Raw genomic sequence first — 62,590 nt, forward strand, 5'->3', positions numbered from 1 at the left:
TTCTGGCTTTTGTGCTGAGGCTAGTCGTTGATGGAGATAGCGTAGCAGGCAGGCCCCGACTGAGGAGTCGTTAAAAAGAGCGATGCGCTCGTTTTGCTGTTAGCGTTTAGCTCAGTCTCTTTTGTAAATTGTGTCGCCTCTCTGTCTCGTGTGAATAAGTTTTCTGTACCCTGTGCTTCGTGTTCTTGTTATATAAAGTTAATGTTCGTTTTGTTACTACAAGTTCGTTGGCCTTCGTCTCAGTGTGTTTGCGTGTGAACTGCACGTCGCCTGCCGAATCGAGGAGCACCTAGCTTGGAGAGGTGCGGAAGATTCAAAGAAGAAGAAGAAGAAGAACCTGTGATTTTTACTCTATTGATGTAGAGAAACTTCGCCCCATCTCTCTCACAACTTGTGTCGGCAAGCTGATGGAGGCAATGGTGCGCGATTGACTCTCCGAATTTCTCGAAGCACAGCACATTTTCGCGGACACCATGTTCGGTTTCCGCCCTCAAAAATCAGCTCAGGATATACTCCTTCAGCTCCACCACGACATACTAGATCCTGTCGAATGCCCCCATAATGACAAGGTGGTCCTGGCCTTGGACCTTAAAGGCGCATTTGACAATGTGAAGCACGAAGTAATCCTCGATCACCTCAGTCACACCAATTGTGGTAACAAAACATTCAATTACATAAAACAATTCCTTACAGACCGCCAAGCCTATATACGCATACAAGATGCGGAACACGGGCATACACCATCGGCTCGAGGGGAACACCTCAAGGCGCTGTCTTGTCTACCCTCCTCTTGAATTTAGCCGTGCTTCATCTTCCCTCCAAATTGGCTTCTCTTCCCGGGATACATCGCGCACTTTACGCGGATGATATCACCATCTGGGCCACGCAAGGTAACCTGGGCCACATGGAGTCCTGCCTGCAGGCCGCGGCGACCGTAGTCGACGACTACGCGATCTACTGCGGACTGCAGTGCGCCCCAACTAAATCTGAATTTGTGCACGTACGTCTATCCCCTCGAGACATAACTCAGCTTCGCATCAGTCTCCCTCGGGATCGATCCGGGAGGCCAAAGAGATCCCCGTCCTTGGCCTCTTCATACACCATCAACGCAGAGTTGACACCACTCTGGCCAAACTTCGCATGGTGGGAGACCAGGTGGGCCGTATGGTCCGCCGGGTCTCCAACAAGCAGGGCGGATTACGAAGCAAGGATGACCTGCGGCTTGCCCATGCTTTTCTAACGAGCAGAGTCCTCTACTCGACACCCTACTTGTACCTCTCTAATGTCTCTGCGTAAAGAGCAGAGACATTAGTCTGCCAACCAAGATCCGTATAACCCGTGCTATGGTCTTTCCAGTTGTGATGTATGGATGCGAGAGTTGGACTGTGAAAAAGGCTGACCGCCGAAGAATTGACGCGTTTGAATTGTGGTGCTGGCGAAGACTCTTAAGAGTTCCTTGGACTGCCAGAAGATCAAATCAGTCGATATTGTCGACCATAAACCCTGACTGCTCATTGGAGGGTCAAATTCTAAAGTTAAAGCTCAGCTACTTTGGTCATCTGATGAGAAGAGAGGAGTCGCTGGAGAAAGATTTGATGTTGGGAAAGGTTGAGGGTCGCCGGAGAAGGGGTAGGCAGCGAACGCGATGGTTAGATGGCATTCTCGAGGCATTGCAGATGATGTTATGTGATGTTAAGAAGATAGTGAGAGACCGGAAAGCGTGGCGTGACATGGTCCATAGGGTCACGAAGAGTCGGACATGACTGAACGCCTGAACTGATACTGAACTGAAACACGATGGGGATCAATTGGAGGCCATCCACCGAAAAGTCATCAAGCGGGCTCTCGACCTTCCGGTCAGCACGTCCAACCAGAGACTTCTGGCTCTGGGCGTGGTGAACACTTTCCGGGAGCTACGAGAAGCCCACTTACTAAGCCAATACACGCGTCTTACACAGACCGCGTCCGGTCGCCGCCTCTTGGACCGGCTACATATCAAACACGATTACCACATTGAGGAAAGGGTGAGAGTGCCAGAACTCTGGAGACGCGCCCTCCGGGTCCGACCCCTTCCACGCAACATGTCCAAAGAAGACCATAACGGTCGTTGCCAGGCGCGCGCGGAAGTGTTGGAGCGATACTATGGTCACCAGCAACACGTGTATTATGTGGATGTTGCCGGCCCTTACCATGGGGGGTGGTATACGGCTGCAGTCGTACACAACACAAACACGGTGAACGGGCTAACTTTCAAAGCCTAGAGCACAACTCACGCGGAGGAGATTGCTATCGCTCTGGCTCTCAGTATTCCCAATTCGAAACACATCATCACCGACTCGCGAGGGGCCTGTCGGAATTATAGGCTGGGATGGGCTCCCCCGCTTGCCCGGTGTATACTGCAATCTAGCTGCCGATACATAGACCCAACTCCGCATAATCTCATTTGGGCACCCGGTCACCAGGGACTCAGAGGAAACGAACAGGCCGATCAGGCCGCCCGCGCACTCTCTCCCCGGCCTATATCCTTGTCCTTGGAAGCCTACTCCCAATCAGACAATCTGGCCTTTACATTCAAAGACATCACCGATTACTACAAGGAGGAGCATAGGCGCTACCCGGCCCCTTGTAAGGGACTGGATCATGCTGACGAGCGCCTCCTCATCAAAATTTTTACCAATGCAGTACTGTGCCCGGCGGTGCTCAAAGATTTCAACCCATCCTTTGATGGTGCATGCCAATACTGTGGGGAGGTGGCTGACACCTTCCACATGGTCTGGGCGTGCCAGTCAAACCCATCCATTCCCCCCAACCCCAATCCAACTAGAGAGGACTGGGAGGCGGCCCTGCTCGGCTGTCAAGACCTCAAGGCTCAAAAGGCCTTGGTTCAACAGACGCGGGCGGCGTTGCTTGCCAATGAGGCCCCGAAATAGGGGCTCCACCTAGTATTGTGAGGGGAGGAGACCGATATGTCTCTAATCCAAACACCTCTGTAACCATTTAATTGTCATTTATAAATGTTTTAACCACCACCAGTTAACTTGTCCCGGCCCGGTGCCGTTCCTCGTTTCATTTTAGCCGGGGACGCCATCAGGTCGTGCAACTGTAACAGATGATCCAGATCCGCGTCCTCTGAACCTGCATACGATTACGCGGTTCCTCCGGGGTCCTGCTCAGTGCAAAGATACTGGTCGCTCAGCTTGCATGCTAATTTTGATGTATTTCCATTGAAGCTATGAATAGCTCGTTGGAAATGCTTTTTTTGTCTCGGCGCGGGTTTGAGTCGGGTCAATCAGGGCACGGAAAAGTGTCGCTTTAGAGTACACACGACAGCCCATTTATTATCTCCTTTTCGTTCCAAGAAGATTTTAGTGCAAGATTAGCAAAGGTTTTGCCAAAGAGTTAAGCGTCTTTGTTGGTTTGTTACAGTTGTTATTTTATTATATATACAAAAGAAAGGGTTCGAACCCGGGAACTCTGACTACTGTGACGGAGTTTCCGGGTTCGAACCTGACCACGGCGGCTGCATTTCGATGGAGACGAAACGAAGTGCGTTTTTGTGCTGTGCGATGTCAGCGCACGTTAAAGATCCCCAGGTGGTCGAAATTACTCTGCATCCCTTCACTACGGCTCCCCTTTCTCTCTACTTCCATCCCACCTTCATCCCTTTCCTTACAGCGCGCCCCGCCGGGGTGGTGCAGTGGTAAGACGCCCGACTACTGTGCCGGAGTACCCGGGTTCGAACCCGACCTCGGTGGCTGCGTTTTGATGGAGGCGAAACGAGAAGGCGTCGTGTGCTGTGCGATGTCAGCGCACGTTAAAGATCGCCAGGTGGTCGAAATTACTCCGTAGCCCTCCACTACGGCTCCTCTTTCTATCTTTCCACTTTCACTCCCATCTTCCTCCCTTCCCTTAGGGCGCGGTTGCAGTGTCCACAGAACACAAGTGAGACAGTTAATGCGCTTTTCCCTTCCTATAAATAAATCAGTTATTTCCCTTACGGCGGAGTACCCGGGTTCGAACCCGACCTCGGCGGCTGTGATTCGATGGAGGCGAAGCGAAGAGGCGATCGTGTGCTGTCCGATGTTAGTGCACGTTAAAGATCCCCAGGTGGTCGAAATTACTCCGTAGCCCTCCACTACGGCTCCTCTTTCTCTCTTTCCACTTTCACTCCCACCTTCTTCCCTTCCCTTACGGCGCGGTTGCGGTGTCCACAGAAAATAAGTGAGACAGTTACCGCGCCTTTCCCTTCCTATAAATAAATCAGTTAAAATCCTTACGGCGCGTCAGTGTGCTGTGCGATGTTGTTCTTTTGTTGTGGCTGTAGGAAGAAGGAACAGAAAATGCACGGGCCTGCTACTGGCTCTGTAGCTGAGCCACCTCCGCTGCCTCGTGCAGACAGAAGAGAAAATAGAGAAGAAAAGGAAGAGGGAAAGAAAGACGCGCGCCGCAAAAACAGCCGTCGTCCACCACCGAAGCGGGGGCGGGTGCAATGACGGCCTACAACAGATAAAAAATCGGTGGCACGCTAGCCCCCGCCGCAAGCGGCGGTGACCCACCTGCCTCAGCCACCCTCAGCCCCATCAGGGGAGTACGTTAAAGATCCCCAGGTGGTCGAAATTACTCCGTACACTGTAAAAACAAAAACACCCTATTAGGTGTTTTCGCATGTCTATAACTAACACCCATGCACCCTTTAAAAAAAGTGGCTTCAGAGTGCCAGTACACCCTCTAAGAGGGTGATTTGGGTTGTCATAACACCCTTCTATGGGGCCAATGCACTGGGGTGTTTTCATCACCTTTACACCCTATTGCAGGGTGGGAGCAGTGGCATTACACCCTTACACCCCTTTAAAAAAATCGGCGCGGATCGCCTGCATATATTGCATTCCCTAATTAGAAATTATTTTTGCCATTACACGTTCTTTAATGGTTTTCCTATGTGCACATTTGCAATAAAGATTAATGGTATACCTGGTAATCACCTGTAATGCCAAATGAGCATGTAAAGAAATGCGGCATGTCATTTTGAATGGCCCATACCAGTACAATTGTTTTCTCGATTAGAGCATGTTATGAAAAAATGTCACAGCTTCACGCACAGAAGGAAACTGAAAGTCTTATTCGGCATAGAAGGGTCAGGGTTCAGGCTAGTGAGTGCTCGGGTGCTAGAAGGTGGGGGGGGTCAGTGTGGGCGCTCGTGTTCTGTCCCTTTGATGCGTGCTATGGAACCTCATTTATTTATTTATTACTGCCGCTCTCAACCGAGAGGATTGCAGACGGGCAAAAACACGTTATGTACGTAAATACATCAAAATTTGAGAAGCCAAACAGTTCCAACAAATGCAAACAATGTACACAATTTTAGTAAAAAACAGAACCAAGCAATGCACAAAACAGCATGGTGACATTTATTTAAAAACAACAAAACTTTCAGAAGAATGCAGCAATCTGAGCATTAACCCTGCGCGTCGACGTTGACAGTGTGCGCACTTGCACAAAAGTCGCCTTTGTGTAACGAAATAAAACGCCGTGCAGCGCATCGTGGATTTAAAAACAACAAAACTTTCAGAATGCAGCAATCTGAGCATTAACCCTGCGCGTCGACAATGTGTGCACTTGCACAAAAGTCGCCTTTGTGTAACGAAATAAAACGCCGTGCAGCGCATCGTGGCTTTGAAACACTGACGTCTAAGAACAGGTGCTCTATCATGCAGCACAAGTTATCAGAATTCTTGCCGTATGCAAGATTAAAAATCCAAAATCCGCCCATGATGGCAACAATCCCCTCAGTTGAATCAATAACTCGCAGCAGCTTTCGCTGTTCCACGAAAAGAAAAAGCTCTTCAGCTTCTTCAATGCTGGGGCCAGTGTAGCCGATGCATGGTGTAGCAGGCTTTTCTTCCTGTTCCTTGAAAAAATTGTTAAAGAAGTGCATAAGAAAACAGCTATATAAATATGCACTGGGCATGTCAAAAGACAAATTCAACATATTTTTCTACTCTATAATTAGACTACACCAATGCCTCTTTAGTGTACAGCAGTGTGCTGGAAAAGGGCCCCATCGGAAATCACTGGTGGTTACGCACAATTAACAATGTGGAGTATACTGTCATGGTTGGTTCAGGAGGCACAAAGCTGGCAATCCTTGATCAAGTCATAAATGAGAGCACGTAAGATCAACCCATTTTGATTCATGCAGCATGCTGTTGCATGGCATTTTTAGATTATGCAAACTATTTTGTCAAAAAAAAATGGCTAGACTCATCAAAAGCACCCGGGTTAGAGAACTTTCGTGCTGCCCCACAAACTTTTCATTTCACATGAACTGGAATGTTTAACATGTTATTTAAAAATGTAAATAACTCATAGCTTGTTAAAGTATGCAGAGGGAAAAAATGCCAGCTGGATTTCTATCGCTCCTAACAGCATTCGCATGATTTCAACCAAAAAAAATTGTTTCAAGAATGGTAACAAATTAAATTATTCTAAACTGGTAATGCAAGCCAAAAGGCAAAAATACTGCCATGTATTTTATGATAGTTTAACAGCATTTGTAAATTGAACTACCCTATTACAAAAACCAGCACCTTCCAGTGCGAAACCAATTGCTTTTCACACACTTCTGTTGAGTACATTGGTGGCCTGTGAGATTCAGCGAAGTCGTGACGCAAAGACACTACATATACTTGTATGATGAGAGAAAATACTGACATTTACTTTACAATTGCTGCAGGTGCATTGCTGGTATCCCACAATGCACTGAAATAGGTGCTGAGTGGATGCTGGGGTTGCCCTGGTCTCAGTATCATTTTAGAAACAGGCAGAGAAATAGGGCAAATGAATAACAGTGCCCCAGTAAACACTGTTTTCTTGGAACTCAATGTGCACTTGAATATAAAATTAAGGCAGTTTCTTTTTTCTAGCATTGATGGGAGAGCATCATTGTTAAGCAACCATGATCGGTGCAGTTTTGATGCTCACATTACCCACCGGTGAACAGCTTGCAACTGAAAAATGAAATAAAAGTTATCGGCTACCTTCAAAATTCCTAATGATTTGTTGACAGCACTGGAACACGGTGTTTACTACTAAACTATTAACAGCTGGCTCAACTGAAGGCTTCACACAAGGCTTACAGCATATCCTGCACTGGCCAAGTAGATACTGTAGAACCAAACAAAAAAAAAAAGCAAGAGCGTACATAGCGATGGGGTACTGCAAAAAAAAGTGCATGTATTATATAACATATAATGCGTTTCTGCACTTTTACAATCCTTCTTGTGCTAAGTATGAACCAGCCGAGCCCTAAGCCATGCTTCCTGAAGTGTTTACATGTAAGTTTTAGTTACAAGGAAAACGTGTTGACACTGCTCTATGTGGCAGTTCTGAAACATCATCGCATATATTCGTGGAAAGCGTACACTTGAGCTGTGAGTTAACAGACAATTATGCTTATGTGTGCAAGAGCAGAGCATTCCCAAACAACCAAACAGCAGAAGCTCCAAAAAATGTCAACACTGAAATATGGCATGGTAAAACATTTTTCACGCTTAGCACATTGTATGCATAGACATCCAGAACATCAGTGCATGGTGAGCCTCAAGAGGCGGCAGAAAGCTCCAGTCTTCAAGAAGTTGTAATCGTTATAGCGGCAGGCAGTCTGAGCACTTTGAAGTGCTAAAGGTCCGAATACTAAAAATATGCTGACTAACTTGCAATGAAAAAATAACAATTTGGATTTATTGAGAATGTCTACTGAGAGTGCCACATGATTAATGCATGAAATGTTAGCATCTGCACTTGAAGGCATTACATTTACACTGCATGAACCTTGAAACACAGCAGTATTTTCTCCCCACCAACATGGTAAACCTAATCTCAGAAGCATTAAAATTATTACATCATTTCAAACTTGGCTAGCAAAATACAGCAATTTTTTAAAGCACTATTAAACTGCCTTACCCACCTGCAGAAGCCTGTAGGATAAGACAATACGACAAAATTTTCTTTTGAAGCAGTTTCAGAGTTATATATTCAGACATTAACAACATGTTAGGTACTAGCATCCATGAGCAGGTTTAGAGACCCCTTGCCAGCACATGCTGAACCCCACCAAGCTGCCTGCAAAAGCCATCTCATAAAGCACTGCAGCGGCAGAATGCTTAGTCAAACGGCACACTGCACCAATCTCGACTTGCCCCACCAGGGTGGTGCAGTGGTAAGATTCCAGACTACTGTGCCGGAGTTCCCGGGTTCTAACCCGACCACGGCAGCTGCGTTTCGATGGAGGCACGAAGTGGCATCCGTGTGCTGTGCGATGTCAGCGCGCGTTAAAGATCCCGAGGTGGTCAAAATTACTCCATAGCCCTCCACTACAGCTCCCCTTTCTTTCTTTGTACTTTCACTCCAACCCTCCTACCCTCCTTCACGGTGCCGTTCAGGTGTCCATAGAGCAAGTGTGACAGATACTGCGCCTTTCCTTTCCTGTGAGCCAATTAATATTATTATTACCAGTGCTTCATCAAGTGACTCTTGTATGCAATATGACGTGGTTAACCATGTGATGGCAGGGGTCTCTTACAAGTACTTTTGATTGTACTTGGTGCAAATAATCTTTTCACAGGAAAGAGTTCACAGTTGTGATGAAAACCTGTGTATTATTTCTATTTGAATAGTGATTCATAATTCAAAGTTAAACTATAAGCCATTTTAAAAACAAAGGAAATTTGCTAATGTCAGTTTCAAGTAGGCTTCCTGAATATTCAAATGACAAAGAGAAAACTTACAAATGGTACAAACATAACGTCCACAGCTCCTGGCTGGTTTCCAATATTTGCCAATAGCTGAAGAATGCGTACTGTCTGTACATCTACAATAGAAATAAGCAACACAACAATGGTGTACCTCTTAGCAGGTAGAATAAGGCGATAATTTATTGTCTAATTTAGGAAGGCAAATAAACAAAATTGAAAACATGCAAAGGCACAGAAACTGAAAGCCAAACATCTTACAGCAGAAATTGGCAAAGTTTGTGAAGATTTGAATTAGGTATCGTCTAAATCACTACTACTAGTTGAAAAACTCAGAAAAGGCTGCACCATTACAATGGAGAGGAACAATAGGTAATTTAAATTTAGCTAGTGCAAAAACTGTTACGTAATGAAGAAATGCACAGGCTAGTCAAAAGGTTTTATTATTCTTTCTGACGCTTAGCCATGTTTTAGTATAACTATAAGGCAAGGCAAAAATAGCAAAAAATACAGGCCATCAGCAAAAAACTGCCAGATAAGATAGCATAAGCACTGCATGTGCAATCTAACTAAAAAAAATTGCTTAACACTTACGCTTCTTTCGCCTTTCACTGATTCCATCCGACTGCACTTCAAGCACCCGGGCAATGTCTTTTCTTTTTGCACGAATGGAGCCTTTTAAAATCAAGCCAAGTGCTGTGTTCAGGCCCACTTCGAATGCTTCTTTGCCATCCTTTTTTATCAACAAGTTGAAGTCTTGTAAAAACTGCAAGTTTGTGTGAATGGTAGCCATATAGAATTCATTTTACTCAGTGCATTATGTAACTAAGTATAAAGATCATTGTACAAATGCTAAGGCGATTGATGCTTTGTACATATCTGAAAACAAACAGGCATTAGCAAACAGCAAATTCAAATATTTACAAAGGTTAGAAAACGGCAGAAACCAGTATTTTGCCACTGGTCACCAGACTGCAAGCAATATTAAGGCAGGTCTAATATGAACAATAACAGAGCAAAAATGATGATCCTCCTTCCCTCAACTCGGCACACAGCTGAATGGCAATAAAATATGTAATATATCTCTAAAGAAAGGGTCCACACTCAGCTTTAAAAAACAGGCTTCAATTCTTAGAGGCAATCTGTACAGACATGCATTGTTAGCATATGAAAATCAAATTTTTTTCCGGGCCCTTTAAGTCAATAAACTGCTTTCAACACAAATATTACAAAGAGCTTTAGGATGGCTATTGTGCAAGAAATGCAAAAACGAATAATGGGTATACGATTGCCCTTAATGAAGTGCAACAAAATATTAAACTAATATTTCCAAAGTGGCTATATTTCAGTAACACAAGCATTCAGTTGCCTTCTCTACTTGCAGATAATGAAAAACCTGAACAAGGGTTGAAAGGAGCCTTAGTTTGCAAGCCGAGACAACATTTTGACAAGGGGTCTCTCTGGACAGCGCAATCAGGACTGGTGGGGTTTAAATTCCATTTTGCTTCTGAAGAAGAAAAAGGCAGCTGGGGGAGAAGAAAACAGGGCAAGAAGTGAAAGGATGTTTCCTTTGGTATGAATGTCTATCAACCTGGAACCGGTGATTCATTGACTGGAAAAAAATAAAAGGAAGCAGCAACAGAAAACGTGCAATGCAGGGTGGACGATGAGTGAGCACCCAAAGCAGGTTTCATGCTGATGCACAGTACTTGAAAGGGGACAGGCATTCCAAAAGGTCCTGATAAGCAACACAGCTAAAAGGGAATAGGTATCAAAAGCTTTTCAGGAGAAGAGAACGAAAGAGAAATGGAATAATAGCAAATCAGAGTGAACCATAACTGCCAAGTAGGACATTATCTGAAGGCAAGGATTCAAGGGGGAACTAAATTAAGAAGTGATGAGATGGAAAGATGTTTCGAAAAACACATGCAGCTTATGTTATTACTGAGGTGGACGGAGGGGGGAGTCTACATTTGCTGTGAACTGTACAATTAACACTATATAGGATTTTCCCCCCGACTAGTTATGGTGCAGATGGAATATGTTTAAAAGATTGAAATGTTTTTTTAGCTATTTATTACTGTTGATTCTAATTTTCTGAATTCATGGATTATATACCTCCCTATATTTTCTGTCCCTTAGAGATTTAAAGCCTGACTGGAGAATAAATTTAATTTCATCAAAGTCATGGCCATTCCACTTAAGTGCTGGGAAACTGCTCTTGGGATGTTTTATCCTGTCTGCCATGATTGCCATTTATCTTTAAGTTCATTGATTGCCTGTCTCTCCAATGTACTGTTTATAACATTCTAAAAGGTTGATGTTTGACGAACTTCAATTATAACCTGACTTTACAGGTAAAGTAAAATCCCTTGCAAATACTTCTGTGTCTTTTGCATATGATTGCACATCTCACATCTGGATGGAGAGCAAGGATGTGGTTGTGTTGGAGGCTTGTTAACGACTTTAGAATACACTAGAATATGAGATTTGTGTTATTGTTTCTGTGTTACCCATTGTGCCTCCAGGTGCCCGAGTAAAATAGATCATTAGCCAGAGAATTTATTATCTAGATTTATCACAAATTCTTTACTCCATCAAACAAACATGCAAGTCGATTTTACCTGCTGCCCGAGATTCACAAGGTTTCCACAGAGGATGCATTGTTTACTATAAACATCCCAAGAAGGCCCATTGTTTCTAACAATAGGGCCACAGAATAACTGTTGGAATACCCAAATAAAAACGTAGTAGACCTCCTACCAGCTTTCTTCATTCTTGCAAGACAAACCTCACATCCTCCAAATAATTAAGTTTATTATTAATACGTCCAACTTTTCATATGTATGTATTCTTGACACGATGTCATGGCACCCTCTACACTAATATTTCTATGGAAAGTATTGATGCCCTTTCTCAAGTATTAATCAACATCCCCCAACCTCACGAGTCGAAAGAGTTTGTCTATCGCTCCTTAAACTAGTCCTCACTTTAAATTATTTCGAGTTTGATTGATGTTACTACCTGCAGATATTTTGAACCAGCATGAGCCCTCCATTGACACAGACTTATGCAAATATATTCACGGGAGTTCTGAAATCTAAAATACTAAATTCATTCCCCAGAAAAACCATCCGTATACCTTTGCTAGATTGACTACATCTTATGTATGGCAGTATGGGTTAAAATCATTCCAATCGGTCCTCTCATCAAATAATCAACACAGCAGCATTACATTTACTTGTCAGTCTTCGCAATTAGGTCAATTTTCCCAACACAAACTAGGAGCTTCGCCTTCAAGATGTGAAGGTGGTATGGAAATCGAACCTTGCAGAATTCTCGAGTAGCGAGTAAAACACGATACTAATGGGCCACACAGGAACATCCATAAGGCTTAGTTAAATGGAGGCTTTATAGATATCTATGTTGGATTGTCTTTCTTTCATGTCACAGGATGCCTGCATCATGATAAATATGTGCAACAATGGAAATAATAAAAAGACGAGAGATTAAGCAAACAGCTAACTGGACATATGCAAATAAGGATCCAAAAAGCCGCGGACTGGAAGCATTAAAAATATTCCATCATATTCTTGAAGGCGGAGCTTACACGCTACCTACTCTTCCACCACTTCTGTTCTTGCAGTCTTTAGAGCTGTGTCTAGGGCGCGGTTTACTTTAGATATTGTGAAAAGTGCTTCAAATATTATGAAAGACACTATGTCTATGCAGTTTGTGCACAGTTTTTACACAAAGACAGATAATGTAAATACTTAAGCTTGATGCTTAGACAATTAACTAAAATAACTGATCAATATTTATTTGTAAGGAAAAATATTGCAGTATTGAAGGCTGTTAAAAGCAAACCTAAGCTGCATTTTTAAATTTCCTTAATTGGCAGTCTGTTTCAAATCACTGAACACGAAAAATACACCTTTCACAGTTGACCGAGTCAGCTAGCCAGCATTGTACGTTCATAAAATGGCAGCTGTGCATGTATTGCTTATGCATTTCTTTTGCATAATTGATGAAGTTAATTTAGTTATCATGGTTTTGCTTACATTACATATATCAAAATTATATAAATATGCACTGCTGCAGAGAAAATTCAACAATCTTTCAAATGCACATTTTTGACAGTTGGTATCTTGAGCCATGCTGCCAATCAAGAAAATTTAAAACAGGGCTCACCTTTGATGTTAATAGATTGATATTTCCCAGTATTGTTTATCAAAACGAAAAATAAAATTGGCTAGGTGATTTTAGATAACTTATTAACCATCAAGCTCTTGTCATGCAGAGCCTGTCTGCTTTGGTGTAAAACCCACCAGTACAGGGCAGACAGGCATATGTAAAACAGTTAAAAAAGATTACCCACTATGCTGCTATCAACAGTATGACTTTGCTGCTTTTGTATAAATATACTAACTGCACCAAATGCCCTTATACTTTGAAAAAGAATTACACTACCATGAAAGCATGATTAATATCGTCTCATAAAGCAGATCGCATGTCTAATACAAAATGCTCCATATATGAACTGAATATAACTGTGCATGACATTGTTATGTTATTTTTTCAAAACAATGTTGCCATTAAAATCAGGAAAACGCGACTACAACTCACACACTAAGAAAAATTTAATAAAGTACGCACCCATTCAACATCCTGAATATATGGAAATTTCTCCACAGCGATGGCTACTGGTATCTGCGCCAAGTCTTTGATTCGGGCAGCGTGGGTTAGCTGCAGCCGACATTGCATTTGTAACCGGTCAATGTTTGGTCGCGTCCACTGCGCGCACAACCAAGCCTCATGTTGAGTGATGCTGTACTCATCTTCTGCGTTTAAGACTAGGCCCTGTGCCTGTAAAATAGAAATTTATGTAATGCAAAATGAACCAAGTTGGCAACTACCACAGAGACATACCAAAACTTTGCCAACAGTTCCTCGACGCACGTTATCAGTCACGTCATCTTCTGCACTTCTGTGCTTTGTTCGTCCAAACTTCTTCCTGCTGAGAGTTACCCGGTCTGTTGTCAACTTGCGTCGTTCATTCTTGAATTTTTGTCTGAGAAGGACAACCCATGAATCCTGGAAATTTGAATCAAAGCAAAGTTCTCTTACACTGTGTATGATATCACATCCTGCTAAAGTGCTCTGTTATCACCATAACTGGTAGCAGCCAGTTCCTTTTGAAAACTTACATGTCCACTTCCACAGTTGTCACGAATTTGTGGGTAGCGCTTGATCAGTTCCAACCCGACTTTCTGATAAAATTTTCTTGATGGGTAGCTGTTGAAAGAGTTTTGCACATTGGAACACAGTACTGAATATAAGAAAGGAGTTAACTGGTATTACGGCCAAACAACTAGTTTCTAAATGCGACATTATAATAGTACATCAGTCTCCTATTTGAACAGCCTTCTTTTCGAATGACATCACAAAACCTAAGCATTCACTCCTACATTGCACTCCTGTCTATTTTTTAAAGTGGTAGGTTTAGGTACCATTATATCTGCAAGGCATGGAACAATGCTCGAACCTTGAGTAGACTGCTGGCCATGTAGTTGGTGTCATGTTTAAGAAAGCACATATGAATAACAAAGTAAAATTAAACTCACATAGTGTGCTTCACCATTTCTTGAAAGAGGATGTCAACGACCCTGATAGTCACATATGAGCCAAGCGGGCTTTCTCCCATCATCGCTGAGTCCAAGAAACTGATCTCTGGCAGCACAAAGTCTCGGCCATCATCATCTTCCGAGCTAAACAAAAAGTGAAAGAAAAGCATGTGTAGGTTCACTGATGTATAAGGCAATGCGGTAGTTTTGCAAGCCAGAGGTGGGGAAAATGCTGCATTGATGATTTATGACAATAAAACACAGCAAGAACATGGGATGAGAAAGGCTATATTTAAATATGTATAATAAAGGCTAAATTTTAATGAAATCGTAATAAAGAACAAAGGTGAAAAAACCTGAAAGATGGTGACGAAGGTAAAACACAATTGCCAACCAGATGCGATTAACTCTAATTCCTGCATTTACTTAGCAACTTTCTTGAGAACTGATATAAGAAATGCTTGTGCATGTACTATGGCAACCACACAGCATTAAAAATGCTTCAAACTCTTTCTTGCTCTGGGTTTTTGCTTGTCTTAAATTCAAGGTTCATCTACATCTGCCGAAAAAGGGCTTTCTCTGCCCAATTTGAACCGAGTTCGCAGCATGAAAAACTGTATGTTTCTGCTGAAAGCCAGTTTTTTGGCGAAAAGTGCTGCAGTGCGTCTTCAAAGGCATTTTGTTCAAAGTATACTACTCTGCAACTCAAAAATATTTCGCAGTCTCATGTACTAGTTGATGCAACACTAATTCTTGCCCTTGGCACTGTTTCAACTGTAAGGTAGCGCCAGCCTAGAAACTTGACTGGCTTCCATAAGTCTTTGCACTTCAGCAGCAATAATCACTTGTTTGGGAGGACGCTCCCTACATGGTTTGCATAGTGATACATGCACTCGTCTACTAAGTCAGTACTAAGGTAAACCATTGTTCTAGTAATTAAATGCAGATATCTGGCAACAAGCATGAGATTCAGAGGACTGACATGAAAAAAGTGCATTTGAAATGAAAACATCAGTTTGAGATGAACTGCAAGAAAGTGGGTGGACTTAACCACAGAGATGTGTGAATTTTAAACGATTTCGAATAGCCAGTCTATTCATTTCTTCAATTATTAAAAGAAACCATAGCATATGGTGTAAACTACAGGAAGCATACTGATTGTACTGAAACATTTTTCACACTTCAAATAATTGCCAAGAGGCTTCAGTTATGCCTATGATGTCTGTGAATGAGCTTCATATAAGCAGGGTTTGCGCTGATGCCATGTACCATTCTGCTGCCATTAGTTTACATAGGATGAAAAGTCCAGTTGTTAGCAGCCCATTCGTGTGACTGTGGTCATAATGCTGACATATGGTAACACTAGACAACATCACAGGCTAAGCAAAGTTTGGCAAGCACAATGTCTGAACTAAGAGACCATGGTTCATATGAAACTGGCACATCATGCCTTGAAATTTATAGTATTTTAATCCATTTTGGCATCATTAGCTAAACACAATTTTCCTACATGTATAACTTGATGTCCATGAAATTAATTTCCTGAATTCATGTTAACACCCCCAAAGTGGATATTAGGCTTTGATAAAGCTGTAAATTTAAATGGAATTTTTTGTATGAATATACAACTTGGATTCGTCTCAATTTTAGCTGTAGAACTCACATTGAATTCTGTTCAGATTTACTATTCATACACAACTATTCAGCCACACAGTGAAACAAAGCACCCATTCAAACATGCTGCTTTGGCTGAGCAGGGCCGAATTATAAAGAATGGATGCTCGAGGCTGATGTGCATAGCCCCCCCCCCCCCCTTTTTATTTGGGGGTCCCTCCACACGCGTAATGCCCAAGGCTTTCATTTGAACTTACACCAAATTAAAAAAAAAAGTGAAATCGATGAGATTCCTAACAGAAATGCGTCAGGGTTACTTTATAACAGAGAACACAAATGCAACCATGAATCCACAGTCAAGATTACGAGGGACGTTTCCATAAGGCAATGTGGTATGGATTTTTTTTCTCTCTCCCTCAGTGGGAGATATGGATCAATTTAACTATTGGAGAGATGGAGAAGAATTGAAGAGACATTTTACTGTTCACACCATATATTGTCCACACTGCAATCTTTTGATGCCCCCCCCCCCCCCTGGCTGGCTGGACAAGAAAAAAAAAACTTGCACAAATTGTAAGCAAATGCATATCACTTCGCAAAGTAGCCCTGAAGTTGGTGGTTAACACATGCTCGCAGACCAAGGTCTTCCTGGTCAGCTAGCCATGCTAAACAAAGTCACATTAGGCAGGCCCCCACATCCCCATTCTGGTTGTCTTGCTTCAGATGTTGCCATTTGTCTCGAAAATTTCATAATCTGTTATTCTATAATGAAGCAGGTTAGAATAAATGGGCCAATTCTCACGCTCTCAGAGACAAGGCTCTGGGCTAGTAACCCTTAGCCCTACCCTTAATCCAGCGCTGTGGCCGAGTAAAACTATTAATAACAAAAAGCTTCGGTCCTCGTCTACGGGGGCATGGATGCATTTGGAGCAAATAGCATCAAGGAAAACCACAAAAAAGTAAATAATTTTTGTCAAGGCCAGAAAATGCCAGAAACACCTTGCGGTATGCCTGAAAGTAAATGAGAAGAAATTCGAAGTAATGGCAACTCTGAGTACTTTCACATCCATACCAGAGTACAGCTAAAAAATGAAAGTGACAGGGTGTTTGTTGTTGAGTTTCAGTATCAGGCATTTCCAACATATGTACAAAGCTGAACTGCACGTTGACAGCCGAACTTAATGGTGCAATTAGTGGCAGAGTTGTGTCGCAGCAGCGCCTAACTGAGAAAACCTGTGCCCTAGACAGCTTTAAAGACTACAAGAACCGAAGTGGTGAAACTGAATGTAGGTAGGATGTGTTGCTGGGCTAGTTGGTGCTTGTCGAACATCTTGGAATCGCAGCGCTTGCAGGCGAGGGCAAAGAGAGGATACATAAACACACTTTGAACTTTATTTTTGGGCATGTTTTCATTTACACTTTATATTTAACATAAAGGCATCAACACAAAAGCACACCTACAAGGCAGATATGACAATCTCAGTAGCCACAAAAGCCAGCCCAAAAAAGCAGGAAGAAATGGCAAAGGCTGGGCCCGCAATATCAATGCCGCACAAAACACTAATGAGGCTAAAAACCACACATAAGACAAGAAAAAAAGACAAGGCATGATAACCAGTGAAGAAAGGCAAGGATGAGCTAACAACTGACAAGGCGAAATTCATGAAGAGGTGAAGACACGTAAAAAGAATGTAGGCGAACAAACAGCATGCCAAAAAACTTCAATAGCCTATACATAAAAGCAGGTAAAAGAAATTAATAAATGAGGCAACAATTCACAGCTAAAGCTCAATGAGTATAACTAAAATCAGGTAAAGGGATGATGTAAGTAAGGCAACAATAAACAGGTCAACAAGAACGACAGGGGCACAGAAATGGTTCTTTAACATAGCTTGCAATGCAGAGCAATCATATTGGACCAGACAAGAATGTGATCTCATTTTCCAGGCGAGCGACTTAAGGCATGCTGATGCAATCTGCTTTCAGGTTGTCAATATGCTTCAGTTATTTCCAGTGTCAGCTGGTTCATGTTTTTTGCCAAGATTCTGGTATTCGCAAAGTTTGAAGGGTGGCTCTCGCAGAGTGAGCAGTAAAAGAATGGATGGACAAGTTGCTCAATTTTTCTCTTTTATGCTTAAGTTATCCTCCTGTAGTCTTGTTTATACCTGTCTGCCCAACGTAATCTTTGCCGCAAGAAAGAGGAATAGAATACACGGCTCCTGTAGTGTATAAGGCAAACAGTTTTTTATGCCTTGTTATGCATTCTCTACTTCATTGAGCTTTATTGTCGCTTTTACACAGTTTGAAAAGGCGGTGAAGAGCAGAAAAAACTGATTTAACTCCTTTTTTCTCAACTGTATTTAAATTGTGGGATACGTGGTGAATGTATGAAATGATGGCAAGTTTTTGTTCCGATCTCTTTCATTCGACAGTTGTTTTTTTTTTTTGCATGAAACCGAGTATTTTCTCGGCTATTGAAGAGGCAAGTGTTGCTGAGTGTCTGGATTGAGGGCATGAGTCCGAAAACTTGCCTCTAAAGAGTGCTCACAAGACTTGGTTAACCTGCATTTGAAAGCTCCTTGTGCAATTTTTCTCTTTATTAGCTTGGAATGTGCAGAGTCGTAAGGTAAGACTGACTTCTTGGCTCTTGGCTCAAAAAACCAGAAAACGTGTTCTGGAGAAAACCACAATCTGAGCTCAAGAAAGTGAATGAAGCCATCCTCCATGATCTCATGTGTTAAAATCGGGGGTGATAAGCATTGATTGTAGACGGTCAAAACACTGTCAACCTGGTGCAAGAAATCATCCATCGTGGCTGTCTAAAAGAACTACATAATCATCCACGTATCTGAAGATTTTGAGAACTGATAAACTATTCAGCTTTGTGTTGAGGGCTCAATCATGCCTGGCTAGGTGCAAGTTGCTCAAGATGGGGTGGTACATGACCCTATACAGATACCCTGTTTTTGGATGACGAGTGAGCCATTCCACTCTGTGTGGCTGGATTTGGGATAAGTAGATAGTACTTCCCAAAAGGTTGCAGTTTTCTTCAGAACATGTTTACTCGGCTTTAGGTACAAGAGCCAACAAGCCTCTCTTATCTTATGACTCCACGCATTCCAAGCAGGGCCGGATTATGAAGAATGAATACTAGAAGCTAATGTACATGCCCCCTCCCCTGGTGGTTCCTCCCCACGCGTAATGCCAAAGGTTTGATTTGAACTACACCGTTGTGCAAGCCGCCTTCAGTAACGCGTTAGCAAAGTCTTGTGAGCACTCCTCAGAGGCAAGATTTCGAAATCATGCCCTCAATCCAGACACTCGGCAACACTTGTCTCTTCAATAGCCGAGAAAATACTCAGTGCCATGCAAAAAAAAAAAAGTAACTGTCGAATGAAAGTGATCGGAACAAAAACTTACCATCATTCCATACATTCACCACGTAACCCACAATATTAAAACAAATGGGAAAAAAGTAGGAGTTGAAGCAGTTTTTTCCGTTCTTCACTGCCTTTCCAGACTGTTTAAATGTGACGATAAACGAGCCGAACAAAGTAAAAAATGCACAACGAGGTATAAAGAACTGTTTGCCTCATACACCAGAGGAGCAGTCTATTCTATTCCTCTTTCCTGCGGCAAAGGTTATGTTAAGCAGACAGGTCACTGTGTAAACAAAAGACTAGAGGAGCATAGCTTGAACGTAAAAGAGAAAAATCAAGCAACTTGGCCATCCACACTTTTGACTGCTCACCCTGCGAGAGCCACCCTTCAAACTTTGTGAATACCAGAATCTTGGCAAAAAGCATGAACCAGCTGATGCTGGAAATAATTGAAGCATAATGATAACCTGAAAGGAGGTTGCATCAGCATGCCTCAAGTCACCCCCATGGAAAAAGAGATCACATTCTTGCCCAGGCCAATATGATTGCTCTGCATTGCAAGCTATATTAAAAAATATTTCTGTACCCCTCTCATTCTTTTTGACCTGTTTATTGTTGCCTTACTTACGTCATCCCTTGACCTGATTTTAGCTATACTCATTGTGTTTTTTGGCTGTTAATCATTGCCTCATTTATGAATTTCTTCTACCTGCTTTTATTGAAGTTTTTTGGAGTGTTGTTTGTTGGCCTACATTCTTTTTATGCGTCTTCACCTCTTCATGAATTTTGCCTTGTCAATTGTTGGCTCATCCTTGCTTTTCTTCACTGGTTATCATGCCTTGTCTTTTTTCTTGTCTTTATGCATCGTTTTTAACCTCATTAATGTTTTGTGCGGCATTGGTGCTGTGGACTCAGCCTTTGGCATTTCTTCCTGCTTTTTTTGGGCTGGTTTTTGTGGCTACTGAGATTGTCATATCTGCCTTGTAGGTGTGCTTGTGTGTTGATGCCTTTATGTTAAATATAAAGTGTAAATGAAAACATGCCCAAAAATAAAGTTCAAAGTTCCGCGCAGTTGTGTTTGTGTATTCTCCCTTTGGCCTCGTCTGCCAGCACTGCAATTCCATGATGAATGTAGGCAAACAGCTAAAAAGACCATTTAGACCTAACTTTTTCTGAACCAGCGAAAGCACCTGCAAAGTAAGTCACATACAAGGAGAATAAAATAAAGGGCTAAATGGCCAGAAAGTACAAATCAAAGCCAGGAGGCAAATTTGGGAGCAGCCATCAGTAGAAATAAAGATCATGTGTATGCTGCAGATCTGGCAATTACAGACCTCTCGTATGCAAGCGCATCAACACGTGTTAAAAGTGCACTAGAACAGGCTATTTGAAAAGCTTGTTTTGCAGTGACAATGGAAAGAAGTAGTGCAGTCAACTGGTACGCCATGTTAGTACCTGCACTTTTGCAGTCTCCCCTGAACCAAGCACCACACAGAGGAAAACACTGTACGCTGTACCTGTGGGCACCTGGTGATCAAACATAGCACCTCTCAAATTTAAGGCAGATGCTTTGTTGGGTGCAATGATTGTGAAAGGATCTCATGCCTCTCTTCTTATCTTATCGCATCAGATGCGACCCATGTGCCTGAAGGCTGTATACGTTATTAGCTCACTGTACAGTTCTCAAGGTATCCTCTAAAGCCACTGGTTTGCTCGACAGTTACAAGAAAGTTATGAAGAAAAAAGTCTGCATTAGGGTAGCCATAATCAGGTATCTGTTAACATTATAATATATATTATTGACTAAATGATAAAACACAATTTATTACAAGTAATTGATTGCTTGCAATGCATTAGGTAAACCTACTGACATGAGCCAGTTTTTAGTGTTACATGCTTCACAGACTACTTGCCATGTTAAAGCTTTGTCCCAATCATAGGTGACAAGCACTGGCAAGCATATATTTAGTGAAGAGAAAGGAGTCCTAGCCCTGACTGCTTCAGCATTGCTCAGTCGAACTTAAAGCTAAAGTTTACTCATTTGGAGTAAACTGCTCACTGAACACCAGCCAGAATCCTTTAAAAGAAATAGAGGTGCCATGAGCAGGTTAAACTGAAAGTAGCCTCACAGATCGAGCAAAACCATAGGAATTGTTCAAGTCAATCTCAATCTGCAAAGGCTAGCAATGTCTAAAGCAAATGCGAAAGTACCTAAAGGCAATCAAGCGGTAAAAGAAGTGCGGCAGTGGATAAAAGATGGACGGCCACTGAGTTTACGAGACAATGCTTTCCAGCCATTCTGGTAAAAAGATTATGAGCTCAGGATGGACAAGAATTGTCTGTAATGGAGAAACTGAATCACTGTAGCACATCCTGCTCACAATATCTCAGATCAGTCACATGAAATGCTCTAGGTGGATGGCTGCTGTTAAATGTATGGCAAGGATTTTGGTTTGCAGCACAATAATCATGCTTGCTTACATTGTAGTAGTGTTGAAGGACTGGTCAGGAGTAGACTGTGAAGTGCTGGAGGCCATGGACAAGGTTTCCTGAAAAGTAAATTTACTCTGAGACAGTTGGCTTATAATGTTATGTCCTGCACAGCCGTCATGAATAGCAGTAAACACTACTTATTTGAGTTTCATAATGATACAGCACAAAATTTAATACACAAGAGAAACGAGGACACAGAACCCTGTTTTGCCCTGTTTCATTATGAATTCATATGAACCCCAAATCACATATAACAGCGGGGGCATAGAGGACTAGTTTTCCTTATAATGAGAACTCCGCACTTCGTTTCGTCTCTAGATTAAAGCTCCTCAGTTCAGCACGTTTTGCCGACCAGATGAGAAAATGTACCCTGATGATGGTGGCTGAGAGAAGCCTTAATAGTCGCATGGCCAATTACAGAAGACAAGAAGACGCATAGACCAATTACAAAGCACTGAGAAGACAAGTTCAAAAATATCAAACTGCCAGCAAGCATACATATGGTTTGTCAAGACTATTCGCCTAAGTGAGTGGCAAGCTTCACCATATTTCACGTTGAAAAGCAACTTTTGAACATCAAATTATTGAATACCAAACTGTGAAATTTGAAAGCTTCATTTTGTTCCAACATTGCTATACAAAACTTCGTACTTATGCATTACAAGGGGAGACCAACAACAGTATAAGCAAATTTCAGTAATAGCAACATGAATACAGCCTCAGTTAATATTGAATAACCACAAAGAGAATAAAGCTCAACCGACAGGCCCCATGTTTACGGCTAATTATGCAAGAACAGTGCAAAAAGGACCATGACATAAGGAAGGACTATCATCACCTTTGGGTACTTTTCTGTTGCTGCTTCCTTCATACATTGGCAAAATAGTGTAGGTATAAATTCCGTTTTCTTATGCTGTAATTTCTTCAATAGGTGAACCTGCAGTCTTTGCTCATCTTGCAATGTTCTAACATGGTCTACCAATATCAACTTGACTCCTCTTCTTATCCTGCTATATTGATCTCTCCTTTCATGCCATTGTATATTTGGTCCCCTTTAGTTATAATACAGAGATCCCGCTTTTTGTCATGTTCACAAGAATTCATCAGTAACAAGTGTATAGCAATGCATAAGCCTTACACCATCTGAAGATCGGAAGAAGAAAACATTGATACTGTGGCAACATAATATCACATGCAGCTCTATGAGTATGGGATATTAAATACTTTAACAAGTAAGAAAAACACACTGCATTAGCACACTTTCTACCAGCACAGCAGGAAATATTACACACCTCCAAGTACTCAGTTGATGGAAAGCATGACCGCTTTAGAACACGAATTACAGACTTGTCTGGGATGTCATCGCCATCTAACACATCTATATATTCCTTGAAGTCATTGTCCAGAATCTGCACAAAATAAAAAAGAAAAGATGAAGCACAATCTAAAATTTCATAATGTACAGCACAGGCAGGGTTGTGAACAGTATTAAAACAAGGGCTAAACTAACAAATAAATAGGTTATTTCATAAATTTTTCTCTGTTACACAAGGCACAAAAAAATAATTATAATGCTCAATCATTTAGTGACCTGCACGCATTTAAAGCAGATCGCTGTGCAGGCGGGATCATTAAAAGGCACTGCAATGAGGTGGTTGAAAAGCCATGGCACCAATATTTAACCTGTCCTCTCCAGCCGTTTTATCGGAGTTTCGCGCGTAGCAATCCACGCAGTCATCTTGAGGGCGCAGAGACAGCCGCGTGCATTTTGCGTCGCATATATCCATTGGCCTTTTGCCGCTAATCGGTTTGCTTATCGCCCGACAGCAAGTGCTTCGGATCTATTGCGTTACTTGAGCGCGAACTGGCATTCACAGATCCTAAGCTGGCCTCGCACATGCACGCGTGGTACGCGAAGCGCCGAGCCGCCCGCATTCTTTTCTCCACTTGCTCGCTGCTGCTCCAGCAGCGCTCATCTCCTCACTCTCACGTCCCCTCCCTCTTTGCCATTTATGCCAACAATAGCTTTCCCTCCCGCCTTCTCGCCGCATTCAACGTGCAGCTACTCCTCCGCCCTTTGTTCTCCCTCTCACTTTTGGGGGTTCCAGACACACATGAAAAGCCCGCTCGGTTTAAATACGGACCTTCAGCACACGGTGTACCCACTTGTCAGTTCGTTCACCAAATTACTACGGACCCGAATACTCATGCAGTTTGCACCTGATTAAAAAAAAAAAGAAGAAGAAACAGGACGGGACGGGATTGACTGTCATTTCAGTGTTATAGCATAGCTTGTACTAAGCATCCGCTTTTTCCCCAACAACCTGACTCGATAACAAACTAAACTAAGAAATGTTGCAGTGCCATGCTTATTTCATTTCAGAATTTTTGCAGGCATGAAGTACGAGGCAAAGTGCTATGATATGTGGAAAGGACATATATAGTGTCCCCAGGCTTAATTCCCACTCAGCTTATCGTAGCGTCATTAGCCTACGTGAATGACTCTGCGCACCCAGAATTTCAGACCCACTGAAAGTGTGTTGGCAGGAGAGACTGCACGGCAAAACACGTCTGCAATATTTAAGGTCTTCAAAATTCACCCAGGCCAACTAACCGATGAACGCGCGTGAACCAAGCCGCAAACAGAACCTCTACGAGCTAAAAATAAAGTCAATATCCATATCTTTGCACTGAACCCTGTCTAAAAATTTGACGGCACTGTCCGCGACCTTATGTCGAACAGGAGGACCATTCACAGCACGTCGTGCTGATAAAAGGACGCGACGTAACAATCCTTAGGCGAAATTTACTACGATATATATAATTCCCAGCAGAAAGTTCAGTTTTTATTGTTTAGCGCCAAGCAGACATGCATTGGGTAAACTGCAAGCTGCCATCATTACAGCAGCTGTTACACTTCACTGTCTCGAATGGCGGGCAGTGAGCCTGCTGGTGCGTGATAACAAATAAAAGCCGCTTGTCATGCTCCCAGCTCTAGGAGACAACATGCCGAACTATAACGACAAGAAAACAAAATGCTGAGCTAATTTGCTAGCAAGCAACAGTGCGCACTGTGATTCCGCTACCAGAATCGAAATTATGCGCTCGTGTGAAGCACACCGATTACCTAACAAAAAAAAAAAAAAAGTTCTGTCAAACTCGGCAAACAAAAAAAAAAAAACAACGCGCACATGACAATGCACTATGCGCGAACGCACTGCAGGACTTGTCAAATTATCAAGAGTTATAGGAAAGAAATTTACCTGAACTCTGTCACTCCAGGCGTCAACTTCCGATGACAGGAGCGCACATTTGCTTATGGACGCTCGTAGGCCTAGCAAGTTCGGCTCCGCAAGCGATAACTTTCGCTTAGCGCCGTTCACACCCGCCGTCACCAGGCAGGTAACCGCTGACGCCTGAGCGGACGACATCTCAGTGTCGCCGCACGCACTTATGTAAATGTTAATAGACAATTAACAAAGACAAAGACAAGTTCCCGCAAGCGCAGCTCTGACCGTTGCAATGCCGTTATGGAGGTGTATCACGTGGTCCCTATGAATCGCGAAGCGCGCGAAATGCCATGGTTGCCAGTGAAGATGCTATGAAGTCACGTGATTAGAAACCGAATTCGAAACTATAAAAAGGGGCAGGAACCGATATATATTGTGAGCCCTTGGCTTGCGAAGGGGTGCCGCGTGATGTCGTGCTGTTGTTAGCTTTTTTTTTTGTTCTTATATAGCTGTTTGGAAACAGCGTGGTTCGAAAATATGAGAATTAATACATTGATACGGGTGCCGACAGCGCCACCCCTTCGGCTTCTGCGCGGTACAAGCAAGCACAGAAGGATCACGTGGTCGTTTCATCGTGGCTACAGAGAGAGAATGGCTGCTCTGAGCACGAAGGCACAGGTAGAGTGAACTAGACTAGAGTTCACTCTAGCATAGGGCACGGCATAGGGTTTTCGAGGTACGACAAGGAGTTCTGTGGTTATCGCACTTTTCCTGTAAGAGCGGGCGTGTGATGACGTTGCGAAGGGAGGAAAGGACCAGACTCACTTCGCCGAACTGAAGGTAAGTCAGCTTTGGTGCAACTATAACAGTGCTTTAAAGGGACGGGTTGCTCAGCATACTTTCCTCTCGTCTGAGCGTTGGGCTGGTGAAAACAGAAATAAAAGTAGCCTCCGATGGCACAAATAGTGAGCTTTCTGGCATGCATTTGTCGGTGTATTTCTAGAACTTTGTCGAAAGCAGTGTGGCCAATATATTGGTCGTCATGATGCACCCACCGACGCGCTCACATGCTACTCGCGGCTTGTGGATTTACGCTGGCAATTTCCATCGGCCACGCGAAAGGCAAATTTTTCACATAGTAGTGCGGCGCTAGGCAATGTGTATTCGTGCCGAATCATAAGTTGTCAGTTGCAGGAACTTGTGCGTGTCTTGTCAATTCGGCCGGTACGCTTAACATCGTGCATCACGGTAAGATACCCCGACTCCAAAGCAGCGAGCAGAAGCATTCAAACACAGGAGTGCGCACGCTACTCGCGCTGTAGACGTTCATCGCGATTGATGCAGTAATGTTTTAAGCGATAGGTTATACACCTCGTTCGGTAGAAAAGAAGTCGGCACCTCGTGCGGGAACAATCGGGAGCCGAGTAGAAAGAAAAAAAAAAAAAGCATGGGGGACAATTAAGCTCTGCCGCTAGGGGTATGACGCGATAGCGTTTCACATACACGAATGATGTGGTTTTTGCCTGGTTCAGTTTTTTAATTCAAAAGCATTACTTCGCTATATGTTCACAGATTTCTGTCCGCAGACCGCGTCAGCAAAATTGTCTGCAGCAGTTGTAATTGAGAAGTGGTACAGGTTAATTAGTGATGTCAATCGATAATGGGTGACGTAATGTTGTATCCAAAAACAATTAGGCCAATAAGTTAATTAGGTAATTAATTAGAGGTGGAAAAAGGTAAAAGTAAAGGCAAAAATGATCTCATTAGTAAATGGCTTGGTGCCACATTCGAATGTATCAAATACTGAAATACTTAAATCAGTTAATTGCGGTGGCGTCAAGGATGTGATGTCACGCAACTGGAAGTAGAACTGAAAAAGAGCATAGGAAGGGATTGGCGCATAATTTGAAAGTACCAAAGACTAAAATGAGTAAACAATTGAATTAAGCTAAAGCAACCAACAGCAGCTCACATTACTCCAATGCAGATTATGCAGTGCTCTTTAATTTTTTTTTATATGCCAGTATGTTCAAACGTGTCAAAATACACCAGGACCCTTATGTTAATGTTGCCCCTTTGATGTTATTGAAAAATCGATAGTGTACATTGATTGTTTAATTGATATAACTGAAAAAAAAAATGAAAAATGGATGTCAAGCTGCTTAGAATGAAAAGGCAATGTTTGCTGATGCTAAATATAGGTGTAAAAATAAAATGAGAAAAAGAAAAGCTACGACGAAAAATATCTGCGAAAAGCATCAACTGTGTGTGCAAAGCATTATCACAGTATTCCCTTAGCGGCAGAGCTCAACGGTCCCCCCTAATTATTGCTTCACTGTGTAAGCTACCAATGATAATGTATGCATACTCTCTGCTTTCACTTATTCCGATTGACTTTTACCCTTTTTTTTTCATTTTTGTTTACTTTCCTGGCTTATTTTGTACATACTTATTTTTTAGTGCTACATTTGCAATGCTGTTGAACATAGTTTGCATCCATTATCAGCTTCCTCATCTATGATGTGTGTATTTTGTTTTTGCAGATGCCTGGGGTCCGCTTCTTCCAGTGCCACAGATGTGGGAAAAGAGTTGTGACGTTGAAATGTTTATTTCGTCACTTACATGCTGCCCATGGCTGTGAAAAGAACTGGTTGTGCGGTCTTTGTGGATGTATGAAAACATTTGCTTCTTACGGCACCTACCGCAAGCATGTTTCTAGATGCCATTCTGAAATCTTCAACAACACAGGGTCTGCATTCAGTGTGCAAATGTGTGGAGACAGCATTGAAATGACTGATGATGCCCAATCTAATCACCCTGACAGCTTGGAAGGAGGCAACCAAAGTGAACCCTTCTCTTCAAGCCTACAACCGAATTTGATGAAGCAGTTTGCACTCCTACAGTTGAAGTGGAAGGAGGGGAAACGGCTTCCAGATGCTACGCTTCAGGACATATCAGCTGATGTATTAATGTATCTGGAGCAATTTTCAAGGCATTTTCTTTCACCTGATGCCACCAGTGACAATGCTATTTCCTTTGTTGAGAAAGACCTGTCAAAGCTGCTAAGTCAGTTTGAGCGTGAAAGCTATTGGAAATACTCCTTCCCCTTTGTTGAACCAAAAAGCATCTGCCTTGGTGTTACGCCAAATGGAAAAAAAGAGACTTACTGCTATGTACCAGTGCTCAAGGTTCTAGAGCAGTTTTTTGAGGGTTCCTTCATTGATTTGCCCTTGAGAAATATGGAGGAACCGGGAGACTATCTTTTAGACGTTTTTGATGGCTCGGAATTCCAGATTCATGACTACTTTCAAGGAGATGTCACGAAGATTTGCCTGCAGCTTTATACTGATGAATTTGAACTGTGTGATCCCCTTGGAAGTAGGCGAGGTAAAAATAAGATAATGGCAGTTTACTACACAGTTTTGAACCGTCCAGTTGACAATAGGTCAAAGCTCTCATCAATTCATTTAGCTGTTCTTGCAAAAGAACATCATGTGAACAAATATGGGCTAAAAAAAGTGCTTGAACCCCTAGTTCATGATATAGCCTGTCTTGAAAGCACAGGAATCACTGTCAATGGCTATATCCTAAGAGGATCGGTTTTCTTTGTCACAGGGGATAACCTATCCTTGCATCGGCTTGGAGGGTTCAAATGTAATTTCACTCATGGCAGGATATGCCGACACTGCATGGCACTTCGGTGTGAGACTGCAGCCAAGCACCGTTCATCAGATTTTACTGAGAGAACTCCTGATCTACACACCCAGCACCTCAACTTACTTGCTCGTGGCGTTAGCTCCTTGTCACTCTATGGTGTACGAGGTGAATGCAGTGTGAAATTCTCTGGATTTCATCCTACTCGTCACCTTCCTCCAGACATTATGCATGACCTACACGAAGGTGTAATTCCATTCTTGCTACAGCATGTAATTAGGCAACTCGTGAAAGACAGTGTATTCACTCTAGAATCCCTGAACAGTGCAATTGCTGAGCATGTCTACTTAGGAAATGACAGAAGGAATAAACCAGAACAACTGTCTAATGCAATACTGCAAAAGGGTTCTGCCCTTAAGGGGAACTCCTCACAGATTTTCTGCTTCTTCCGTTATCTGCCACTTTATGTTGGTGAATGTGTGCCAAGAGGACACAAAGTGTGGGGAATCTATCTCCTCTTCAGAAAAATAGTTGACATTATAATGAGCAAGCAGGTGAAAGTTGAGCATGTTGCCTACCTTGAACGCCTGATAACATGTTTTTGTGTTGATTTCAAGGAAATGTTCCCATCAGTTGCCATTCCATGCAAAATGCATTACTTGATTCACTATCCGAGGTATATATTGATGTATGGCCCACTGTGCAGGCTTTGGGCAATGCGATATGAAGCCAAGCATCAATATTTTAAGGACTTAGCTAGGAAGTTAAGGAACTTCAAGGACATCTGTGTGACTCTTGCAAAGCGTCACCAAGGGCATGAGATGTACTTGCAGGCATGCAACAGCAGCTTTGAGACCTGGCAAACAACAGGATGCAAGCAAGTACTCTTTGAGCACATTCCTGCAGATGTACAGGTCTATATCTCTGCTAATGAGATGATTGCCCAAGGTATTTTTTCTCTGGTATCCACTTGCATTTGCAACACTGTGTACAGAGTTGGCAATGTTATGGTAATGGACATTTCTGCTGACCGGCCAGACTTTGTCATCATCACGAATATTTATTCAGTAAACAGGAACATTTTGATGTACACTCAAAAGCTTGAAACAGTGGAGTTTGACGAACATTTTCATGCTTATGTGGTAAGAAGACTCTCAGAGTGTGTAGTTGTGCCTGCAACTGTAGGTCTTCCAGTGGATGATGCAGCCTTGTATGTAGTGGGAAACAGAAGTCTGGTGTTCACAAGACATGCTTTAATCTAGATTTTTGTAGCCAGTTCGGACATTATTCCTTTTACTCCCACTTGCACATGCACCAGCATTCCATAGTTCTCTTGCAAACTTGAAAATAAATCTAACTGCAAACTTTGGCTGATCTTGTGACTCCTTTTTGTTGCTGTGCTTAAAATGCAAACTATTTGTGTAATAAATAACAGGAGACTAGTGCAGTGGCATTATCTTAGGCTGCACATACATACTAAATATAACAATTTCTGCAAAATAAAGTAAATCATGAAAGGCAGGTGAGGGAAAGCAGTTGTACATCGCTCTCTACTGAAAAAAACTGCATGAGTTGTACAAGATGTAAGAATCTGAATGTATAAGAATGTGTTCTTGTGAGTTTGAACATGAATTATGAGAGCCTGTACAGCCACTGTGCAGGAATGCATGAGAATATGCAAGCCTTTGTGGGACTGGACACGCATTTGTGAGAGCTTGTAGAGGCACATAAAGCCAGCGAATGTGAGCTGCCATAAACCTTTGTGCACATCTGCGCACCCAGTGAGGGTTCGCAGAGGCTACGCATGCTCTGCAAGAGCATGCCAACTTTGTGGTCATCTACATGCTTGAGTGCTAAAAAATTACTTGTCGAGACAGTGAAAACCCTTCAAATATGGAAGAGACCAAAGTGGGAGCTTTCATGTAATAATTCATGATTATATGCGACAGGCACTTTTTCATGGTTTGCAATTTTGGTCTTGGAATACAGTATATTTTCAACATTAGTAGAAAACTACTTGCTTCCTTTCATTATGCTGAAATTTTTATATTACAACATGCATGTTGACGAACTAGTCAACATATCAAGCTCACTGTAAGACAATGTCAAAAGTGAGTTACTGCAACTACATCTAATAGCATCATTTGCTTTTTCAACTGTTTGTTTCTGAAAGTTACATGCATACCATAGATGCATGAGAAAGGCTGTGTGCACTGCGTTGATGTGTTGCCTGCCATGTAGTTGACAGTCAAACTGGCGACGAAAATCGCCCTAATATTATGTTGCATATGAATGGAGGTGACACAGTAAAACTGCACAATATTACCACTATCAGTTAGGCATCACAAGTTTGAAGTATTTGCTTGGAGTTTCTGTAGAAGGAAAAATAAATGTGACAGCAGAAATGTCAGTCGACTCCAGTAGTGAACTTTACGAGCTCATATATCACTTGTAAAGACCACAGAAAGACAATCCTCAAATGACTGAACAGCAATAACAGATGGGATGGGAAATAAGATGACAATTCTGTTTCTTTCTCTCCCATCCTATCTTAAAGCACTGTTCACTCATTATGAACCAACCGGCCTGACTCTCTTTTTCTGCACAATTCAGCTGCACGTGCAACTCTTGCAGTGCAGTTTCCACCAGCAGTGCTGCATGGAAACGGCAGCTTGGTTGCCTTAGCTTCTTTATATGCTGTAGGCCACACAGACACGACGAAATATTTCTATGGCTAGTTTTATGAAGGCTTAATTGAAGTAACGTGCACGCAAACACCCTACACTTCCTTCACTTGGAGCTTGACCGGTAAGCTATTTTTGTATGTCGCATATCTTGCCTGACTTGACACGTCACGTTTTCACACAACAGTTCTTGCAACAGCCCTTGCTTTTGCTATAAGCTAGCATTAAGAATTTCGTCACCATTGAAGAGTTAAACACTGGAAGTAGTGAGGCACACATCACAAAAGTAAGTATCTCTCGCAGGTAATCAGTTTAAGCTGACAGCCATAGATGACTACCAGCCATAACGGAACAGTGTTCCAGCACTTCGGCGTCTTCGGTTTCTAAACAAATCACTCGATTTGTAGAAGGCCATACATAGTCTTCTAATCTAAACACACAACAGAATGGCCACTGCCGCTGTTTCTGATCAGGAATTTTAGCAAGGAACTTGGCGATGCCTGTGGGCCAAAGCTCCGGTGGCTCCGGCTCGCCAAACCACAGCATCGCATTTTTGACCTCAATGCCGCGGTCAACCTGACGTTCATGACAAGCACGTGGACAGTTTGTCCAGCGTCGCGAGAAAAGAACCGAAATTCATGGTGGCCTTTCGCTAGCACCGCCACATTTCTGAATGCGCAAACAAACAGGCGCGCATACATGACAAACATGCCGATACCACCCGATACCGTGTTTGCCGCTGTTAATCGAGGCGAGTGGCAAAGTATTGAAGACACAAAACTACGCAGGAGACAGGACACAGAAAGGAGGTAAACTGGAATGGATCAGACCTTTCTGTGCCCCGTCTCCTGCGTAGCTTTATGTCTTATCGACATAGCCCCTCATCTACTCCTCGAGTAAGCGGCTTCCGAAACCGAAACAAGTCGGAACCAGCCGAAGCAGCCGAAGCTGGTCGAAGTGCCAGCCATAACCAAAATGAGTGGGTGTTTGGGTTTGGGTCGTGCCTTTTTATTGCGCTGCTGGGGTCATCATGCTCTCGAGATATACGAGGCACAGTGGCACAGAGTGCAATAAAATAGCCCGTGTGATGTGCAGAGGCGTGGTCAGGTTCTTTGTAAACGTGTGCAAAAAGTGTCCCCGCGTACCCGACAGATAGTGCATCTTCGTGCGCTTTTACTGGAAACAACGCTGACGGGACTATTGAAGGGCGGCCACCACCCGGGAAACATTTGGCATCTCAGAGGTAAGTTAATTTCCTTCTTTCCTTTACATTATCCCGAAAACTTTGCGCAGAACTCATCATGCATGCCAACACAGCCCTAGCTCGTAAACACCAAGACCCGCATTTCATTATAACAAACGAATATTTGGTTTTGAGTACAAAAAGGGGGTGACTGCGCTTGCAGGTTCTTGGAAAGGAGACAGTGGCAGGAGCTAACCGATCATAGTAACATATGCCTTACAAATCAGCACTCGTAAGCCCATTGCGGGATGCACGGTGCAGACTCCGTACTGCGATTCGGCCTTCGGCAAGAATTTAGAATGGGCCACTTCGTAGTGCCTCGACCCGGGCCTTATGTTGCGCTGCAGTTGAAGTTCCAGCGCTTGCGCAGTTGAAACTACACGGACTTAATAAGCGGTAAAACCTACCTGTATTACGACAGGGCTTGTTCATTATTCTTATGTTCGATTAAATTTTGCATATCATGAGATATGGAGCCGGCGAACACGCGACGACACTGTTTCAGCTTCAACCGTACTTAAAGCTCCATTGTCGAGCCTTTAGTAGTAGAAGGGACAGCAAAAAAAGTTTATGAGCTATTTTTCGGCAGTATTGGCTTGGCAGTTTTTTTTTCATACCTTCTGTCTTGACTGAAGTAATCCACAAAACCTACAAAGTGCATATAAAATATAAAGCTCACAGAAATGATTTTTCTGGTCGGCTCTAGCAGCCCGAAAACATTATTGTATAACTAGACCACCTACTCACCACGTCAGCTTCAGCAAAAAAAAAAAAAATTGTGGATAATAGAGGCAGTTTCACTGCAGTCCTGATAAATATGGTGAAGTTGTTGAAGCAAAACTTGAGTATTGAATGCAAAATGAATTCCACCTAGATCAGCCAGAGCACAAGTTGAAAGGTGAAAACAGGCGCTTGACTAAATTCTCTTGTGAAAATTCATATTTCTGGTCTGACTCTGCGCATTCTTCAGAGTTGGCATAATGGGAGCTAAGGACGAACTTTTGCCTTTCTTGGTGCACTGCTCCTGCTTCCTTCAAGGAGCCATTGTGCGTAACCCGAGTTGGGGTGCGATCATTGCATGTTCACAGGGTGGTTGGGGAACAAACTTGGTGGCACAGTGAAAGCCATTGACAATATGCTGATGACAGGCTGCCTTTGGCTTGTATTTCTCTGTGTGTTTCGTATGTGTGAGGGTTCCATAAGCTGCCACATTTCATGTTAAGGTGACTGGCATCATCAAAACGTCAGTGTGATGATTGAAGTCCTCAGAATATGTCGTGATTTTATTTCTGGACAGACATTGCAGACATTGTTTACTGGACATACCTTTGGGTGAAAATTTAGTAGGTGAAGCTACAGGCAGAGTGCTTGCTTAGTATTCCAACATAACTACCCAAACAATGTCACTGTTTACTGGAAACAGACTGTTCAAGCTTCCAGCCTTCGAGTTGTTCACTCGTGCATTCCAGGTGAAGCACATTTACGCCTTGGCACATGGCAGGGTCAGGGGTCTGTTCATCACCACTGTACTAGGTTAGACTTCCAGTGGACTCAAAATGCCTTTTGCCATTGCCACAAGGTAGAATCTAAAAAAAAGGTTTGATGATGAACATACCGTTCGCTCTGTTAGCAGGTAAATAGTTAACGTAACTTTTCTTACTGGTTACATTATCTGGCACCTCTAGATGCATGTTGTGCCTGCTACGGGCACTGAATCCTTGGTGTGAGATCTGAGGTCCTAGCAGGATCACAGACTTTTATAATGCTACTTAAATTATGAGCAGATCAAGGTGACAGATAACAATACTTTACTAATAGTGAATCCCAATCGCAAAGTTTGGTTACTTACAGAACAATGTTTTCTGCTCTTTTTTGGAGCAACTGTATTCGAAATGCAGATCTGGAACACAGGTCCCATCATTCAAATGCAGATGGGGAGCGATTGCTGAGCCAAGATCGCTCCATGGAGCAGTCTGGATTGCTCTGCCGAAACCTACAGAACCGGCTGGAAGTTGAGTATTTGTTCAGCTGCACCCTCTATGAATGCAGATTGCTGTCATGAACTTGTGCTCACTCTTGAGGACAGCAAGTCTTAGAGCAGCAGTAGTATGTAATAATGTTTTTATAAACCTCACCTCGGAGTGCGACTCAAACTATGCGCAGAAACCATCTTTATGTGCTATTTGTGAACTCGAAGTCATTCCTCTACTCTGAAACTGCGAAAATGGTGGACTGCAACTTTGTTTAATTTGATAGTAGTGCAAAAAAAATCTTACTATGCTTGCCCACACTTGGCTGTACTAAAGAATGGCATAAACTGTTTATGTCAACGCCATCCCTAGAAGCAGCGGGAGAAATGCAGACCTATTACAGGTTTAAAAACAGACGGCACGTGTATATGAAGCACAGGCTAGTGCACGGAATGACGGGTACTTCCTCTGTCAGTCCACGGGCACCACCTACTTGTGTTGGTTGGTGCACGAGTTCCAAATGCGGAGTCGGGACACAGTATGGACTGGATGCACGGGTTCTGTTGCGGAGCGGGTAGACCATTTCAGTTCTGGGATTGTAATTCACTATATGTGCGGAGAAAAAGCAACTGAACGTGAGTCTCTGTTGGCATATATCGCATTGCCTGCTGCCATCGCTTTTGCTTTCAGTATGTGCTAGTGTCAGGAAGGCTTACAGCACAAGTGGGAGGGGAGACGCTGATCTGTGCCATTATGGAAAGGCAGAGTTGTTAACATGGACAAATACCTCTTTGCATCACCATGAAAGTTGCTAAGGCTCAGCTCCATGCACAATTAGGCTAGTAGAATGCAGGCATATTTCAGACAGCTCTGCAGCTACAGGCCTACAGCAACGGCTGTCATACCTTTAATGAGAACTCTTGTCTAAACTGGCAACATTTCACAAAGTGCAAAGTAAAATGCTGAGCATGTCTTTTTTTTTTCATTTAACAAATCTGATGGTCACAGTGAAGAAGTCATGAAATGTCTGTTAATATGCCTCTGCTGCCCCATTCGTAAAGCAAACAGATTGAAGTTCTCGAATGGGCATGGTTACAGTCCTGAGTAGTTCTGTTAGATGTGTCCGTAAGGGTGGCACATTGTTTTGGCTTCATCACTTTCATTGTTCAAAAGAATTCTAAACAGTAGGTGAATTGGAACTTAAAGTGGACAGAACAAATAAGCCATCTTTAGAGGCAGAAATACTGCAGATGGTGAGGCAATGGTCAGATGCCAAGGAGCCACGAGCCGCACCTGGACTTTGCAAGCAACCTTGTGCTACTCACGAGCCGCAGCTTGGCTTGTACAAAACATGCCTGCAAATGTAACCCTGCCTCAAGGCTGCCTACACCCTGCCGTGGTGGTTTCAGTGTTTAGGGTACTTGACTAGTGAGCTGGATGACCTGGATTCGATCCCAGCCGGGGTGGTTACATTTTGATCAAGGCAAAATGCTAGGCGCCCATGTGCGGTACAGTGTCAGTGCACATTAAAGAAGCTTAGATGGTCGAAATTGTCCAGAGCAACCTACAATGGCTGAATCTCATTGCCGAAGTTTCTTTGGGATGTTGAACCATATGAATCAAATCAAGGCGGCCTACTGTTAGCATTAGTAGGTGACCTTTGCTATGCCACAAAGTCTGCCCCTCACCTCCGAAATTTCGTTGTTTGCACTTCAACTCGGGTTACTTACACCTTGATGACACCTTTTCCTTAAACGGTTGTAGTTGATGAAAAGAAGTTTAAAAGCGTATCTCACTCTCAGTCAGTGAACTCCGAAAAAGGTGCTAATTTGGTTGTAAACTTCAGTTTTCTCATGAGAATTTGGTAATTGTCATAATTTGACCCTTAAAAAGTCATGTCTCTGCTGAAATGTTCATGTGGCAAGCTAGGTAGCTTCTGCAGATGGCTTGGATATATCAGAAGTGCTATGATGGTGAACTGTGCTTAGTGTCTGTCATACCTTAATGATGAAGGTGGCGAACGCTGATTAGACAGATTTTGTTGTGTTATGTTTCTGCACCCGGTTTCAGCCAGGTTTCTAGAAGTATGTGACACTGGGGGCTCCTCATACCACTCAATTTGTAAGTACGGTGGACGTCATATCATTTGCTCGCTATGTGCATTTCGTTGTGCGGGTTTAATAAGCTTTTCACGAAAGTGGATACAGTGAGTATGCATAGATCTGTTCTCTGAAGCATTCGCTGAGTGACAGCCCAGGCCAACCCTGGTAAACCCAGAACTTCTGCCACATTATTGTTTCATTGGTATGGCTTTGGCTACCCTCCTGATATCCCAGCTTCTGACACCAAGTATGCATAACCATGGTCTGTCATTAACTCCAGTGCTGTAATTGATCACCACATACTTCTGTGGTGCTGCACATTTCAAGTTATCACTGTATATAGTATGAGCAGTGTTTCGGAACCTACTTAGTGCTGAGCTGCGGTACACATTTGAGGACTAATAGCAAGTTTGCTCTGCGTGATGGCTTCCACAGACAAGGATACTCTTGTGGGGAAAGGCATGTTGCAGATGCCTGCATGACAACCCTTCTGATTTTGCCAGAAGACTTCCGATTTTTATTGCATAAGCAATACCACGTGAGGTTTCAGCCCATTGCGTATACCCGGCCTGTAGCCACGTTTGACCTTTGACCTTTAGAGATGAAAAAGAAGAAAGAAAGAGAAGCTATGTCGGCTTTGCTTACGCAACCTACTGGATTAATCTAAATCTAAATCCCAGCTAATTTTTGATTGCATGATCACTGCCCTAAATCTTCCGATAAGGGGCTTGTTCCTGCAAAGAATGGCTTTTCGAAACTGGCACCGAGGAATTAACATCATAATTGCCAGCATTGCTATTGGAGGCCACACTAGCACTATTAGCATCATTGGCTAAGCAGGAAATCAATCAGTCGATTTAGCTGAGCCAGATTAGGTGTGGCTGGTTGCAAAAACAGTTGGTGTACTGCATTGCTTGTAGGCAGCGATACGCAGCCAATGCAGGCACATTAGATATAGATGCTTTGCTGGCTTTGCTTTTGATCTTGGCTAAGGCAGCTGCTTGGTGCACTTGACATTAGAGGGTCATTGGTGTGGCTTCGCCTAGATGTCACGCCTTCCAATCCTCCTGTATTGAACTTCCAGCCGCATGCCTCGCGTTACCAAGCTGCTCTATGCCCAACAATGGTGTGATAGCTTTTGGTGTCCAAGCAAGCTGGGAGCCATAATTCTAAGCATACCTGAAAAGCCGTGCCTTTCACCAACTGCGAATATTCCTTCGCAGCTCAAGAGACAACCCCCCCCCCCCCCCACAGTGCCATGCGTCTGAAGACATACATACCCTCAGGAAATCATTAAACCATTGGTGTGTGCAGCACAGATGTTCTGTGTGCAAAACTGTGCATCCGGTGCCCCCTATCTTTCTATTTACAATATGATATTGCCCACAATTGCACCACTGTCCGGAGAAACCACTGTTCATACTTCATTTGTTATTGGGCTTTAAATGCTTGCTGCAACTCGGCACTCCGTACACTCTGAAATGCTGCTGAGGTATCCGGTGACGACTAGAAATGTGCCTACACCACAGCAGCATAATGCGATGATCAACTACAGCAATTGAAACCTGCAATTGGCAACATTTATTCATGCTCGGCATCAGCCGCAGGGACATCAAGAGGCTTCTCTTGGTCGTATCTGAAAGGATGTGCCAGTATTTTAGAGTCAAACAGATTGAGGTTCTCACAGAGCTGATGCTTTAGAGAGTGGGTGAGTGAATCCTTATTGTATCCACTTTCATGAAAGGCTTGGTATGCCGTAGGATAAAGTCTGCACAGCATATGAACGTTGCTATGCCCCCTATGTTTGCAAGTGGAGAGGAGGTCAAGGTGTCCCCATACTAGTGTCATTGCCATTTTGCGATTCGCGAGGAAACTTTCTCCTACACTTGAGAAGCTATTCAATTGGAGCTTCATTTCTAAAAAAAAAAAAAAACAGGCCTTGAGGACTGCTTATAGTAAAGGTTTCAGTCAAGGCATGTTTGTGAATATAGCAGTTAACCTGGTCCCCATGCACTGTTTCCACTGCATCGGGTAGAAGGGGATTTCTCAAGAAGACCTTGTTAGAAGGAATGCTCAGGGGCGGTCATGAATCTTAACCAAGCCTTGAGTAGAGGAATGGCTGTTTCCACCACTCTATGGAGCAGAGGCACATTGCTGAGTCAAGGCATATTTTCATGTGATTGTGAATTATTAAATGTTTGCTTCAGTGATGCATTCATACATCGTTAGCGCTGTCCTTGTCTTGCAATCGCCTAATGCAAGGCACAAATTTCACTTGAAATCTTAATGCTAGAGCATATAAGACAATCGCTAGATATTTTTAATGTTAGATGTAGATAATTACCAGAATTAATGGCAAGCAAGGAGGGTTCAAAGCACTTTTGTGCATAGTGGCACATCTAGCGCCCAGAGCTGGCCATATATAAAACTTTGACAAGAGTTTTATGACCGGAGGAAGCATTGAGGGCTCAGATATGGCTGTGGATTATGTAATGCACCTACATCCATCAAATTTCACTAACTTCTGTTATCAGTCTGTGGACAATAAATGCGTTTGAAGGTAACAGTTACGGTCGGAGATTGACCATCAAGATTCTAAGTTGCATTCAAACTTGAATAGAGTTGTGCCACTTTTACATGGCATTCTTGATCACCATTGAAAGATTCCATCATCTCACTAGAAGTTATTGTACCACCACTGTTGCAATCGATAATTCGCTGCTAGGCTCATGTAATACTCATGCCCTTTTGGAAATGTCTTATCAGCTTTTTTTGTATAAGTGGCAATGATATTGTACTTTCTGCAGTGTTCTGTGTCCTTTTTTTTTTCTTCATATGATCGTATATTTAGGATTGCATAATCTTGCAGGCTTGATTTTGTTTCTAGCCCTATATGCTGAGCCATATCCAAGAGTGCATAGTTCTACTTCTCAAAGGCCAGTTTAATATCCAGTTTTGCACTGCTCTGTTGTCTCGCTAATTTTTGTACCTTTCCACGAAGCAGTGCTCAAACGTCATTGATTGATACGGTATGGTTTGAAAACCCTTAAAATATCTGTTCGACTCAGGTATTAGATTTTGTGGTGGACTGATGCCGAGCAGCCTGTATGCTTGTCTGTTCCTCAGATTTCTGTAGTTCAAATCGAAATGTTTTGAATTGTTATCAAATAATAGTAGAGCACCTACTGGTTCCTTTCTCAAAATGTTTTGAAAAGACATGAGCTGAATTTTTGCATTTTTGGGATATAGTCTAGCCTTTTTTGCACTTTGCAGACGTCACACTGAAAACCTGTATCCAAGTCCGAACCCGCCAGGCCAAGAGCAGCTCAAGAAGAAAACCTCTAGCCAAGCTCCAACCTGGCGAACTGAAAGCAGCTGAAGTTTTGTAATCACCAGGTATCACCCATGCTGAGACATGGCATGAATAAAGCCAATCCAGGTGACCACATAGTATTGGTTTTGCAAGCATGCATGCTTTACACTTGAAGCCCATCTCATGGAAGGCATCATTTCTGCAAAACATTTTGTGTCAGAACTGCAGCAGACACTGATTGAGGCCTTGCACAAAGCCTAAAACTGGAAAATTAGTATTATGCGCAACACGAACGTGAGGAGTATGTATAGAGCCTTGCAACCATGCGAAGTATTAACATAGTATGGTATACCATTCCTGTGTCAATGTCTCATCCTTTGAGATCAGACTGCTGTCTTGAACCTTCCGAGTGCACTCAGTTCTTGCGCTATGCGAGTGTGCATATCCATGCGCTCTGCAGGTTAACTATGCAGAGACTTTGCCGGACTCGCAGTACGTGGGTGCAAAAGTCCTTGCAGTGAGCACATCCTCGCGCTGTGCGGGTTGATAACCACGCACAGATTTTGCGTGCTGAGTCAAGCACAAGATTTCCAGCCACTGCATAGACAGTTTCTGTTTTGCACTTAAGGTTATTTACCTAAATTTAATATTGTCTTCAGACAATGGAATTTGCAGTGGCTGACGAGCTACTTCATAAACTCACATTATTTACTAAAAATTAATTCCCCCGGTCTCATGCTCCAAAGGTATACATATATAGCCCGAGCCACAATCGTGCTGCTCTAAACCTTTCAGGAAATCAGGTTTGCCGCCTTCTGGAGCTTCAAAAGTATATACCGACCATGTATAAAAGGCTACGAAGTGACGCTGCCTTACACTCAGCATATGAGGTGTTATCCCTCCCCATAACACCCTAAGGCATATTCTGCAACCGTAACACCCTTATGATATGCAAGAGGTGATTTTCAATGACCGTAACACCCTAGGCTCAGGGTGTAAGGGTTTTTTGAATAGCGAGAATGCCCAAAGAGGTGTTTTTGTTTTTACAGTGTAGCCCTCAACTACGGCTCCTTTTCTCTATTTCCACTTTCACTCCCACCTTCCTCCCTTTCCTTACGGAGCGGTTGTGTTGTCCACAGAAAACAAGTGAGACAGTTACGGAGCCTTTCGTTTCCTATAAATAAATCAGTTTTTTCCTTACCGCGCGGTTCAGGTGTCTACAGAGCAAGTGTGATAGGTACTGCGCCTTTCTCTCCTGTGAACCAATTATACATATATATATATCTGTATATACAAAAGAAAGGAAATGATATCTACCAGCCCCTGTATCTGCTAAGTGATATTTTTTATTTATTTTATTTATTTATATCTCAAAGGCCCCATTTAAGGGATATTACATGATGGAGTGCTTATCGAGTACATGAAATATTCGATGGATCATCTGAAGGTTGATGGGTCGGAATAAAGTACGAAGGTGTTTGGCAAGTCATTCCAGTCCCGTGGGGTGCGAACAAAAAAAGATGACAGATGCGCAGATATCCGGGCAGGCGAAAGGTAAATGGTCTTTTCATGGTGCGTGCGGTTGGATGTATGGTGGGCGGTGCTGATGACAGGCTTTAGCAGGGGGTGATGGTAAAACTAGTGAAAAAGGCAAAGTCTAGCAATTTTGCGTCTGTGTGCTTAGTACATGCGTATGCATACTCTAGTTTGAGACAAATAAACGTTAGATAAGGTAGTAAATTATCTAAGGGGAGAGTTGCGCGCATTGTCCGCCGAAAAACGCCGAGCACGCGATCACCTTCGTTTGTTACCTGCGTTAAATGATGGGACCAATTTATATCACGTAGTAAATAAATGCCTAGGTATTTGTACCTTGATACAGCGACGATTTCAGTGTTGGAGATAAAATATTTGTGTTGTGTTAGGGAGCGACGACAATATAAAGATAGCATTGATGTTCAATGACATTAACCACTTATTGCACCAGGTTGCTACGCTTTCGATGCCCAGTTGAAGAGTTTTGGGGTCAGGGCTATTTTTTAGGACGGTAAATAACGAGGTCATCTGCAAACATCCGGAAGTTAGAACGTATGTTAGATAGTAAGTCATTTATAATATTTATAACTCTTCGCGTGATGCGACTGCTGGGTACTCTCCATTCTATGTTCTTTTTGGAAGAGACCCCTTATTGCCTTCGACACTTTGCTTCCCGCCGCTGTCCCCATCACCACCTATGCCCGCGATACCATCGCCTGAGCTGGCGCTGCTAGCCAGATTTCTCGTCACAATCTTAGCATCTATCAAGAAGCCCAAAAACGCCGCTACGACGCTCACCACCGCGAAGTTCACGATCCTCGCGGATCTATAGTGTTGCTCTGGGTTCCGTGCCGTCGTGTGGGGTTGTGTAAAAAACTTCTGCCCCACTACACAGGGCCTTACCGTGTACTACGCCAAGTGACTGACGTACCCTATGAGATTGCACCGCTCCGCCCAAAATCACCGACTGCTACAGCCACTTCCGAAATCGTACATGTCGCCCGCCTCAAGCCATAGTACTCCCCCTCCACACCGCATGCCTAATACGCACCGGGAAGTTGCTTTTTGGAGAAGGGGATAGTGTTACCGGGAAACGTGTGACCAAAGGGATGTGCTCATAGACAAAGACTATGACCGTGGAACGCGTGCAAGAGGAAGCGTTCAGAAAGACGACCACGCTGACAGAGTGGATGCTGCATGGCTACTGAAGTCTGCGTCGAGTTCAGCCCATCGCAGCGCCAGTTACATTACCTACATCCAAGTAAAAATATAAATAAGAAAAAGCAGAGGCTCAAGGATGGTGCCCTGGGGAACTCCTGACATAACAGATGTCCGTGTATTAGCTAGAAGAAATTGCGGCCGCTTAGTGAGGAAGTTGCGATTCCAATATTAAACAAAGAAATTAGGGTTCAGGCGGTAAAGTTAAAAAAAAAAAACGTTTATGAGGAACTTTGTCTAATGCCTTTTCAAAGTCTAGGATCAGGGCGTCAACAGGAATGATAAGATCAATGTTAGAGCTTAGGTGATTAATGAACAATGGTAATTGAGTGTCACAGGATAAACCTTTGAGAAAACCATGTTGACTGCTTTGACAAAAGTTGACCGATACTAGTAAATTCATAATATGAGAAAAGAGAACATGTTCCATCAACTTTGAAGGAATACTAGTGATAGATGTGGGTCCGTAATTATGAGACATGAAGACGAAAAAGCCTTTTTAGGAACTGAAATAACTTTGCCCACTTTCCAATCATGTGGTACAACACCTGATGAAAGAGACTGTTGAAAGATATGAGACAGTATGACACTAGTAGTATGTTTCGTGTTTTTCAATACCTTTGCATTGATGTCGTCAGTACCTGCTGATGACGTTAGTTTTATTGAGTCTATAAGTTTTAGAATATCGATTTGTTCAAACCTGATAGCAGGCATTGGCAGGAAATCAAAGAAATGGAAATTAGGGAGATCACCGTCAGGTAGGCGGGTGAAGACAAAACTGAAGGTTGAGCTCATACCTTCCACTACGTCTTGTTCTGCTAAATGGTTACTGTATTCGTCGCAAAGTGTAAGGGTATTGTTTGAGTCGGGATTAAAGTGCTTCCAGAATTTGACGAGGGTTTGTGCAAGCCTATATGGCAGTGTAGATGAGTAAAAGGAATGCTTGGATTGGAAAAACTTTAAAGTGTAAGATTTTTCGGCATCGTTGTATTTTTGCCATATGTTGGCATTGTTTGTCCTTGTGGCGGATCGAAAACTTTTTTCTTGTTGTTGAGACGTTTGAGAGTGTTAGTAAACCATGGTGAAGTATTGCGCTCAGTTATTGTAATAATCGGAATGTATACTGAAATCAGTTCGTGCATTTGTGCGACAGATACTGCGCCTTTCCCTTCCTGTGAACCAATTATTATTTCGAGTTCATTATTCGAACGACTGAGATAGTTACAGCGCCTTTCCCTTCCAGTGAACCAATTATTAATATTCATTGTTAATCGACATCTCGTCGAGCTCTCGTGTAGAACGGACGCGTCGCTCCGAGCTCCCTCCTCGCCCGGCAGGTCGCCCCTCTTCTCCCGCTCTTCTCATTCCCGCCGCTCTCTGCTCCGCCCCCTTTTCTCCGCACTCGCGTCTCCGTGCTCCTCGGGAGCGGATGCACGTCGGCGGGCTCCTACCGCCTTTACCCATTTCCCTTGGATTACCTTCATTGGATTACCTCATTGCGGTTTTGGAATACATCGCATGAGCGGTGAGTTGGCAAGCCGGCTATTTTCCTCCCTCAGAACCTCACACATACCCATTATGTGTGTCGCACTGGCCTCTTCCGCGTTGCCCCAGTGCTCCCTGAGAACCTCACACATACCCATTAGGTGAGTGTCGCCATGTCCTTTTCCGAGTTGCCTGCCCCAGTGCGCATTCGTGCCTTTTGTTTTCGGCTCCCTTGCGTGTACCCGTTCCCTCAGTGCGCGTTCGTGCTTCGCCTGCCGATCAGACTCTGTCCGCATTCTCCCAGTGCGCTTCCGTGCTCCTTGTCCATATCTCCGCCTCTGTGTGTGACGTACGGATCTCTTGTGCATACATCAGTGAAGTGCTGTGCGCCATGGACTCTCTGGTGCCTTGAAATGGACCTAGCCTGGCTGGATAAAGCGTCGTCTTTAAGAGACACAACGACCCACAATGGAAGCCAGAGCAGATACCCTCCGGACCAAGCTTCCTGGTCGCAACCGTCGCGCGGGCAGCTTTGACTGCTGCCGCATGCTTTGAAAACTGTGCGAAGAGGCCACAAAAATTTTAGAAGCTCGGGTCCGAGCAAAAAAGCTCGTAGCCGCCTCAAAGAGACCCCCATCTTCGGAGGGTATTCATACGCCACCACAGCTCCCAGCAAGCCCTGTTTACCTCTCCCTTCGGGATCCGGAACAAACGCCAGCACCACCTTTCCTCAGGCGGTTCGATGCCTCCTGGATAGACTCGCCCACCCCTGGCCAGTAAGCCAATCCATCCACCTTGCTTGCCATAATCCCAAGCATTGCGCACGAGGAGAACCCTACAGCTTCAAATGAGAGGACAACTACCCCCGAAACATCCCAGTCTGGGTTTTCCTCACAACTCACAGCTCTCCAGGGAGCACTAGCCATTGCCATTGAAGATGCCTTCATTGAGGCAGACTATGAAACTGAGCCTAATTGGGTCGATATACAGAAAAAATCTCGAACCGCTGAGCCGAACAACCACAACCACTCCCCCTCTTTCAAGGTTGCCGATCCTGGGTAGGATGTTTCCTCCCCTAAACTCCGAGGACACTGTCCCTCGCATCTCCCCCCTGACCTCCGGGGCTTCGTCTGCCCTCAAGAGCTCCAGTTCGGCTGTTCCTCCCCGGCAGCAACACCAACCTGTGAACAACCTCACACATAAAGACACCACCAACCAGGCCACTCAACCTAAGCGCAGAAAACACAAGACTCGCCGCGCGGAGCAAAGAGTGCCTCAAGAAAAGCCCTCTGCCGGTATTCCCAGCAATACCTCTAATGTCTCCGCACGCGTAGCCCCAGCGGCCCGCTTCTCTGCTCCACCCATGGACTCGGACTCTGCAAACTCAGCAACAATCCTCTTTCATCCGGCTCGGAAAAGACAACTTCCTCTATCCCAGCAGGGACTCCATCGCGAAGTTTGTGGCCGCCTTACCTGGAGTTAAGGCTGTCAGGGTAAACCTGCGCCGTAATGTCTGTGCTGTGGGTACCCACCCTTCAAGTAATCTTGATTCTCTCCTAGCTGTCAACGACATCTTTGGTGTCAAAGTGCGAGCTAAGGAAGCTGGTGGCAAGACCTCCTCTGGCCTCGTTTTCTCAATCGACCCCAGCCTCTCTGAGGACGAAATCCTCAACGGACTTGAAAGCAGCGTCCCTGTCCTTGGATGTTGGCGCACCGGCAAAGATCTAGTCATCCGCTTCGCAGGTACTGAGCCACCACAAGAGGTAGCCCTGTAGAACCACCGGCGCTCTGTTCGCGCTCGGCGCCCACGCCCTTTACAATGTCTCGAGTGTGGAGTTTATGGCCATGCAACGGCGGCCTGCACCTTTCCCCCCACTGTCTTCTCTGCGGTGCTTCTCACCCGACAGACGACTGTGACGCGGCCGCCCCTCACTGTCTCAACTGTAAGGGGAAGCATGCCGCTACAAGGCAAGGTGCCCACGCTGGCAACAGGAGAGGCAGGTCGCCATTGCGTTGGCCACATCCAAGACCAGCATCACACGGCAAGAGGCCATTGAAATAATGAAAAAGGACCTAGCTGAGCCTGCCAGTACAAGTTCTGGCAAAGCTGCCGAGTCGACAAACTCCTTCCAACCCCACGAGATCACCCAGCAACCACCGCTGAGCCACGCAGCTCGACTTCCCACAATCCCCAGTCTTACTGCGGTGTCGCGAAGTCGCCCCCACGCGCAGCCCCTGCACCATGCCCTGCTCACACTGACCAGCGCGATGCCACCACAGCCGCACTTGCAGCTGCCGTCACGACTCTCATCGGGTATTTTCCTGCCAACTCACCTGCGCGGCAACTCTGCGCAGATGCTCTTGCCGCTCATGATGCCTTTAACCAACATGGCTAAAAACCAGCAAGTACATCGGCCGCGAGTGATGAAGTGGAACTGTTCTTCCCTCCGCCGCCGTCAACCTGAGCTCGCAGCTGTTCTGCCACTCAAGCAGTGGGATATCCTGGCTCTCCAGGCGACCCACGATCGTGCAGAAGATTTTCCCCTACCCGGATATTAGGGATATAGTGGTGCGACAATGTGTGCATCATCCCAGTGCAATGCCGATCCGTGCTGTGATACTTCCCATCCTCCCGGCACACCTCGGACGGCTATTTACGTGCACGCCTCACAACCCCATTCTGTAGTTGGGGTGGATGATCTTACAGGTGGACTCATTGAGTGTGTTGCATTCAAAGTCTGTGTGAGAAATACGGACACTACTATCGAATCTGTCTATATTCGGCCTGGCCACCACTGGGACGCTCGCTTCATTGAGCACTTAACCGCCCGACTGGGGGGTGACGCGCTCATATGTGGTGACTTCAATTCTCACAACACAGAGTGGGGCTAACGAAGCACTACCAGACAAGGTCGCGAACTCCTCGACGCCATCTATGCAGCAGGACTCAATATTCTGAATAATGGCTCCCCTACCTTTGTGTGTTCTCGGGCGGCCCCTTCGGCAATTGACCTCACGATCGCCTCCCCCTCCTCGACTACAGATGGGAAACATCGGCGGATACTGCTGGGTTGGACCATCTCCCCATTGAAATTACTGCGCTCGTAGACCATCCCCCTGAGAAGAACGTCTACCATGCCGTGCAGAGGAGCCTCTTCCGGAAACTGTGTAGTACTCAATGTGCCGACACAGACTTCTTTGGACACATCGCTGCTTGCGCTACTTCCGCCACAACCCGCTGTGCTGTTATTCCTGGATCCCCCGTCCCGGATGTGAAACTGCATAACTTGCACTCCGCCCGACGCAAAGCACAGTGTAAAGCTCGCCGCACGGGAAAACCCGAGGACTGGACGCCTAGGTGCCTGCTGCCGCCGCCGTGCCAAAAACCTTTGCAGACGCAGCTGGATTAAACTCTGTAGAGCTCTAGACGGTCCCCGATCCCTGAAACGAGGGTGGCGAATCCTTTCGTCAATGCTCTGGCCTCGTGTTCCTCGAGCCCCTGTCCTCGCCATAGCAGTAGCACGTGGAATCACAGACTCGGCTCTCTCCGAGCTTCTCGCTGATCACTTGCCACTTCCTTGGCCGTGAGTGCAGCAGTGCCCGCTGCCACCTCCCATGCTCGGATCACCCTTGTTCCGGCTCATCTTGCTGATGATATCTGATTGCTCTCGACTCCTGACTTCACCCCTCACGAGCTAGATGCAAGTCTAGCTTCCAGGAAGCAAAGATCTGCCCCGGGGCCCGATGGTATCACATACCAAACGTTAAAAAATTCGACACTCACCAGCGCGCCCGGCTCTTTAAGGCGTATAATGCTCTTTTTTCATTCCGGCTTCCTTCCTGATGAGTGGCGGTCAGCTACAGTCATCCCAGTCCTGAAGAGGGGCAAGCAACCTTCACGACTAAACTCATATAGACCAATCTGCCTCACCTCCGTCCCTGGTAAGGTCCTAGAATCCCTAGCGCTAAACCACCTCCAATGGATAGCGGATGCAATGGGGGCTATTGCACCGGAACAGACCGGATTCAGAAAATGTCGATCTACAACTGACTGCATCACAGAGGTTGTTGCTTTTCTCGAGCAGCCTAAAAGCCACTCGCAAGTGTGCATATTTCCTCCTACTGGACGTCCGAAACGGCTTTAACTCTATCTCTCACAGCTCAATTTCAGATGCTCTTCGCGCCCTCGGTGTAGTTGGGAAATTCTTTGGCTACATCCAAAACTTTTTCTCTGATCGCACCTTTAATGTTAAGGCTGGTTCCTCTTTAGGCTTTTCTCGCAGTGTCCTCTGTGGCGTCCCTCGGGCAGCGTACTCAGCCCCTTTCTGTTTAACCTCGTCTTGTCACAGCTTCCTCGCCGCATCACAGCCCACCACTCTGGTGTGCGCATTTGCTTGTACGCAGACGACATAGCCCTTTACTGCAGCAGTTCGACACTCTGCGGCCGCACCGTCCGCGCAGAGCTCCAGTTTGCCTTACTCACAGTTCAACAGCTTCTCCAAAGTGTGGGGCTTTCCTTGTCCCCCACAAAAATCGAAGCCCTCGTGTTTCACCCACGCCTTGCGGCTATGTACCTCATGCCGCAACTCACACTAGGATGGGCTCCTCTGCCCTGGAAGAAATCGGCCCGCTATTTGGGGCTCACAATTGACCACGAACTCTCCTGGCGCCCCGCCGTTTCTTCCCTCATAAAAGCAGCCTCCCAAGTCGACACGACCGCAAACAAGTTGCTAGCTAAGGGTGAGGAGTGCTCCCCGTTCCTTGCCATTAGATTTTACAATGGCATCGCATTGGCGAAAATCCTTTATGCACTACCATTCGTCAACATCCCCCCTCTCCTATAGCAAGCCATCGACACTGACCAGCGGAGTGCTATTCGCAAATTCTTACGCCTCCCTCACTTCTCCCAAGTTGCAGCTACCTATGGGGAAGCTGCGCAGTGACCTGTTTCACTACGCGCCGAACGGTTCGCCTTGAGTGCGATCGAGCGCATGAGGCGAGCCCCCGACACTGCTGCCATCATCGCACTGCTTCACAGTGCCCCTCATTCCAAAATAGTTCGCATAGTCGGTACGTTCGACACAGAGATCGCAGACCCCCTCCGCAGTCCTCTCTGAGGCCTCCCCCTCACTCTTGCTCACCAGTCCAAATCAAACTGAAAGTGAGCGGAATACGTTCCAAGCAAAACACACCCATATGTGCAATGCGACAAGAGTCCAAGAGTCCGCTGCTCTAATAGACGAGGAACTCCATGGCAGGGTTCGGTGCACGGAATGGGGCTACCGCAACTGCAGCCTGCTTCGTTCCTGCCACCAACTCAAGGACTGTGTGCCGCCTTCCTTTCGGAGCCTCTTCCCCAACAGCTGACCAAGCGGCCCTACACCTGGCCGCGGACTTCCTCCTAAGTAGTTCTAATGTTGCCGCTGCTGCCATCCTGTGTGAATTCAAGCCAGCCTCGCAGATCCTACACAAGCCTGAGTACAGCATACCTGCTGTACAATCACTAAGCAACAAGCTTAGAGCGATTGAGGACAGAGGCATCGACCTCATTCTCCAATGGCTTCCTGCACATGTCGGCATCCCAAGCAACGAACGGGCTGATGCCCTGGCCAAGAGTGCCCACACTGGCGACGCACCTGTAACCAATTATCAAATTTGATGTGACCAGTCCAAGAATTATGACTTGAACACTTGCTGCTCACCCAGACGCCCGCGTTGCAGGCGGCAATGCCCCACGAACAATCAAGTTCCCTGACTTCACGGCTCCCCAGCGCGCAATCATTTTTAGAATGCGTATCGGCTGTGTTTGGACAAAGGAACGACTGCACCGCCTTCGCCGGACCGGACTTCCGTCTTGCAGAGACTGTGGTGCTGTGGAGACTGGATCACTTACTCGTGTATTGTCCGGCCTACGACGGGCAAAGACTTGAACTCTTTGCTGGCTATCGCAAGTTGGGGATCCCAGTAGCTACTAGCGATGACCTGCTCTTTCCACGTGGCCCCCGACATAAAGTCCAGCGTGCTTTCTTTGCCCTTCTGGACTACCTGAAGTCCACCCACCTTATTATGCGCCTATGACATCTTGGCGTTTTGCTTCACCTGTGCTGCAGTGCATTTCTGTAATGTACTCAATCTGTAGCTAGCTCGTGTTATCCTGTGTCCGTTTGACCTACCTTGAGCCATCCCGTGTTCAAGTGTTCTCACGTTTTGTCCTCACCTTGCCGCTCCTAGTGACAGTGTCCTCCGCGGCTTGCGGATTTCCCGCGTTTGTGCTCCGGGCGCCTGTGCGCGTGGGAGTCTCCTACTCGTCTCATCCCGTGTCTTCTTCGTTCTCCCCCTGTGCCTTTTGCATCCCCTTGTGCTCCCTTGTGTTCTGTGCGCTTTGGCCTCGTACCGTACTCCTGGCTGTGTCATCCTAGTGCTTTATGCCTTTGTGCGTTGTGCCCGAACTATGACTGTGCCCTCCCTGACCATGCCTTTCTTCGCTTGGTCAAAGTGTGTCTTCACTGCCTCTGCCTTCGCACATTGTGCCCATCCTGTGACTCGTTACTGTGCTCAGTGGCTGTGTAGTGTTTGTGCTCACTCGAGCCACTGTGCCTCCGAGTGTTGTACCCTCCCTGACTATGCCTTTGTTCGCTGTGTCCAAAGTGTGACTTCACTGACTGTGCCTTCGCACATTGTGCCCATCATGTGACTCGTTACTGTGCTCAGTGGCTGTGTAGTGTTTGTGATCACCGAGCACAGTGCCTCCGAGTGTTGTGCCCACACCGTGACAGTGACCTCAGTGGCGCTCCCAGGGTGACCGCCATCCCCCTGAGTGACTCTCTCTTTGCGGATCCTTGTGCCTGCCCGGTACGATACTCTGGACCCCTTCACCAACTCCGCTTCTCCGGGCGTCGCTCTCCTATTGTCTGCCCATTCAACAGTGGGCCGACCTTCAGTGATCCCGTCTCCTTGTCTCGCGCTTATCCCGGCGCTCAAAGCTCACCGGATCATCTTGTCCTTTACATTACCTCCTTGCCACTATTCCTGTCATCCTGCCTTCCTTTTATCCCCCCACCCTTTAATTGTGCGTAACGGCGGTGATCCCTCATCCCTGAGGAGACAGTTGAAAGCGATGATCCCCCTTTCATCATCCCCAACAAGAACCATTTCTCTCTCTCATTGGTAATGCTTTTGTAACCGCCTTTTTTAATAAAGTGTTATTGTCTTGGTTGCTTTTTTGGTTCGGGCAGGTGGCCAAAAAACGTGGCATAGATTACCGAATGATCACTAAATCTCGGAAGATAAGATAGCATCGGTAGGTTTTCTGGGGAGAAGTTAGAATCAGATCTAGAATGTTAGACGATTGTGCAGTTTGCCTTGTATGGGTGGAGATCAGTTGACTTAAAGCAAATGTCTGGCACGTGTTGATAAAATCACACTGAAGAATTTGGGGACCACTGAGCTGGGTTAGACCAGTCTATTGCGGGGAAGTTAAAATTGCCTAGTATGAAAATAGAAGCATGTAAAAGTTTCGAAGTTGCTATGTGAAGGGCACTGTGGAATTGGGGAACGAACGAAATGTCGCTATCGGAGGGGGGCGGGGCGGTAGCAAGCGCAGATTACTCCTGGCGGAAACGAGGCATTTCAGCAGATAAATAAGCTCAACATTTATGTTGTAGCACTGAAGGCTGCGGTGTGCGGCTACTAAGACACCCCCGCCTCGCTTACCAAAATGGTCGCAGTGGAAAACATCAAAATTTGGAAATATGGGATGTACTTTGTTATTGTGTATTGATTAATTTAACCAGGTGCCAGTTAGTATGACAATGTTGCATCCAGTAGTGTCAATGAGGCTTGCGAGTGCTTCACGTTTTGACAGAAGGCTTCGGATGTTATTGTACAGAAGCGAGATTGAATTAGGTAGCAAACGTTGATGGAAACTGGCCGAATGCTACAGTGAGTTGCCTGTGCGATCACGCGTGCCAATAGGCACTACCTGTTGTGACTCGTGATCGAACGCATATGTATTATTTCCCATTTTTATCGTCTTATGACGGAGAGCGAACTTTCCTCGCTGGGTTTTGGCAAATCGAATGAGCTTCTTACGAACAAGGCGGGTATTGGGGGAATAGTCTTAAGAAAGTCTGTAGTCGGTTCATTTGAGCTCTTTGCATTAGTGAGAACTTGGTCTATCTTTGTTCTTGTCGTAGCGACCAAGCCTGTGTGCCCTTTCCATGTCAATCGGCATTCAGGTTAGTGCAGCAGAGATAAATTATCAGTTTTTCTGACTCCACCCACATTTTGCGGTCGGTGTTTTTAATCCCAAAAAACACAAGGCTGGATCGACGGGCACGGTCTTCAGCGTCATTTACTCTATGTATCATAGATTCTATTTTTTGCCAATTGATTTCAGCCAGACACTTGGACATTATCAAGCTGGGCTTTGAGAGTGCTCAATGAAGCGCAGTCGTTTTCAATTTTTGTAAGCCTTATTTTAATTTCGTCAAAGGTTTTGCCATGTTCAGCTAATTTAGCGCGGATTGATTTCATTTCATTCAAAAGTGTTTCTTGCCCGGCTTTAATTTTGTCCAGTGCGAGCAGCATATTAATCTTATCACTATATTTGCCCTTATTATCCCCGCCAGAGCGAGTGCCGGGAGGGTCAGGATTAAGGTCGACATCCCCGCACTGGATCAGAAGATTGATTAGTACATGTGCACATTCATTGCAAGAGCAGTACAGCAATGTGGACTCGGCAGTACGATTAGACCAGTATAACTAGTTCGCTTTGCGTAAAGAGTGTAACAATTGTTTACCTGCACAAGGCAAAGGTGAGGCGTGTCTGGCCAATACAATGCCGCCGAGTCCAGTGGAGAACGTGCTGATTACGGGGAGGCTTTATATACGGTGACGATGATAGTTGTAAAGTGACGTCTCTGTGTGAGTATCTTCATTTTCTTTTAAGTTACAGTTGTCTGTGTGACTTGTTGTTGTAACTTTGCCTATGTATACTATTTTGCTTCTGTAAATATATATCTCCTCCTGACCATCATCAGATCATCGTCTTCTGCTTCTTACCTGCCGAAGATAGCTAACCATCACTGGCGCAGCACGACAGGGTTCGGCAACCAGCGACCACGAGCATCACCCAGAGCACCCAGGCCCTGGGAACCCACTAGGCAACAAGCGCCTGCACGTCCAGCCAGAAGCAGCAAGGTGATCCAGGCCCCGAACCAGAGGCAGCGTTCTGGGGAAGGACTCCGACGAGGCTGCGGCACCAAGGGACGGAGGCCCCAACTGGCGACACCAGCACGGGTAAGCGGGATTTCTTGCGCTTTGTTGAAGTGGCTATGGCTCAAGTGTAAAGTGGCGTATGGTTTTAACGCAGAGCATGATGGCGAGCGTAGGCGAGAGAGAGAGACAGGGGGAGATATAACAGATGACAGCGAGCAGTCGCAGCAAGCGACAACTCAGCTTGTAGCAGGAGCGCTACGTGAAGTAGCGGAGAAGTCGGTATCTGATGCGGTTGCAATTCGCCGCATGGAACTAGATTTTGAGCTGGAAAAATTGAAAATTCTTTCACAGGAACGCCTAGAGTTACAGAAACTTGGGTTAGATCCAGAGGTTGCAATGGCGATAGCGGGAAGCGGGCAGACGTCTGTAAGGTCAGACATTGACGATCAGCGTCGAATGGGGCCCGATCCAGTCTCCCAATGCGCTAAAGTCCTTAAGGGACTGAAGCTGCCGTGTGACGCGGACGTGCCGTTATGGTTCGAGGAAGTCGAGAGAATTTTCACGACGTACAGGGTGCCAAACGAAAGCCGCGTTCACTTAATCATGCCAGCACTAGCTGAGCGTGTCAGGTACCTTCTCCGTAAACTCGGGGGCGATGAGTGTGGCAGCTACGAGTCGGTAAAAACAGCCGTTTTAAAGGAGCTGGAGCTTAACCCCTCAGAATACCTCGAACGCTTTTGAGCGCGCGAAGAAACGCCGCGATGAAACTTCGGCGCAGTTCACCTCGCGCACTAAGACGTACTTTCAGTACTACCTTCGGTCACGGGACGTAGAAACCAAAGACGACCTGGTATCATTGATCATCGCAGATCGCATAAAAGGTAACTTGAGCCCTGAGGGCTTAGAGTATGTGCGTCTTCGTGAGGAGGCGAGGTGGCTAAAACCGGATGAAATATCCGACGTTCTCCAAACGTTCGAACAGGCTAAGGGCAAGGGGCGCGCAGCGAAAAAAATGTTGTGTATGCGGAAAAACCGAAGGGACCCCCGCAAGCGGCGAACAATGATAGCAAACGGCCAATTCAGTGTTATGAGTGCCGCGCATCTGGCCACCGAGCCAAGGAATGCCCTCGCGCTTCACAAAACGTGCAGAAGAAGGAGAAACGCGCTCTAGCTCAAAAAGTAGCTGTAGCCAACGTAGAGGCATGCGAAACACCGGCGTCAGTAACCTCCCAGACAACCCTAGTAGCAGAAATGAAAACGCCCGTCATTCGACGAGGTACGCAAATCGAAGCTACAGCAGGTGGAGATTGAGTGCGCAGGGACACCGGCGACAGCTATAATTGATACCGGTAGCGAGATAACTGTGGTTAGGGAAGGCCTCATGCCAAGTATATGTCGGGAGCCATCCGGTTCGATAAAGCTAGTTTAGGCTTTTGGGGAGACGGTTAACGCAAAACTGGACACTCTTGCGGTAAGCATCAGGCGGCCCACCGCACACATAGCAGGGCCCGAGGCAGTAGACATTGTATGCGTGCTTTCTGATAAGCTGGCGGAGGGAGTGAATTGTTTGCTCTCCAGGAGGATTGGGAACTGCTTTCGGAGATAGACAGTCAAGATTGAGGCTTAGCAGGTATTTACACACTCTAGGCTTTAACCGAAACGCTCGGTAGGAAAGTAAGGGCCTGTAAAGTGACTTCTCTGTGTGAGAGTCTTCATTTTCTTTTACGTTACAGTTGTCTGTGTGACTTGTTGCTGTAACTGTGCCTATGTATACTATTTTGCTTCTGTAAATATATATCTCCTCCTGACCATCATCAGATCATGGTCAACTGTTTCTTCACTGCCTCTTACATGCCGAACACGAACTTAGCATCACTATAGTGATGTAAGGCGCCGAGAGGGGGCACACAAAGGTGGTTCCGGGGATGGTGCAAGAGAGCATGAGTGCTGGTCTGGGGCGGCTGGTCCTGCGTTGACGACAGGCGATGTAGCTGGAATAGCATTTCGTCAGTAACGGCGGGCTTTTGGGACTGCGTAGTCACAGCGGAACAGTACACTGCGCCACTGGAGATGGAAACGGATGGCCAGGAACACAACAGAATGAGCAGCTGTACAAGGCAAAGGTGAGGCATGTTAGTGTGTCTGGCCGATGCAATGCCACCGAGTCTGAAACACCTGAACTGGTGCGGCGGAAATAAAAGGATAGCGAGGAAGGGGTAGAGGAAATCAAAGAGGTGAGCGATTTCCTCTAGCCCTTCCTCGCTATCCCTTTATTTCAAAACATCGAATCCCGGCCTCGGCGGCTGCGTTTCGATGGAGGCGAAACGAAGTGGCGTCCGTGTGCTGTGCGATGTCAGCGCACGTTAAAGATCCCCAGGTGGTCGAAATTACTCCGTAGCCCTCCACTACGGCCCCCCTTTCTCTCTATCCACTTTCACTCCCACCTTCATCCCTTCCCTTACGGCGCGGTTCAGGTGTCCACAGAGCAAGTGTGACAGATACTGCGCCTTTCCTTTCCTATGAACCAACCAACCAACCAGAAACAGAAAGCACAATATTAGTCTCACTTCTCGGTTGACACCGGCATTCACAACGAACGGCATTTAATATAAGGTACATACATCGTTGGCTCGAATCACTACTGGCCTGCCTCTAGCGTACGTTATTAGCAGATTCATGCCAGATGGGAAGCGACATGTTGCGACGCCACTCTGAACGCTGTGCAAAGAATGGTTGTTCGCTAAATAATGATGGCTCAAATTTTTACGCTGTTACATACATTATTATAGTTATAATAATATAAATATTGGTCCACACGAAGGAAAAGGGGCAGTAACTGTCACGCTTGTTTCTGTGGACACCTGTACCGCGCCTGAAGGGAAGGAAGGAAGCTGGGAGTGCAAATGGAAAGAGAGAAAGAGGATCCGTAGTGAAGGGTTACAGAATATAGTTGACCACCTGGGTATTTTTTTTATTCAAGATATTTGCTATCAGGCCACAGTGTATCAGGCATAGTGAAAAGGGAGCGGGGAGTAGGATGAATCAAGAAGAGTGTACACAGGTCTCCCTTAAATAATCACATTGGTTGACGATAAACTGATTGTTTAGCGTCCACTTCCTGTAATCACAGTCAAGGTCCCACCGCAGGCCTACTTTCCGTAGGTATCACTGTCTCACGGATTCCGCAGCTCGGCAGGTCCTCAATAGATGCTTCACATCGCACAGTTCCGGTGAAGCGTTCGTCACGCCGCCGATGACGCACAGAAGGGGACAGGTGGTGGCGGTAGTGAAAACGTTTATTTCACATTGGGAAGTTTGACGCGGAGCCTTAAGGGCTTCGGCCTTATAATACTGGGTGGAGACCCTAGTCAGGGACCCCATTGGCGGTTGCCGCCGCCCGCGCACGCCGCGTTAAGGCCTTTTGGGCCTGTAGGTCGCAGCAGCCGAGCAGGATCGCCTCCCAGTCCTCCCGGAAAGGGCTAGGGATGGGGGGAAGGGATGGGTTTTCTTGGCAGGCTCATACCATGTGGTAGGTGTCAGCCACCTCCCCACAGTACTGGCACTGTCCAGTGAATTGTAAGTCAAAATGTTTAAGTACTACCGGGCACAGCATTTTGTTAGTGAAGAGGCGCAGGAGCAGCCTCTCGTTCGCTTTTCCTAACCCGTTGCAGGGGTTAGGGTATTTTCGATGCGAGTTTTGATAAAAAATTACAATATCTTTGAATGTGTAGGCCGGATTGGAATTGATGTCCTCAGCCGATTCGAATCCCGAGGAAACTGCCCGGAGAGAAAGCGTGCGGGTGGCTGCATCAGCTGCCTCGTTCCCTGCAAGACTCTGGTGGCTAGGAGCCCAGACGAGATATCGGCACGCGGGGTCCGTGTCCCGACAGTAATTTTGAAATATTCTATAGGCTAAGGGGGTGATCCACCCTTGGGCGACGTTCCGGCAAGCCCCTGGTGAGTCAGTGATATATTTAGAAGTGTGGTCTGAGGCGGCAAGTGCAATGGCTACCTCTTCAGCGTGTGTTATAGATTTGGCCTTGAATGTAATGCCATCGACTGTGTTCCCGTTGTGAACGACAGCGGCCGTGTACCAGCCCCACGGATGTGGGCCTGAGGCATCCACGTAGAACACATCTGATTTATGCCATAATTGCGGGCCAAGGCTTCCGCCCGCGACAGGCGCCGCCCATTGTGGTCTTCTCGTGAAATGTTGGCAGGGAGAGGCCGCACTCTAAGGGCGCGTCTCCAGAGTTCTAGGATGCGGAGCCTCTCCTCTGTGAACTGTTTATGTTGAATGTTCAGTCGGGCAGGAAGGCGGCGAGCCGACACTGTCTGTGTGAGGCGGGCATATTGGTTCATCAAATGTGCTTCCCGAATCTCCCTGAAAGTGTTCACCACCCCTAAGTCCATGAGCCGACTTTTGGAGGTGGAGATTGGGAGGTCGGGGGTACGTTTCATGATTTTTCGGAGGATCACCTAAAGGGTATCCTCCTCGTGCTTTCACAAGTGAAGGTAAGGAGTCGAATACAGGATTCGACTGGTTACGAAGGCGTTTGCCAGCCGCAAGGCATCCTTCGCAACCCCCGCGTTTGTTAGACACCCAGCGGACCATACGGCCCACCTGGTCCCCCACCTGGCAGAGCTTGGCTAGTGTTGTGTCAGGGCGTCTTTGGTGATGGATGAAGAGACCGAGTACTCTGATCTCTTTTGATTCATGAATTGCACCACTCGCAAGCGACAGCGAGATTTGTGTACTGCATCTCCGAGAGGGGCGGAGATGCACAAACTGTGATTTCTGGGGGGAATATTGAAGACCACAGCGCCGGGCATAGCGGTCCACTATGCTCGCCGCTGTTTGCAGGCAGGTTTCAATGCCGCCCAGACTGCCCTGCGTTGCCCATAGGTTGATGTCGTTGGCGTAGAGCGCGTGCTGCAGGCCTTCGACTTCAGCCAGCTGGGCCGGCAGACGCATCACGGCAATGTTAAAAAGCAGCGGGGAGAGAACTGCGCCCTGAGGTGTGCCCCGCGACCGAGCATAAATGGTCCGGGCTCCTTGTCTTGTATTTTGATGTATGATTGTCGGTCTGTAAGGAATTGTCTTATATAATTGAATGTATTGCTGCCACAGTGTGTTTCACTTAGATGGGTCAGTATGACTTCGTGTGTGACGTTATCAAAAGCGCCTTTTAAGTCTAGGGCGAGTACAACCCGGTCATTGTGGGGGCGTTCGAATGGGTTGAAAATTTCTCTGTTAAGGTGGAGAAGGACATCCTGTGCGGATCTGTGTGGGCGAAATCCGAACATGGTGTCCGCGAAAGTGTGCCTGTGTTCAAGATACTCGGATAGCCGATCGCGCACCATAGTCTCCATTAGTTTGCCCACACAGGAGGTGAGAGAGATGGGGCGGAGTTTATCCGTGTCTATTGGTTTGCCAGCTTTAGGGATGAAAGTCACAAGTGCCGTTTTCCAATGGATGGGTAAGGGGGTTTCCCCTGTCCAGATTGCGTTAATGTATTCTAGTAGGCACTGGTAAGTCGAGTCAGGCAGGTTCGCCAAAAGCTTGACGGTGACCTTGTCGTGACCAGGCGCGGTGCCTCTCTTCATTTTGACTAGACTGGCCCGAAGATCGTGAAGCTGGAAAGGTTTGTCCAGCTCCGAGTTCTCTTTGCCTGCGTAGGAGTAGACCGATTCTCGGGGGTCTTGAGCTGTGCACAAGTAGCGGTCCCGGAGCGATGGTGCTAGCTGCATATTGTTGCCTTTAAAGGAGTGGATTGTTCGGTGTAAATGTTTTTGGGTTTCGGTGCGGGTCTGCGTAAGATTGATGAGAACTCGAAAGAGCCTCCATGCATTGCGGCTAGACATTTGTCGGGCTGCTGCATTGCAACGATCCACCCAGTTCGAGTCAGCGAGCTGGGCCGCGTACTCGGCGGCTCGGTGGGTGATATCGGCAATACGTTTTTTAAGTTTGCGGATGTGTTTCTGGCGACGCCAGCGGCGTGTAAGGCTGCGGCGAGCTTCCCGTAGGTGAATGAGGTGATTATCCACGTCCGCTATTGCCTCTGTGAGCTGGATCTGCGTTTCATGTGTGCGAAGGTGTGACATCAGTGACTGGGACTAGTTGGTGTACCCTTGCTCTGCTATGGCAATGTTGGTAGTGGCGGGAAAATTTTGTCGGATGGTAGTCCAATTAGGGATGTGGGCTTGTGTGGTAGGACGCTTGAGGGGCGTGTGTAGATCGTGGTATTAAGAAGGCAGTGGTCGCTGCCGAGAGTTTCCTCGGTGTTAACCCAGTCTGCGTGTCGAATGTTGCGAGTGAAGGTAAGATCCGGACACGTGTCCCGCGTCACGGAGTTACCTACACGTGTTGGGTAAACAGGGTTGGTGCGGAGGGTGAGGCCCAGTGTGGACACAAGCTCCGCCAGTTTGCGTCCTCGCACCTCCTCTTTACGGTACCCCCACAGCTGACTGGAGCATTAAAGTCACCCAATATCAGGAGGGTGTCTCGACCCGCTGTCTTCAGCGCACGGCTAAATATGTCTGCGAACGTCACTCGCTTTAGTTTGGAGGAGCAGTATGTGTTCAGTATGTGCATGGGAGGATCTGAGCGGCGGAGGGGTAAGATCGCTACCATTACATACGAATAGGGAAGTGTTGGGTCTAGATCCACTTCTGTGGCCGTGTATGATTTTTGTACGAACAACTGCTCCTGCCCGAATCCGGCGCACAGATACCTCCTCCTCCGGAGTGAAACCAGGAAAAAACTAGAGACACGAGGAAGTGAATTGGGTTTTTGAAGAAGGAAGGCCCAGGCCGTGAGTTTGCTATACGCGCAGGCAGATGTTCACTTCTGGTGCCTTATTAGCAACACCTCGGCAGTTCCATTGCACCAGCAGAGATGATGCAATATCCATTTACGAGAACGAAGCGCTTCAAATATCAGGGTGGTCAACGGCGTCACAAGCACCAATATTTTATCCATTGTTGGGGTATGCGCTTTGAGTGGGGCTTTGGTGCCAAAATGTGGCTCATTGGTTTGCGGCCGTGCTTCGCTAGGGGGTTGCGCCGTTATAGCCCTTCAAGTTGACTGTGAGCGGAGTTGTTCTCAGCGCTTAGTGAGTTCTTCTAAATGGCTACAAGTCTTTGCGATGGCATTATAAAGAACGGTGTCGTCATCTGTGTATTATGTGGCTTTTCGTGTCGTTGTGGCCTTTCTTGGTCGGCTGTCAGTTGCTTTTGCGTATGCATTTTGTTGGGAATACACGTTGTGAGTTGGGATGTCAAGGGTAGGAAGTTCAGGGAAGTCATTTTCATCAAAAGAGAGAGCATCGAAAAGATTGTTTTTGGTGACATCAGTGTTTCCAGATGCCTTTGGCAACATCCTTGCCCTCTTCTTTGGACAAGCGGGAGAACGAATATCCTGACCTGGCGATTTGCAAAGGGCACAAAGGCCTGCTGACTCATCCATATCGACCACTGCTGCAGGATTGGGGCAGGTGTTTTGCATATGCCCTCCTTTGTGGCAATCATAACAGAAGATACGGCGTGGACGAAAGGACTATTCCTCACCATAATAGATGAGGTGGTCTGGTAGATTTGAAGGACCTTGAAGTGCAAGAGGTAAGTGCCTCGGCGTCCCCACAGGCCGGGCTTGGTGCATTGTGTGGGTTGAGCAACTAATATTTGCTTTCTCTTCTTCAGGAGCGCTAGTGCTGCCTACATGGTAGACGATGCATCGCAGGGTGTCAGGTCTAGATGCAAAATGTATCTGTACAGGGACATCTGCATAACCGTGCGCATTATTTACGGCCGCCAGAGAAGGTAAGTTAACCGTGATGGTGTTGGAATGGCGATTAACGAAAATCCACAGCAGTCCGAAGAGCCCAGTACGCAATTCATTGTAGCTTGGACATGACGCAGAAAGACGGCAGTTATGTTAAAGCGCAATGTAGGCTTGATGGTGACACGGAACTCGTTTTGGAGTGGGTAGGAGCGGTCTTGAAGGGGTACTTACAGGGCGCGTCTTTTGAGGCGGTAGAGACGCATTCGGCATTGGTGTCCTGGGAAGGGGCGGCACAACTGGCGGTACAGGCGCAGTTCTTTGAGGCATTTCACGAAACGTCAAGGCCTCAGGCGGCAATGTTGATGTCGGAAGTGAAGACGGTACTGATGCTCACGGGTAGCGTTCCTTGAAGCAGTGTGAGAGGCACTGAGGCGTTGGAGCATTTCATGTCAGTCAGGAGATGCTTTCGGTGTAGAGTCCGTAGACGCCAAAGCTCGCATCAACGTCGAGGGTCACGTGGCTGCTGCCGATGAAGCAGAATCCATGCCACAGACGCGTAGCAGGTCCTGGCTCGGCTTCGTTGAGCTTAGCCTAAACTTGTGCCTGTATTTTCGGCTGGGATTTCTTACTTACAAATTCGCCCACCGTGCTGGAAACTTCTCCGGAGGGGTGTCATTCAATTCCGCTTGCACGGAAGACAATTCGCAGCTTTCGCAAGGCAGCAAAAAAGAGGCGAAATAAAAATAACCAGACCTCAGGTCAGCACGTGTCTGCTTGGCCCCTGCGGGCTTTTAACTTACATCGCACAGCACACGGACGCCTATTCGTTTCACGTCTTCGTTGTTATAGTTTTATATAATAATATATTCTACCCAATCCTCTCTCCCTGTCGGTCACCTCTTTCATTTCGTATACCATTCTCTTCGCTATTTCTATATTTCCGCTGATACTGTTATAGTGCTTCAGGAATTGAGCAGCAGGTGCTGTGGCGGCACAATCTTTTTACTTCTTTTTGTTATTATTTGAATAAAAAAGCCTTCCTACTACTTCAACTTTAATATCGAATGAGGGGTGCATGTTTTCCGGCTCTTTTTAACTACTGTAGATCAAGCGCTGGCCGTGTCGTTTCGATCAAACAGGCTTTAAATAAATACTAGCGCATGAAAACTTTCTGATAAAAGCACAGGCGGACGACGCAGTAGGACATTTTCTCAGGTATGAAGAGGCCAATCTGCAAGGCAGGTCCCCGCGGTGTGTTTTGAATTATCGACAATCGTCTTTGACGTGTGTTG

General features: G+C 45.6%; 1 protein-coding gene across 1 annotated transcript; it reads left to right on the forward strand.

The window, feature by feature from the left end:
* The first annotated feature begins 27,859 nt into the window (after positions 1-27,859).
* On the forward strand, positions 27,860-49,955 carry LOC146194530 (uncharacterized). Its single transcript, XM_084596582.1, has 4 exons — positions 27,860-29,693; positions 45,857-46,039; positions 46,245-46,610; positions 49,660-49,955. The coding sequence occupies exons 1-4, from the start codon at positions 27,860-27,862 to the stop codon at positions 49,953-49,955; spliced, it is 2,679 nt and encodes an 892-aa protein (XP_084452708.1).
* Positions 49,956-62,590: the final 12,635 nt, after the last annotated feature.

Source organism: Amblyomma maculatum, chromosome 3 (assembly GCF_055883805.1).
Source record: "Amblyomma maculatum isolate TAMU_Amacu chromosome 3, ASM5588380v1, whole genome shotgun sequence".
NCBI lineage: Eukaryota > Metazoa > Arthropoda > Arachnida > Ixodida > Ixodidae > Amblyomma > Amblyomma maculatum.

Coding starts and splice junctions, on each gene's coding strand:
- LOC146194530 (XM_084596582.1), top strand. CDS start 27,860: ATGTGTGGAGACAGCATTGAAATGACTGATGATGCCCAATCTAATCAC. Junction 29,694..45,856: donor TAATGAGATGATTGCCCAAG/GTATTTTTTCTC, acceptor ATTCTCTCCTAG/CTGTCAACGACATCTTTGGT. Junction 46,611..49,659: donor GCCGTCACGACTCTCATCGG/GTATTTTCCTGC, acceptor CTTCCCCAACAG/CTGACCAAGCGGCCCTACAC.